The 54,122-nt window shown below is 35.4% G+C and overlaps 2 protein-coding genes, 1 non-coding gene and 1 pseudogene across 5 annotated transcripts; 3 read left to right on the top strand and 1 right to left on the bottom strand.

The window, feature by feature from the left end:
• Nucleotides 1-28,651: 28,651 nt before the first annotated feature.
• On the top strand, nucleotides 28,652-30,046 carry LOC122303980 (putative [ribosomal protein S18]-alanine N-acetyltransferase). The gene is made up of 2 exons (XM_043115984.1): nucleotides 28,652-29,014; nucleotides 29,671-30,046. Exons 1-2 carry the CDS (start codon nucleotides 28,696-28,698, stop codon nucleotides 29,898-29,900), a joined length of 549 nt encoding a protein of 182 aa, XP_042971918.1. The 5' UTR covers nucleotides 28,652-28,695; the 3' UTR covers nucleotides 29,901-30,046.
• A 1,029-nt stretch (nucleotides 30,047-31,075) lies between these two features.
• TRNAV-UAC lies at nucleotides 31,076-31,148 on the bottom strand. Its single transcript has one exon. It is a non-coding gene; the product is annotated as a tRNA-Val (tRNA).
• A 131-nt stretch (nucleotides 31,149-31,279) lies between these two features.
• On the top strand, nucleotides 31,280-35,033 carry LOC122303979 (tetraspanin-19-like). 3 transcript variants are annotated; one of them, XM_043115981.1, is made up of 6 exons: nucleotides 31,280-31,618; nucleotides 32,182-32,281; nucleotides 33,646-33,726; nucleotides 33,848-33,952; nucleotides 34,164-34,352; nucleotides 34,511-35,033. In XM_043115981.1, exons 1-6 carry the CDS (start codon nucleotides 31,452-31,454, stop codon nucleotides 34,589-34,591), a joined length of 723 nt encoding a protein of 240 aa, XP_042971915.1. In that variant the 5' UTR covers nucleotides 31,280-31,451; the 3' UTR covers nucleotides 34,592-35,033. The 3 variants fall into 3 exon arrangements, with proteins under 3 accessions (XP_042971915.1, XP_042971916.1, XP_042971917.1); XM_043115982.1 differs by having other exon boundaries at nucleotides 31,285-31,618; nucleotides 34,484-35,033; XM_043115983.1 differs by lacking the exon at nucleotides 31,280-31,618 and having other exon boundaries at nucleotides 33,627-33,726.
• A 15,680-nt stretch (nucleotides 35,034-50,713) lies between these two features.
• Nucleotides 50,714-54,122, top strand: part of LOC122303978 — a 13,343-nt pseudogene continuing 9,934 nt past the window's right edge.

Below are 54,122 nucleotides of genomic sequence, written 5' to 3'. Positions count from 1 at the left end.
CCCTATTTGGCGGATTTCAGCCTGCAATTGACTCTCATCAGCAACACCAAGTTCTGCAATGTATCGATGCTCTTTACTACCACCCTTTAGTGCCTAAGGCATTGGCTGCACACCAAATGGGGTAGGGCATGTAACTCTGTATGAGACAGAGAGTGCCTACATGTCGCACAGCCCTTGTGCGCAATTTTGGTAACATTGCACCTCGATGTGCATAGTGGTGGGATCAACACTATGTGCAACCATTCTTGGGTACGCAGTGCACAATTACGACGTGGTGTACCACCATACTTTGGCATGTGGCACTGGCACCAGGTGCCACTGCACCTCAGTGTGCCACACCGTGCTCATGTTGTGCGTGTTGCTAAGCAAGCAAAAGCCTTTAGGTCATCAAACAGCAACGAGTTTTGATATTGCATCACAGCATGTGCCGCAGTGTTGCAAGTGCATAGTGACTAGCATTGTCTAGTGAGTGACTCTCTGCTAATAACAGTGGGGATGCTTCTTGCAGTGCTCGTAGCACCTATTTGCACAACACCTCCAATGAATGATGCTACCTCATATGGTGAACGTCTAGATTTGGAGTGCCTCCACATGCACGAGTCCTTGCTGCTTTGAGTGGGTGGTTGTAGCCATTGCTTGTGTTGCGGTGCTACCATTATAACTATCAACCTCGGAAGCCATGGTTACATATAAAGGAATAAAATTCTCTTATCACAGAAAAAAGATTTTCATCATGCAGGAAAATATTTCAATAAATGAAATCACAACATTCACGTCAAACACAAATTGGGAACAACCGGTTGGCACTTTGATACCAATATTAGAAATACTAGATCAAAGTAAATAGCAAAAATGCTCACCTCAAGCAATAAATCATAGATTGGGTGTGGTTGTTCCACAAACTTCTCCATCATTGTTATTCATTCAAAATCATCATCCTTGGTAGTGGAGTGTTCTATGTGGTAAAAAATTAGAATAACGCCAACATGTTTTATAGCCTAAATACCTAGACTAGAGAGAACTATACTTGAGAGAGAGATTTTCTATATGTGCATGAAGTTGCCTCATCCAAAGAGGGAATGGGCTATATGTAGCCTCTGCAACTGTAACCCTCAACTGGCCATTAAAGGCCAGCCCCTCCTATTGTAATGAAGTGGTTAGCCACTTCAATGTTTATAATATCCGGCCACAATTAGACTAGACATGAAAGGCCAATGGTTACTCTCACTATGGGCACACCCTATTCTTACAATAGATATCATTAAAAGTATTGCATTGACTTATGGCATCTATAACAGACTAGCTCGCCATTTGAACATGACTTTATTGCATTTTTTGCAATTTGTTTCAAATCTCGAGACTTTCTTGGAATTTTTCATTTATCAACTACTGGCCTTTTCTTCATGTTAGATAATGAAGAATAAAAATACATGTTGGTATTTTAGTAAAATGGTGACAATCCCATTAGGATGTTTGTCCCACATGTTGGTGTTATAGAGAGGAATTGCAAGCAATGTTATTGTACATGTTTGGTCTATATTTATAGACCATAAGGTACTAGTTGGCAAAGGGTACAACCGTTTGACTCAAACAAATGGTCGAAGATGGTGCAAATCCAAGAGATACACCGTTTGGTGTGTGATCACCACCCCTTATATCTACACTTCATGTATTGAGTTAAGAAGGTTGAATTTTTTTTTAGCTTTCCGTGTCTATATGATCATACGTTGTTCTACTAGCTCCTTCCAATCTTATGATCGTAAGCTACATACTTGACCATGGGTTTAAGGGTTTAGCAAGTCTTTCTTTAAATTCTATTGCCTTCTATTTTTTGTTTGGGACTATGTAGGGTACCAATCTGGACAAAATTTGCTATGAATGTATCTGTAGACAAAGGTACTCCTGTTTAAAACAAACCCAAGGAATATATTTTATATACCATCCGGTTGTGGTATGCTCCAATTTGCTCCCAGTTGAGATTCGCCATGAGTTTGAAAGTGGCAGTTGGATTTTCGTTGCCATAACCCAATTTAGCACAATGAACATTTCATCTACTCCAAGAATCCAATTAATTTCGATAATTGTTGGGTCTTCATTTTCATTAAAAACTAGCAGTTGTAACTTGTAAGTAACAAAATTGATCAATAGTAGCACCCTTAACCCTTGATAGTGGAGGTGAGAATAGAGGCTAGCCTTTTAGGTTTCTAGTGACATACTACACCATAAACTCTGCCATGTCATTTGCCCAATCCTCTCCCCTTCATCTTCCATGTCATTATTTCTAATTTTCTTTAGTCCTCTCCCTTAGCATCTCTATATTCCTTTATATCTTAATTATATCAAGTAAGGGTGTAAAAAAATCTCGACAAACAGGAAAATCGGCCTGGGCTGGCCCAGACCGGCCCGGTTGTTCTGGTTTTGGACCGGTCCGATCCATAACCGGTTTCTAGACATAGAAAACCGGCTGGAACCGGTCTGGTTTTGGTTATGTTGGGCCCTGACCAAATCAGTACTGTTTAATATATATTATTTATTTATTTTTAATATTATATATAATATTTTATATTATATATAATTTTTATATATAATAATATCAATTATAATTATATATAAGATAATGTTATTATAATTTATAAAATAAAAGTTTAATCTTAAATATAAAAATTTAATTGATCATATGCTTTAAATATATAATATTATAAATATATATTATTTATTAATAATTTTATCATAAGTGAGAACCAAAAAAGAAAGAAAATACTCAAATATTATTACTAAATTTTGATGGCCTAATAAACTTAAAACTATCAATATTTTTTTTGATAAGTACATAAGATATTAGTAGATAAATATAAATTATATATATTAGTATATAATTTATATTAATACAATTTACATTTTATGACCTAATATTAAATACTAATAGTCTAATACTATATTTACTATTAGTATTATACTTTAAGTCTATGTATAAATTAGTATATAAATCATTATACTAAATAATCACATATAAAATAATGATATAGTAATACTAATACAATCAATATAGTCTATCAATAATATAGTTATAATAAACTAAACTCACTAAAACAATTAACAAATATTAACATATAGTTATTCTAATCACTATAATTAATACTAATATCTATATAGTATGTAAATCACTATACTAAATAATCACAGATAAAATAATCACTATAGTCTATCCATAATATAGTTATAATAAACTAAACTCCCTATAACAAATAAATATTAACAAATACTAATATATAGTTATTATAATCACTATAATTAATACTAATATTTATAATGATACTAATAATCTAATACAATATTACTATTGGTAATATACTTTAAGTCTATTTATAAATTAGTATATAGATCACCATACTAAATAATCACATATATACTAATACTAATATTCTAATATAGACTATAGTTATACTTATATTAATATAGTTATACTAAATCACTATAACTAATACTAATATATGGCTATACTAATAGTCTAATATTAATACTATTATATAGTCTAATATATTATATAGCTATAACTAATATTAATATATATATACTAATACTAATAGTCTAATATAGACTTATAGTATTAATACTATTAGTCTATTATATAATATATTCTTTAATGTATTATGTGTAACTACATAGTCTATTAGTCTATTATATATATACTAATACAGTAATACTAATATATATATATATATATTATTTAATAGTAATAGTCTATTATCAAGAGTCTATAATAGTAATAATACTCTCTTTTCCCTCGTAGATACGGTGCATTTTGGACTTTCAGTAGAGCTTTAAGCTTTTAGTCTTTTACTTTCTTTCTTTTTTCCTTCCTTTGCTTGCTCCTGCTACACCGTCTGGACTCCCAAACCCATTTCAAGTTTCAGCACTTCTTCTTCCCTTCTTTTCTTCTTCTTGCTCCTTGCTCCGTGCGGTGTGCCTTTTCTTCTTCTTCTTTTCTTCTTCCACCGTTACACGCACAGACCCTTGGCCTTACTGAGTCACGACTCACATAACTACAGCCCCTCTCTCACATCTATTTGTCTTCACTTCCTCACAATAATTTGTCTCAATTATTTTTTTCATTTCACTTATTTAAGTTATTTGAAATTACTTTTAAACCTGATGAATAATTAGGGTTTTGTGAACTTGGTAGATGGTATAAGTATTTGTGTCATTAGGGTTGTTGAATCATAAATTTAGGATTTTTGTGATTGTGTTATTAGGGTTGTTGAATCATTAGTAGTGGAAATTTTTGTTACCCATTTCATTGATCACAGATTCATAGGAATTTAAATAGAATAAAACAATACTCATTATAATTTATAGGATCACGTCCAGACCCACTACCATTTGCATTACTCAACAACCCACTAATTAATTGACAATAACAAATTGACTCAAGGATAATGAAGACTCAGTTCATCCTATTGACCAAGTCACACTACGGACTTAAATAAATGGCACCCACTATTACTTAATTACAATTAACAAAAATAAATCAAATAAATATTATTATATAGTTATTGTTGTTTTTATTAATGTTATTGTTATTACTATAGATGGATCAATCAAATGAAACACTAGGCAAAACACCCGGCGATGTGAGACATTCAATGGAAAAGAGTTAAAAGACCATGGAATCAACAGCGACTAATGATCTGCTTTCTCTCAAATCTAATGTAAGTAAGCTATCTATTGGTACTGGGAATGGTAGGAAAAGATCTTTAGTTTAGGACTATTTTAAAAAGATTAAAACTGTGCATAATTCAAAACCTAGAGCTGGATGTAATTTTTGTGGGATTACTTATGCTTGTGATCCTAATATAAATGACACATAATCAATGTTACAGCACTTGGAAAAAACATGTAAGAAGTCTCCACTAAGAAAAGTGGATAGAAACCAATATGTATTAGGTTTCTAGTTTGGAGAAAGCAGTGAAGGGCTTGTATCTATTGCTTTTAGTGTTGAAACTTGTAGAGCAGCCTTAGCAGAAATGTTAGTTATTGATGAGCTTCCTTTTAAATTTGTGGAAGGGGGGGATTTAAGAAATTTATGCTTGTCGTGCAACTTAGATAGAATGGATTTTATCACTTGTAACGGTTGCAAAAGATATTTTTAAACTTTATTTGAGAGAGAAAAACAAGTTGAAAAGTGCTCTTAAGGGGCAACGCTTTTGTCTAACCACGGATACATGGACATCTATGCAAAATTTTAACTACATGTGTCTCACCACACATTTTATTGATGAAGATTGAAAAATGAACAAAAAAATTACCATTTTTTATAAAGTGGAAAACTATAAGGGTGAGACACTAGGAAAAAAATTGCAATGTGTTTGCTTGAATGGGAGAGGCCCAAAATATTTACAATTACACTTGATAATGCAAGTTCAAATAATGGAATAGTTTCGTATATCAAAAGAAAGAAAAGAAATAGAAAAGATATGATTTTGGAACATAAGTTCTTGCATATGAGATGTTGTGCTCAATCAATTGTTCAGGATGGATTGAAAAAATATGATCAATCAATTCCACGAATTCGAGGGGCTGTGAAGTATGAGAAATCATCTCCACAAATGTGGAACACATTTAAGCAATATTTTGATAGTGAAAATATTACTTGTAAAAGTAGTGTATGCTTAGATGTACTAAATCGTTGAAACTCCACTTTTATGATGTTGGATAGGGCTGGAAAGTTTCAAAAAGCATTTCAACGGCTAGAGGATGAAGATTCGGGATATGTTAAGAGCATTTGAGAGAATAATAGTGAGGATGATGATGGTGTTAGTGAGCTGGGTAAAGGAGGGGCATCCAAGTTAGGGCCTCCAAACATGGATGATTGAGATAAGAGTAGGTTGTTGGTAAAATTTCTAAAACTTTTTTACAATGCAACCTTGCGTTTCTCAGGGGCCAATTATGTCACTTGCAACTGTTTTGTATTTGAACTAGTGACAATTCATGCTGCAATTAATTTGGAATGTGCGGAAGGGCCTCATAATTTGATGACAATGGCATTTAGTATGAAATCTAAATTTGAGAAGTATTGGGAAAATATTGAAAAAATAAATATTTTTTTGTATATTGCGTTGGTTCTTGATCCTCAATATAAAATGTGTTATCTAAATATTCTTTTTGAAGGATTCTATGAGGATAATACTTCGAAAGTTCTTATGTTGTTGGATCGGGTTAAAGATGTTTTGACTCGTTTATACAATAGTTATTGTGCAAATGAAAAAAGTGATGTTGGGGCACAAGATCATACTATGAGACAATCAAGTGAGGGATGAGCTAGTACTACAAGTTCAAATCCTGGGGTAGGTCAAGGTGATTTCAGATCAATGTGATCATATATCCATGTAAAAATTAAGAAGCGTTTGGAGTCGGAGAACTCTTTGGAGATTAAATCTGAATTGGAGAGGTATTTAGTTGAAAAATATGAAGAAGATAATACAAAATTCGACTCGTTGAATTGGTGGAAGGTTAACAACATTAGATACCTCGTACTTTCAAAAGTTGTGCGGGATGTTCTTCCAACTCTAACATCTACAATGGCCTCTGAGTTGGCTTTTAGCACAACAGATCGAGTACTTGATCTTTTCTACAGTAGCCTATCTCCACTTATGGTTGAAGCTCTTATTTGTACACAAAATTGACTTCGCTAATCTTCTTCCCTGTTTAACATTCGCACTTGAATGGATAATGTTGAGGAGATTGAGAAATTTGATACAAGTATGTAACATCATTCACCTTTTCTTTAAGTATCTTTCAAATGTATATCATATCAGTAATTTGTTTTAATTATTATATTTTATTTTTTCCCTTCCGTGTAGTGCTCATAGAAGACTTAGGGAGTCTTCAAGACATATTCCTTTGGTTGGAGATGATTAAATTTAAGGTAGGACAACTTGTATATGTGACGCCCCCAAATCCCCATGCACAGACACGGGAAAATTGAGACGTCCGGATGATGACATCACGGGTCATCACCCTATCGATGTGTGCCAAGTGTGTGTATAAGCGATGAATGTGCATGAGAAATACGCAGCGAAAAGCAAGTCAATAACTAAGTACCAGAATTTTTCTTGTTTAATACAAAACTATTCAAAACATACATAAATAAATATTACAAGACACAAATATAATTTTAAACTAAATACAAAGCATAAACTTCAGCACCCCGGCGGAGCCGCTTCCTCGGGCTCAGCCTCCTCCTCCTCATCCTCGATCTCTGCACCAAAATCTACGGAACAAAAAATGGTGCCGCAGGTAAGTAAAATCCAAACACCACCAGATAAAAACATATAGAACTCAAACAATATGCATGAAATGATACCAATGCGCAAAACCCATAAAATCATATTTTTACCACGCACGCCAAAAATCCCATTTGGCCCAAAAACATATCCTTTCCAAATATCATGCCAAAAGTCACATTTGGCCCATATCCATCTCAAACCATTATCCAATTAATCCGTATGCACCATGACCTCCCCTAGGGGTCATCCGCACACCCTGGCTCCAATGCCACACCGCAGGTTACGACCACACATGTGACACCTAACGAGCGATGCCCAGTTCCGCGGCCTGCGCGTTCATAGCCAAGCATCCTCTAGCCCTCGCCAGCGAAGGGCCACGGAGTCGGTGCGTAGAGCGATACCCGGTTCCGCGCTCGGTGCATTCGTAGCCAAGCATCCCCTAGCCCCCGCTCCCGTCGTCGCCCAGCGACAACTCAGGGGACGTCACTCAGTTTATTCCGCTCCCGAGTGACCAGATGAGCTCCACCGAGATAATACCTCATCCCGGCTTGGGGTCGTGATACATACGCACCCGAAAATCCACTTACGCCAATAAAACAGGCTTTTCTCAATTAAATAAAAATGCATGTGCATGCACCATGTAAATGCGATATTAATGCACAAAATAATCAACCATCCATAAATCAACAAAACCAAGCACTCCGTCCACAACCCATCCGACCCCCGAACTCCTCGGACTCAGTCCGGAATCAGCCAACCAACAGATAAATCTTTATTGAATGAGAAAAATATATTTAAATCTAAAAGTAGAGTTTGGAAAATACTTACAGCGCTATATAGTATTTTTAGAAAACACTCGGCGTTGCAAACGGCGGAAGGAAAACAGCGTAACAGTGCAAATTCACTGTGGCCGTGGGTTGTAAAATACCCACTTTTGAACGGGGACAAACCAAGGCTCGGGATTGATAGGGAATGGCCTTGAGATATTTATGAAGTTAAGGGAAATGAGTTTTGGCCGTGGGTGGTGGTGGAAATGGCGGTCGAAGGCCAAAAAGGGGCTGAACGGAGTTGAGCTCGTGGGAGCTGCTCCGGCAACGGATCGAGGCCGGAAATGGGTGGTTTAGGTCGGCAAGAGGTAGGGGAAGAAGCTGTGAAAAGATGGTGGCCGGAGGTGGTGCGACGGCGCCGGAAACGGTAAAAAACCGTATGGCTTGGAGGAGCTCGTGGCGGCTAACGGTGGCTCGGATGGAGGTGAAACTTGGTGGGGATGTTCATCGGTCAGGGGGGAAGAAAACTGGGTGGGTGGTGTAGGCCACGCCACCGCCGAGCGGCGGTTCTGGGCTGCGAAAGCAACCGGCGACAGGGGCAAAAACAGAGCAGATGCAGCGACTTCCGGCGGCTCTCGAAGGCTAACGGCTGGTCCGATGGCTCTAAAAATTGGTAGGGATGATTTCTGGTGGAAGGGGAAGAGAATGGTGGTGGCGGTGCACTAAACGGTGGCCGAACGACGGAGAAATGGGCGGTCAAAGTGGAGGCGACGGGAATGAGAAAAGAGAGGAGCTGCGCACGGGGAGATGGGGAAAACGGGAAGAAAAAGAAGAAAAAAAAAAGAAGAAAAGAAAGAAAAGAAGAAAAGAAAAGGAAAAAGGGAAAAAGAAAAAGAAAAGAAAAGAAATGAGGTCCAATCCTCACCTCTGGAGTCCAACAACTGATCCAACGAAAATAAGTTTAAAAGCAATAAAACTAAGAAAATATTTTAAACACAACGAAAAGCTAAAATATAATAATTCACTAGTAAAAACAAACTATTTAATTTTAAATCCAAAGACAAGCTAAAATAAATTAAATAGCAATTTAAATTCAAGAGCAAGTAAAATCCAATTAAAATCTGATAATTTAAAATAAAAGAAATATTATATTAATTAAATTAAAATATTCCCTTAGTGAAAATACACATAAAAACGGGGTGTCACAGTATAGCATCTTTCCTAAAGTTTTTTTTTTGTTTTTTCATTTAATGTAATTACTACTTTTTATTGAAATTAACTGCTTTATTTATTTTCATATAATTGCAAGGTTTGTTGAATGGACTATTAGAGTTGATGACTTGGTGCATAGCTATTAGTTATTTGTTCTAGTTGTAAAGTTTTTTATTGGATGTTCTTGTAATTTAAACTTCTAATTTGGATTTTTAATTTGGATTTTTAATTTGGACTTGTAATTTGTTGAACTTTTGGACTTGTAATTTGTTAGACTTTTTGATTTGTATTTTATACTTTTGGTATTTGGATTTGTAATTTATTAGACTTTTAGACTTGTAATTTAGACTTTTAGAATTTGAACTTGTAATTTGTTGGACTTTTGGACTTGAAATTTAAAATTTTAAACTTATTTTATTTCATAAAAAATTTTCTTTTTATTGTAGATTTTGTTTTTTTAGCAATTTTATTTAAAGGCTTATAGGGTTATAGTAGATTTGTTTTACACTAGATTTCTTATTTTAGCTTTTGTTTTATAATAGTTTTTTATATAGAAGAATTTTGTTTAGAAATCAGATTTTTTTTTATAAATTAGATTTTTTATAGCAGAATTTTTTTATATAACGAATCTTTTTTATAAAGCAGATTTTTTATAGCAGAATCTTTTTACATAATAGATTTTTTTTAAAACAGATTTTTGTAAATAGTAATAGATTTTTAATACAACATATTTTTTTAAATTTGTTTTTTTTTTAAACAAAATTTTTTTGACAAATTTGTATTTTATTAAAACTGGATCGGAAACCAGTAAAACCAGAGTATCGGTTTAGAAGAGAAACTAATGTATAATCGGTTTTAAAAAATATAAAACCGGTGTCTACCGATTTGGTCCTAGATTTTGTCCAAAACCAGTCCGAACTGGACCGGTTACACCCCTAATATCATGTTAGTAAAATAGTACATATTTCAAATAAGCTACTTACACTATTAAGTGGATATTTAATGAGTCTTTTTTTTCTTAGTCCCTGGTATTATAAGTGTTTTACAATTTTATAATTCTTTAGACAATCAACCAATGCAACCACATAACTTCATTAAAAGTAATTTCAATTATATAAAATTATCCTTCATTTCATAAAGAATTATGAAATAACTTTAAAAAAATTGTAAGTTAAGTTTTTTCATAGTAATCTCCACATCATCGCATTAGTCTTTTGGTGACCTTCATGTTTCCTCAATAACAACTTTCTAGACCCTGATAGACTTATATGATTATAAGCTTTACTTTTGTAACGCCCCCAAATCCCCACGCATGGATACGGAAAAATCGAGACATTCGGATGATGACAACACGGTCACCACCCTAACGACGAGTGCCAAGTGTGTGTAAAATCTTCAAATGTGCAAAAGAAAACGCAGCGGATAATGAAAGTCATAAATTAAGTACCAGGATTTTTCTTAGTTTAAATACAAAGATGTTCAAAACAAAAATAATAAAATATTACAAACTACAAATATTGTTCGAAAACAACAACATGGCATAAACTCCAACATCAGAACTCCGGCGGAGCCGCATCCTCGGGCTCAGCCTCTTCCTCCTCCTCGAACTCTGCATCAAAATCTATGAAACCAAATATGGTGCTGCAGGTAAGTAAAATCCAAACATCACTAGATAAAAACATATTATAACTCAAACAATAAGCATGAAAGAATGCAACGCACATGTCTCATAAAAGCCACATTTTTCCACGCACTCCAAAAACCCATTTGGCCCAAAAACATATTACTCACCAACTCATGCCAAAAGTCTCATTTGGCCCAAAACATATCCTTTAAACACAATCCTCGCCATTATCCCCGATAATGGCCCAAAAACCAAACCGTCATAGTACTGTAGGCGGGAATCGCAGGCGGGACTCTACCACCATCCCTGCTCACCACCGTCCCTACGCGTGCATCGTAGGCAGGAATCACAGGCGGGATTCTACCACCGTCCCTGCTTACCACCATCCCTACGCCACGTACACCGTAAGCGGGAATCACAGGCGGGATTTTGCCACCGTCCCTGTTTACCACCATCCCTACGCGTGCACCGTAGGCGGGAATCACAGGCGAGATTCTACCACCATCCCTGCTTACCACCATCCCTAAGCCGCGTGCCTCTGACTCAAACCAGTCAATCCAACCGTTCATATATACCATAAATCATTTCCCGTTTACAAGCCCAATTTTCAAGTTCCAACACATGTACATGCATGCAACTACACGAAAACCCGATTTTCCCATTTTAAACATGAACATACGTGTAATATACAATGCAAACATCAAGGCACAAATATCTCAAACAAATATCAACATCAACGAAACACTTCGTCCTCAATCCATCCGACCCCTGAACTCCTCGGACTCAGTCCGGAATCAACCAACCAGCAGTCAAATAATTATTATAAGAGCAAAATATATTTAAATCTAAAAGTAGAGTTTGGAAAATACTTACAACGCTATACGGTATTTTTTGAAAGCTAGCGGCGTTGCAAATGGAGGAGGAAAAGCAACGTAACAGTGTAATTTACACTATGGCCGTGGGTAATAAATTATCCACTTTCGAATGGGGACGAACCAAGGCATGAAATTGATAGGGAAGGGTCTTGAGATGTTTATGAAGCTAAAAGAAGTGAGTTTTGGCCGTGGGTGGTGGTGGAAACGGCGGAGGAAGTGGAAAAAGTCCAAATCGGAGTTGAGCTCGTGGGAGCTGCTCCGGCAACGGATCGAGGCCGGAAATGGGTGGGTTAGGTCGGCAAGAGGTAGGGGAAGAAGCTGTGAAGAGATGGTGGCCGGAGGTGGTGCGACGGCGCCGGAATCGGTGAAAATCTGTGTGGCTTGGAGGAGCTCGTGGTGGCTAACGGTGGCTCGGATGGAGGTGAAACTTGGTGGGGATGTTCACCAGTGGAAGGGAAAGAAAACTGTGTGGGTGGTGTATGCCACGCCGCCAGCGAGCGGCGGTTCTGGGCTGAGAAAGCAACCGGCGACAGAGGGGAAAAACAGGGCTGGTGCCGTGACTTCCAGCCGTGCGTGGAGACTAACGGCTGGTCCGATGGCTCTAAACATTGGTGGGGATGATCTCTGGTGGGAGGGGAAGAGAATGGTGGCGGTGGTGTACTACACGGCGGTTGGACGGCGGCGAACCGAGCGGTCAAAGGGGCGGCGACGGAAAGGAGAAAGAGAAGAAGCAGCTCGCGGGGAGAGAGAAAATGGGAAGAAAAAAAGAAGAAAAAGAAAGAAAGGAAAGAAAAGAAGAAAAAGAAAAGGAAAAGGGAAAAAGAAAAAAAGAAAAGAAAAGAAATGAGGTACAATCCTCACTTCGGAATCCAAAAACTGATCCGTCGAAAACGATATTAAAAACCGTAAAACGATTAAAATACATTAAACACCACATCAAATAAATTAAAACCAATTTAAAATACAATAATTTAAAATAAAAGAACTGCTATATTAAATAAATTAAAAAGCGCCTTCAGTGAAAATACACGTAAAAACGGGTCATCACATCCTCCCCATTTAAAAACAAATTTCGTCCTCGAAATTTGCAAGATCAAACACCAGCGCCAAAAGATACAGGATACAACTCTGAACATAATTGAGAGATACATATCATCGACAACTCCCAACAAATCCAATGGTTATTATCTTCACACCATAAATCACTAATATCAACGACGTCTCTACTTTACCTTCCAAACTTTCATCCCATTCCAACTTTGGTAACCTAATAGCCACTTCCAAAGTTAACAGTCCATAAACCAAATTGCACGACCAAAAGATTAATCTCCCATTAAAACTTCGAGTCACTACTAATTCTTCAAAATCAACACAAAATTTGAACTTCTAAGAATCTCCAAAAATCATGCTCTTGCAAGCACTTTGATAACTCACCAAAATACATAAAGGCTATATCCTCAAATATTAATACCATGAAGTACAAGCTCAATCCACACCCAATCACAAGAAAACCTTTACCACATTTTCATAGAAAATCATATACTTCCATAAACCACAAATCTCCACTCATTCCCCAGTTGGCCATCTTTGCCCTAAACGAGAACCAACATTCCGCAAAAATACATCCATTGATTGATGACAAAAACCAGTACTACTCAACCTCCAGGCCCCAATTTGAAAACACATAACATTATCCCAAAATACACATGTCTCTTCTAAAGATAAGGAACATCTCCAAAAGGCCCAACTCCTTCCCGGCCAACCAACGAAAGCGCCTATAACCTCTATCTGATATCCCATACTTCAAGCTCATTACCTATATTTTGAATAACATCTAATCTTGCAATAACTCACTCACTATAAACTACCACTGACTTCACCTAGACATAATCGAAACGCTCTTGGTAACTCACCCACATACTTGTACTCTAAAAAACTCTAGTTTTAACACAACTAATTCCTTCAATAGCACTTCACAAATAAATCTCAAGACAGACCATACTGTTTAAATCTTCAATCCATAAAAAACTATTAAACAACACTCATGGATCCTAATGCTTTATTATTTCATACTTATGATTATGCTACCCACCGCTGATGCACAAGTTTCAACTTTCAAGATTTATTACTTCATACACCACACATGGTGACCTAACGATCTCTTTTCAAGTTAAATAACCATATCTCTAATTATCCCAACTGGATACTTGATCTCCAAAGAAAAGTATAACCTCACTAATTTAAATTCCTATGACTTCAAGTCGCAATTAATTCTCAAGATAAACACAACAGTTGTTTCAAACCATCATCCCAATAGGTAACTCGCTTTGATTGCACATTCCATTCAACTTACCAAACAACTCAAAGCCAAAATCTCTTGAATTTAATACTACCACACAGATTCCTCTTCACTCCTACCAAGCCAAAAGTAGATGAGACTAGGACCAGCACTCCCCGAAATCCATACACACTTACCATTACTACTCATCGATCTCATGTACTCTTAGCCAACATCGCAAATCATTCAAACGTACAAGTGATCCATTATCACATTTTCATCACCTGGACTTATATCCTCAACTCAACAATAATCATTCCTGAATCTACTCAACTTCTATCCTTAAATCAGCAACTAGCCATTGTTTAAAGTTTGGTACCGAGAATGACCTTAAACCTGCTAAGAATCGATTCCCAAAAGTCTACGGATCGTATAGCCTCAAATTCAATTGTATTCAATACCAACACAAAATCTACTATTTCCAACACCCTGATCAACCTATATATTTCGAATTGATAGAATCATTTCCTAAAATCTGCCACTACAATCTCGAGTTAACAATAAATATTTTCTAAACTAGCTCGATATCTTCAATCCTCAAAGAAATACACGAAATAGATCATTACTGCCAATCCTCAAAGAAATCTACTCTAGAAAAATTTTCATATCAATAACTCAACTCTAAACAACCCCATTTTAATGCTTACAAACTAATCACTCACTAGAGTAGATCAAGCTACAGTACTAAGTCTGTAAAACTAAGAACTCAATTCTTATTATAATTCAGTCCTTCAACTCTGCAATTCTAAAACCTTAAATCAAATAAGAATCATCTTCCGGAACTTTTAAGATTAATGAACTCACATCCCACAATAGAAAAAATCGACTCCCAAATCTTTCAAATTCTAAAACATTAGTAGGTAATAAATCATTTTCTGAAATTTCCAAGATTTGTGGCTTTAATCCAAAACATTCACCTTGAAAGCTTGTAAAATCTAAAGCCCCAATTGCCACCAAATTATTCATCCGAATCACAAAATCTAAAATTCGGAATTTAATTATTCCCCCCCAAAGCTTGTCGAACCTAACATCTTAATTACCATAAACTTATTTTCCTAAAATCTATAAGGCCCCAAACTTTAAAACTTTGCTGAAACTTCATAAAATCTAACATCGAAATTTGTTGAACTTGCAACCTACTACGCTATAGACCATTTCATAAACTCCACGGAACTAAAGAACTCAATTATTCTACTTCCCTAAAAGATCACCCAGATCATGCCATTCTCTCCAAGCCTGGATAATATATATATATATATATATATAAAAGAAAACAAAACCACACAAGGCATTCATCACGAAGGATTAGATTAGACCCATACCTGCCATGACTTCAGCATTCTGAGTCTCCGTAACCTCGCCTCCAATGGTACCAGGAGTCACTGCGTACATTCGAGCCCGAGCCAATTGCCTCTGGTTAGCTCTACCACTACGACGAGCTCCACGGCTTTCTTGAACTCGACTAGGGCATTCACGAGCAAGATGCCCCGTCTGACCGCATTCAAAACAGTGGTTACTACCCAGACGACACTCGCCTCCGTGAGCTCTATTACATCTTCCACAAACTGGCACTCGTCCTCCCATACGCACTCTTGAGGCTGCTAATGGTCGAGTCCCGGTCCGCTGAACAAACTTCTGAGGTGAACCCGAACTACTTCTTTCACCAGAAAAACTCCGCCTCTTATGTCCTGGAGGGGAGCCCATTCTCAAATTATTCTCTCGCTCCACAAGAGTGGCCACATTCACTAAATTCTGAAAAGTGGATATCCGATGGCTGACCACCATACGGCGTATATCAGGATGTAGACCCTCCTGGAAACGCTCGGCTCGCATTTCCTCTATGGCAATGAGGTGGGGAGCAAATCGCCCAAGTTCTATAAATCTTCGGGCGTACTGTTCCACGGTTATGCTCCCTTGGATCAAGTTTGAGAACTCTCTTGCTTTTTAACGCCTCACAAAAGCGGGAAAGAAGCGATCATTAAACTCTTTCTTGAAGCGCTGCCAGGTCACAGCGGTGAAAGACCCCAGTTCTGATTCCAGCATTACGCTCTTGGTATCCCACCACTCAGAAGCGGTGCCTTGCAACAGATAGGTGGCGTAGAGTACTTGTTGCGCCTCTGTGCAACCACACACCTCAAAAGTTCTTTTCAAGTCTCTAACTCACTTTCCAGCTTGAAGTGGATCCTCTTCTCCAGTGAAGTGTGGAGTTCTATGTGCCAGAAAGCACTCATAGGTGAATCCAGCTTGCACCATGCCACTAGGCCCTCCTGGGTATAGCCAAGGCCCTCCCTGATATGGCCAAGGACCTCCTTGTTGTGGCCAAAGCCCTCCTTGTTGTGGCCAAAGCCCTCCTTGTTGCGGCCTAAAATTCTGTTACATGAACTCCGTCATCTACCATATCGCTTGGGCTATAGAATCATCTCTCGGTGTATCGTCCCGAGGCCCTTGAGTAGATTTTCTTGGTCTCACCATTTTCCTGCCATAACACAACCTTTGACCCCCTTTAAGAAAACAAATAAAACCAACAACGTAAAACCAAAAACCAAAAACCAAAACCAAACCACATAACAAGAAACAAAAAGGAACCAGCATGTAATAACATAACTAAATAAATAAAATGAGCAACAAGCATCAAACAAATAAAACAAATAAAACATATCAAATAGCAACTTTACTTAAAACAAATTTTAAAACACAACTTTAAAAACATTCTGGTACTACCTACGGGACATGTGGTTTTACCCAGAGCCAAACCGCTCTGATACCACTTGTGACGTCCCCAAATCCCCACGCACGGACACGGGGAAATCGAGACGTTCGGATGATGAAAACACGGGTCACCACCCTAACGACGAGTGCCAAGTGTGTGTAAAAGCTTCAAATGTGCAAAATAAAACGCAGCGGATAACAAAAGTCATAAACTAAGTACCAGAATTTTTCTTAGTTTAAATACAAAGATGTTCAAAACATACATAATAAAATATTACAAACTACAAATATTGTTAAAAAACAACAACATGGCATAAACTCCAACATCAGAACTCTGGCGGAGCTGCATTCTCGGGCTCAGCCTCCTCCTCCTTCTCGAACTCTGCATCAAAATCTACAGAACCAAATATGGTGCCGCACGTAAGTAAAATCTAAACACCACTAGATAAAAACATATTATAACTCAAACAATAAGCATGAAATAATGCAACGCACATGTCCCATAAAAGCCACATTTTTCCACGCACTCCAAAAAACCAATTTGGCCTAAAAACATATTACTCACCAATTCACGCCAAAAGTCTCATTTGGCTCAAAACATATCCTTTAAACACAATCTTCGCCATTATCCCCGATAATGGCCCAAAAACCAGACCGTCAGAGCACTATAGGCGGGAATCGCAGGCGGGACTCTACCACCATCCCTGCTCACCACCGTCCCTACGCGTGCATCGTAGGCGGGAATTACAGGCGGGATTCTACCACCGTCCCTGCTTACCACCATCCCTGCTTACCACGTACACCGTAGGCGGAAATCACAGGCGGGATTCTGTCACCGTCCCTGTTTACCACCATCCCTACGCGTGCACCATATGCAGGAATCACAGGCGGGATTCTACCACCGTCCCTGCTTACCACCATCCCTACGCTGCGTGCCTCTGAATCAAACCAGTAAATCCAACCGTTCATATATACCATAAATCATTTCCCGCTTACAAGCCCAGTTTTCAAGTTCCAACACATGTACATGCATGCAACTACACGAAAACCCGATTTTCCCATTTTAAACATGAACATGCATGTAATATACAATGCAAACATCAAGGCACAAATATGTCAAACAAATATCAACATCAACCAAACACTCCGTCCTCAATCCATCCGACCCCCAAACTCCTCGGACTCAGTCCAGAATCAACCAACCAGCAGTCAAATAATTATTGTAAGAGTAAAATATATTTAAATCTAAAATTAGAGTTTAGAAAATACTTATAGCGCTATACGGTATTTTTTGAAAGCTAGCGGCGTTGCAAACGGCGGAGGAAAAGCAACGTAACAATGTAATTTACACTGTGGCCGTGGGTTATAAATTATCCACTTTCGAACGGGGACGAACCAAGGCACAAAATTGATAGGGAAGGGTCTTTAGATGTTTATGAAGTTAAAGGAAGTGAGTTTTGGCTGTGGGTGGTGGCGGAAACGGCGGAGGAAGCAAAAAAAGTACAAATTGGAGTTGAGCTCGTGGGAGCTACTCCGGCAACGAATCGAGGCCGGAAATGGGTGGGTTAGGTTGGCAAGAGGCAGGGGAAGAAGCTGTGAAGAGATGGTGGCCGGAGGTGGTGCGACGGCGCCGGAATCGGTGAAAATCTGTGTGGCTTGGAGGAGCTCGTGGTGGCTAACGGTGGTTCGGATGGAGGTGAAACTTGGTGGAGATGTTCACCAGTGGAAGGGGAAGAAAACTGGGTGGGTGGTGTAGGCCACGCCGCCGGCGAGCGGTGGTTCTGGGCTGAGAAAGCAACCGGTGACAGAGGAGAAAAACAGGGCTGGTGCCGTGACTTCCAGTCGTGCGTGGAGACTAACGGCTGGTCCGATGGCTCTGAAAATTTGGTGGGGATGATCTCTGGTGGGAGGGGAAGAGAATGGTAGGGGTGGTGTACTACACGGCGGCCGGACGGCGGCTAACCGGGCGGTCAAAGGGGCGGCGACGGAAAAGAGAAAGAGAAGAAGCAGCTCGCGGGGAGAGAGAAAACGGGAAGAAAAAAAGAAGAAAAAGAAAGAAAGAAAAGAAAAGAAGAAAAAGAAAAGGAAAAAGGGGAAAAGAAAAAGAGAAAAGAAATGAAATGAGGTTCAATGCTCACTTCAGAATCCAAAAACTGATCTACCGAAAACGATATTAAAAACCGTAAAACGACTAAAATAAATTAAACACCACATCAAATAAATTAAAACCAATTTAAAATACAATAATTTAAAATAAAAGAACTGCTATATTAAATAAATTAAAAAGCGCCTTCAATGAAAATACACGTAAAAACGGGTCATCACAACTTTATTATTCTTATCTACTTCCTCAGTTGTCGATTTTTAACACGATTCATGAACCTAGCAAGATCTTGATACATAATAATAGAATTAGAGTTAGGTACAATTGGGTTCAGATCAATCCGAGCCAACCCGAATTTAATCTAATAATAATCAGGTTGTGTCGGATCAACCTACAAGTTCATGAGTTCACCCAGTTGACAAATTAGCAAAAATGAAAATAGTTATTCCGGTCATTTCATGTTACCTTTGTTTTGTTATATAATAGTATGTATGATCATATGTTTGTTAATATTTTTCATTTTTCTTAATTTTAAAATTAATTTAACGTGTTAGGTCAAGGTCCCAACCCAACACAACACGAAACAGGACAAATGATCGTGTTGGGTTCGAATAGAGGTGTTTGACCCGTTTAATTGCTATTAGAGCATTGACAATGACCTAGCCAAATACCAATACAAGTCCAAACTTTAGCTAGATGTGAGAAAAAGTCTCAACATTAGATTAGCCAAAAGTCCAAAGCTAAAGACTTGAGCTACAGTAAATTAAGGGGGCTCTTCATTGTTGGAAAGTTATTGTTCACTATCTATTCAATTATTTTATTTTTGTTATCAACCTCTCCCTCTCTTTACCATATTGAAATAAATCATTTAAGTACTACATTGAAATAAATTACCACATTTTATTTTTTTAATAAAATTATTAATTAATAATATATGAAGTGTATTTATAAAATATAAAAGAAAATTATAATAAAATATTATTAAAATATAAAATATTATATTATTATTTTATCTTTAAGATAACTAATTTATTATAGACTCATCTATTTAAAGGTTAAAGTTATGGCCAAAAAAGTAAGATTTTAACTAAACTTTAGATTTGGCTAATCATTGTCAATGCTCTTATTGGGTGGGGTTGACTTGAACTTGACCCAAACTGGACATGACCCGACATCTACGACACCCCTACTTCCGATGCACGACATGCCTTTTTTTCAAAAATAAAGAAGAATATGTACCATGCTAGGATCAAGTTTTAGTGTAGTTGTAGTCATGTAAATGTCTTTGTCATGGTTGGTTGATGAGTCGGTTTCAGGGGAAGAACTATGGGTTCTACTTCCAAGTTCCAACCCTTTGAGGCTTTTCGTTTCAACTTTTACCCTTTTGGGACGTATGGGCCCTGAACCAACAACCTCCATACTCTTATCTTTTTAACTATTTTTTTCTTAATTCCTTAAATGGCTACCATTTTTATAATAAATGAACATTAAGTGATACTAAAAACTATGTTATATAACTTATATTCCATCACAAGTCTACTTTACTAAGGTGGTAGAGTTTTATATTTCTTGAATATTAATTTTTTTTTAATAACATTGATCTTACAAAATAATAACATAAGAAAAATTTAAAATCAGGACTTGGTATAAACCAAAAATCCTTTCTACTCTCCAATTGGAGCTTACAATAAGCCCACCTACATAGAATTAAGTCTTATAAATCTAAAATAATTTAACTAAAATTATAAACAAAAACCTACCCAACCTTGTCATTGCCTCTAGCATTGAGGTCGCGGCCAGCCACAACAATCTAGCGGCAAGGTGGTCTCAAATTGGCTAGAACCAACTAGAATAGTCGAATTCAACTCCTGGGTAGCATCGGACTTTCCAAATCTGGCTAGATTATGCTAAATTCAGCACCATGGAGGCGTCGAGTTCGCCAAGTTCGATGTCATGGTGGTGTTGGATTTGGCTAGATCCAACCGCCCAAGGCCTGATCTGGCCATTCCAAGGTCGGATCCATCATTGGGTTTTTTTTCAACGATCTCTAGTTGTCGCTCAAGGTGTCTACCCCACCAACAGATCACCAATAACAACTGCCACCCCAAGCGATACCATATTATGTTTTAGAATATGGTTTGCACCACTTTCAAACTAAAGTTGCACTCTTTAAGTAATAGGGTGTTTAGAAGTTTAGGATCTATGTTTTAGAATTTTAGTTTTTTTTAAGTAATTTGGTGCAGCTTAAGTTTATGAGTAATGTTACTATGTCCCTTAATTTATACTACTCATTTTACTCTCTTATTGTGGCACTAAAGTATGGTGTCACTTGGCTTATTAAAAAAAGCTAAAAACACAAGTCTATTTTAGTCTTCCACTTTTTATATTTTTGGGCCCCATTTTTAAATATATATTTTTAAATTTTTTTTTAATAAACTATGTGGCACCACATTTGGCAACACATTATATATGCCACGTCAAATGGAAAAAATTTGTAATAAATTATGGGGCATAGTAGCATTTCTCTAAATTTATTATAAAAGTTGTAGGTAGGATATTGAGTCAATGTGTCACGATTGGAATGCATAAATCTTGAGCACTTCCCATAATATAATATTAGCATTATGAGACTCCCCGAGTCGGACATGGAGAATACCTAAGTTTTACACGCCCAATAGGATACAACCACGTCTTGTTTTGTTCTTTGTTACAATGGATGCAAATGCGGTGGAATCTCAAGCCTCTGTCACGCCCCTCTCAAGACTTTGTCAAGCCCCTCTCAATAGGAGTGTAATCGGTCCAGTTTGATTAATCTGATTTTGGACAGATTTTGAAATCAAAAAGATAAACACCGATTTTAGAAATTTAAAAAGCAATATGAACCGGTTCATCACCGAAATTGAAAATTTCCATTTTCTAGTCTAATCCTGTTTTTTTGGTTTATTATTTACATACGTGGCACTACATAAGTTTAGTATTATAATTTTTTCAACATTAAATTTAATTGTTATAATTTAGTATTTATTATTATCAATCTCTAATTCATTCTGTCTAATTATATTAGTAGAGTATAAGTACTGTCTAACTTATTAGTGAGATTAACTTATTATACTAGACTTGTTTCTATACTAGACTTTATACTATAGTGTTTAATTCTATTTTATTATACTAGTGCTTAACTTATTTCTATACTTGATTATGTATCATACTAATGATGTTTACTTCTACTAAACTATTAGCCTATTTATATTATAGTATAAATACATTACATTATAATAATTAAAACATACTAATATAGTATTGAATTTAACTATAGTCTAAATAAAAGTTAAATAAAATATTATTATTATTTTTTTGAGATTTGAAAAAGTTGAATTATTTATTATATTTTGTATAGGAATTTAAAAAATTTATAATAATAAGATGAGTTGAGATGATGTGAGATCACCTACCAATCCAAACATTAAATTAGGCATATCGATATAAATTTAGACATCAACTACACTAACTCACCAAATATGTGGGTGTTCAGTAACTTAGCAAAATACTATAATATTCATTTCCTACTTCTCTCACCAAATACGTAGATAATTTTTGTAAGTAAGAAATTTGGTCTGATTTATTATTATTAATATAAAATGAATTAATTATTAATTTAGTTAGCATATAATTATTATTAATATTTGATTGATAGAACTGCAAAATGTGAAAAAATAAATTAAACTAATAATATTTTACTATCAATATAGAGAATATATAGATAATCCAATATAAAGATTGAATTCAAATAGAATAATAAATAGAAACTCACTTAATATTAACTGAAATTTGAATTTGCATCGAATCAATTAAATGAGAATGCTAAGAAAGGCATATGCATCAGGAAAGTTGAGGAATTGAAGAGTCTCCTCTCAGGTCAGCTCTTGAGCAAAACCAGAGGTGGAGTTTTTTCAGTGTTACAATTCAGTTTCCTTAAGTGGAAACCTTCTAAAGTTTTGTCATGCATGGGGGAGAGTCACAAAGCTAAAGATCTAGAGGATCTATGGAGAAAGTTAAAGTTAACAGAACAGGAGGAGGAGGTGCTAGAAGTGGAAGCCAGCGAGAATGAAGACATACGTCGGAAAGGTGAAATGAGTCTGATTGGGAGGGTTTGCTTTGACCAAGTGATAGGGAAGGACTTGATAAGCAATACCATGGCAAGGATATGGAGGAGTAGCAAGAAGGCCTCCTTTCAAGAAGTCGACAAAAATACCTATGTTATTACTTTTGGAACACATGCAGATTTGCACAGAATATTGGAAGGTAAACCATGGTTTTTTGAAAGACAACGCTTTGTTTCTTCTTATGCACTACGACAGAATTATGAAACCGGGAAAAATAGATTTCGACAATGAAGTTTCTGGATGCAAGTCCATAATCTACCTTTGAGCTGCATGTCGGAGGAATGGGGCAATCAAATAAGAAATTCGGTGGGAAAGGTCATAGAAGTTGACGTGGAGGAGGATGGCACTAGATGGGGCAAGTTTTTATGGGTTAAGGTGGATTTAAAACTTAGAAAGCAGATTTTCAGGGGGCATTTCATTAACGTCCAGGGTACTAAACATTGGGTCCACTTCCAGTATGAAATGTTACCAAGGATTTGTTTCCAATGCGGCTAGATCCTTCATTATGAACAGGGGTGTCAAGCAAATAAAGGAATACAGAGAGATGATGACTCTGATGACAAGTCACAATTCAGATCATGGCTTTGGGCTAAGATTGCTCCTAGACGGTGATCTGGTCAGTCGCGTTTCCCAAGTGGAGAGGGGGCAAAGGAAAAAAGGAAAAATGATGGTTGGGGAAGGAAGGAAATACTAGAAGGAAGTGTTGCAAAAGAGTGGTCGGTGGAGGGGTTGGACAAAGGACAGGTGAGCTCTGTTCCCCCTCAAGCACAGAAACCTACGGAAACTATGAGGGGTGACAAGGTAGATACTAGCTATCAAGGTCAGAAGGTGGCAAATCTTGAGGAAGGTAGAGACGTGATGGAAGCTGATCTTCTTACTACCCTGAAAGGAAAAGAACTGTACAATGCTGGGCGAGACAGTTTTAGGCGGGAAGATAAAAGGGAAACTGAAGTTAACTCTGGGCCAGGAGAAGAGATTTGGCTTTATGGTACTCTAGGCCGTCACCTCAAACAAAAAGGGCCCAGCCCTCTTACGGTTGCTAGCCTGGAAGGAATTGCAGTTGGGGAAGTACTGAATCATGATCAAAACCAGTCAATGCAGCAAGAATTACGTAGATGGAAACGCCAGGCTAGGGTGCAGAAATGCTCAACAACCTCTTCAATCTCCACAAGATCTCAAGGGGCAAAATGTGGTATAGAGGTAAGTACCACTAATCCTGTTTCTCATAAGAAATCCAAAAAACTTGCTGTGGTGGGCTCTTTGGAACTTAACAATGAACAATTGGAGAAGGTGGTGGCTGCAAGTCAGCCCCATAAGAAGAAATGAAGATCCTAAGTTAGAACTGTCGGGGACTTGGGAACCCCCAAACAATTCAAACCCTTCGCATGGTTGTGAAAAAGAAGCTGCCTGATGTGGTTTTTCTTATGGAAACCAAACTTCCATATGCTAGAGCAAATGGGATTGCAAAAACTTTGAACTTTGAGGGCTGTTGTGTAAGTGGGGCGGTTGGTAAAAGTGGAGGCCTTATCCTGTAGTGGAAACATAAGGATTAGCTTGAGTTGGTCAATTTCTCAAAACATCACTTTAATGTATTGGTAAATGATACTCAGTGCAACTTTAAATGGCTTATGACTTGTTTCTATGGGCACCCGAATACAAACTTGAGAAAACAGACTTGGGATTTGCTTTCATCTTTCAAGCTTGGTGATGGGGGGTGGGGAGTGGTAGGTGATTTTAATGAGATCTTGTTTAATGATGAAATAGTGGGGGGGAAATATAGAAATGAAAATCTCATGAGGATGTTTAGAAACATTTTAGAAGAGGGAAATCTGTTTGATCTAGGGTGGAAAAATAATAAGTTCACATGGTGCAACCGACATGAAGATGAGTTTTTCACAAAGGAAATACTTGATAGAGCTATAGTCAACCCAAGGTGGAAATCAAATTATTCAGAGGCTTCAGTAGAAACACTTCCAGCTATCTGTTCTGATCACAGCCCAATATTACTTTCTTGTAGTTTTGAGAGGTGCTCAGCATACAGATATCACTCTTCCTTTAAGTATGAGGCCAACTGGATCAATGAGGAAGGATGCAGTGAGGTAGTATCTGAAGTATGGCATGGCAGCAATGAAGGAGAGACTGGTTTGAAAAAGCTTTTAAACAAGCTAGATAGAACAAGGAAGGGGCTTCAAAAATGGAGTAGACACTTAGTTAGGGACAGAAATAAAGCTATAAGAGAAAAGACTCAGTTATTAAGTGAGTTGCAATGCCAAGAAGGTCCCAGTACCATAAAAAAACAAAAAAGCCTGCAGCAAGAACTTGACTTTCTATTGGAACAGAAGACATAAGGTGGAGGCAAATGGCAAAGAGACATTGGCTGATTGGTGGTGACAAAAACACAAAATTCTATCATGCCTGTGTAAAACTAAGAAGAAAAAAGAATAATATCACTAGAATTCTTGATATGGAAGGAACAGAAATAAGAGAGAAGGAAGATGTAGCAGCAGGTTTTAAGAGCCATTTCACAGCAATATACAAGTCGACACAACCTAGTTCAGCATGTATTGAGCAAAGCCTGCAAGGCTTGGAACCAAGGATTACAGTTGAAATCAATCAATGGCTGGACAAGGAGTTTACAGAAAGGGAAGTGGAAATGGCTCTCAAACAAATGTCCCCATTCAAGTCCCCAGGCCCTAATGGGTTCAGTGCAGGCTTTTTCCAAGAACATTGGCGACTAGTTGGGCATGAGATCTCACAAGCAGTACTGAATTTCTTTAACTCAGGAGTTTTACCAAGGGAGTTAAACCACACACACTTGGCTTTAATTCCTAAGGTTAGCTCTCCTATTTCAGTACAAGATTTAAGACCTATCTCTCTTTGCAATGTGGTCTATAAGCTCATCTCAAAGGTTATGGCAAACAAAATGAAAGGTATGCTAGATAAGGTGATTTCGTGGAATTAAAGTGTTTTTATCCCTAAAAGGCTGATAACTGATAACATAATAGTGGCTTATGAGGTCCTTCATTCAATGTAGAATAAAAAAAAAATTAAAAATTAAAAAAATTAAAAAAAAAAAAAAAAAAAAAAAAAAAAAAAAAGGAAAGAAGGTGCCATGGCAATCAAGTTAGACATGTCTAAAGCCTATGATAGGGTTGAATGGGATTTTGGAAAGAAATGGACAGAATTATTGATGAAATGTGTCAGGTCTATATCTTATTCAGTTATCATTAATGGAAACCCAGGAGAGACCATTATTCCCTCAAGTGGACTAAGACAAGGTGATCCCTTGTCACTTTATATGTTCTTATTATGTGTTGAAGGTCTCAAAACTTTACTACATCAAGCTGAAATGAGAGGGCTGATCAAGGGAGTGGCTGTAACAAGGGGGGAATAAGAATCAACCATATCCTCTTCGCAAATGATTGTGTTATCTTCTGTAGAGCTAAGTTAGTGGAGTGGTACAGAATTCATGGAATCTTGGTACAATATGAGCAAGATTCAGGTCAAACTCTAAACAAAGAAAAAATTAGTGTCTTTTTCAGCACCAACACAAGAGGGCAAACAAGAGAATTCATCTTACAACAGATTAATGGCTTGATGTGCAACGACTACAACAAATATTTGGGCCTCCCTACAATGGTTGGAAGATCAAAGTATAACTCTTTTAGAAGTCTGAAAGAAAAGATATGGAAGAGAATCAATAGCTGGAAAACAAAATTCCTTTTCTTCAGCAGGAAAGGAAGTCCTGATAAAAAGCGTCTTACAGGCAATTCTAGCATATGCCTTGAGTGTCTTCAAGTTACCAATTCTACTGCTAAAGGAGATTGAAGCTATGTTGACCAGATTTTGGTGGAGCCATAAAAGAGAAGGGAGAGGTATTAACTGGAAAAGTTGGAAGTTCCTGGGAAAAATCAAGGGGGTTTAGGCTTCAGGGATCTCAATTCCTTCAATAAAGCACTCCTAGCAAAACAATTGTGGAGGTTTATAAAGGAACCAAACATTTTGGTCTCTCGGGTTTTCAAGCAGAAGTATTAAAACAATGATCTTTTGGAAGCCAAACTGAAAGGTTCTCCCTCATTTGTGTGGAGAAGCTTATGGTCTAGTCTGGAATTGATTAAGGAAGGAATGGTTTGAAGGGTGGGGAATGGGAAAAGCATTAACATTTGGAAGGACAAGTGGCTACCTTGACTAGTGACTTTTCAGATACAGTCTCCCATGAATACTTTTGATAAAGAAACCAGGGTGGAAGCATTGATAAATGAGGCAACTAAATCATGGAAGAAAGAAGTGGTGGATGCAGTTTTCAGAGAAGATGAAGCAAAATTGATCCTATCTATCCCATTAAGCAGCGGAGGGGCATGTGATAGGAGGATATGGGCAGCTTCAGCAAGAGAGATTCTCAGTTAAGAGTGCCTACTTTCTAGAAACTGCACTGCAGAGAAGAAGCACAGGTGACACATCCTCAGGTGGGTATGCTAATGGCCTATGGAAAAAAATATGGGGCCTCAATGTACCAGGTAAAGTAAAGATGCTGTTATGGAAATGTTTTGCCAGGATCCTCCCTACTAGAGATAATCTATTCAGGAAAAATATTGTGGAAAGTAACACATGCCCAGCTTGTATGAGAGAACTTGAAACTGTAGTGCACGTGGTCTAAGAATGCCCTGCAGCAGCAGATGTATGGGGAGGGATTTCACTTTTCAGAAAATGGAAAAGGAACTTCAATGATTTTCAGACATTATGGGAAGAAATGGTGGTGAAGCTGAAGCTGGAAGATTTGGAACTGGCAGCTGTAGTGTTCCATCATCTTTGGACAAGAAGGAATGATTTGATTTTTCAGGAAGTCTTTCATTCTCCTAATACAGTTACCACAATGGCACTGACAAAGCATGCAATGTACAAAAAGGTGCTGATAGAAGATACAGACAGAACAGTAGGAAGACAAACAATTGGACATAGGCAGTCTTGGAAACCTCTTGAGTGGCCTATTTATAAAGTAAATTTTGATGCAGCTTTTGATCAAGCTAGAGGAAGAATGGGGATTAGAGTAGTCATAAGGGATTCAGAAGGGAAACAATTGGGGTGTTTGATTGCACCAAAGGAGAACGTCCCTTCAGTTTTCCAAGCTAAATGCTATGCCCTTCACAGAGCGATGGTTTTATGCATTAAGTAAGGTTTGCCACAAGTGTGTTTTGAAGGGGATGCAAAAGCTATTATAGATACTGTTAACTCAAATGATGAAGATAGTTCTTGGTTTGGACAAATGATTGAGGACCTTCAACAACTCATGACAGCCTATCCCGAGTGAAACTTAGTTTTTGTACTCAGAATTGCTAATGTAAGTGCTCATACAGAAGCTAAGTTAGCAATTAGTGTGTCTAGTGAAATTGTTTGGCTGGAAGACGGCGCTATTGAAGTCAGAAGAGTCATATTGGATGACTTAGTCTGTAATGCACAAAATCAATCTTAGTAATGAAATGGTTTTCCTTTCAACAAAAAAAAAAGGCATATGCCAAAAAAAAAAAAAAAAAATTAAATTAAATGAGAATGCTCTAACACGGTAACAAATGTTTCGGCTGGTAAATAAAGAAATGAACTAACAAATTAGGCGCTGAACATGACCCACGATAGGCGAAAACCTAGCAGACAGGATTCAAATTTCAGAATCTCAAACAGAGCAAACCGATCCATGTCGAGCGGGGGGGTCATAGTGGATCTCCATAGAAACTCCACCAACTGGGCCAAGGTGGTCGATGACATAGTTAAATTAGAGAGAAAGATATTTCCCAAGCATGAGTCGCTTGCTAGATCCTTCGACGAAGAGCTGGGAAAGAAGAACACCGGATTGATTTACATGGACGTGGACGGAGAAGTTGTTGGCTATGCAATGTATTCTTGGCCTTCTTCCATGTACGCTTGTGTCACCAAGCTCGCAGGTGCCACAACCCCTTTTTTTCGTACTTTTTTTGCCAAATAAATGTTTTTTTTTCTTTAGTTGGAGATAGATTTTCATCTTCCATTGTTAAGTAGGAGCATTAATTGGTGAAAATGTTAGTTCTCCCCCCCCACCCCCCCTATTTTGTGATTTTACGAAGTATTTATCTTTAGGTTTTTATAACTTCAATATATGTTCCTTTGGATTATAGAATCTTGTCTTCGAATGGGAAATTGATGATTGAATGGAACCCCCACGATCAATATGCTAGAAGTGTCCAGAATTCATGATGTTAGCCATTTCTGGTTAGTTGAAACTAATTAGTGGAAGCCTCAAGTTATTCAGTTGTTGCAAATTTTTGAAGTGCTTTAAGTTTTGTGTTTTCCGTATCCGAGAATGTTCTTTACTGCTAAAGTGAGTCGGAATCCGAATAAGCTTATCACCTGTTTGATAAAATTACAAACAGAAATGATTGTATTTGTCCTTCTAATCCGAAATTTTCTGCTCTGTGGTCCGTTTGATTTCTTTGATGGAGAGGAGTTGGCAAGCCCTGAACCACTCAAATGATAGCTATCTTGTTCTAGTTTTGAACTGTATTGACCATAATCTAACATCTTCAACTTGGGTGTTCTTTTTTATTGATGGAAACGAGCTCAGTGAAGGAGAATTGTAGGAGGCAAGGGCATGGAGAGGCACTGTTGAAAGCAGCAATTCAAAAATGCAGAACCAGAAATGTGCACCGCATTTCACTTCATGTTGATCCCTTGAGGAGTCCTGCTATTAGTCTCTACAAGAAGTTTGGTTTCCAAGTCGATAACCTGATAGAAGGTTACTACTCCTCTGATCGAAATGCCTATAGAATGTACTTGGATTTTGATGCTGATTAGGTTAAATGGAGGTCAAAACTTGGTTCAAAGTTGAATAGTAATTACTGAACATTTTTGAAACAGCGTCGACATATCTGAACAAGATGATCATTCAATGAATGTCATTGTGACATGATGAGAAGTATCTGATCCATGAAGCAGGGAAACATGCTGTTTTCTGTTATTCTAGTTCTCATTTTCCTTGAGTGATCAATGCAATTCCAAGATAATCTCGCCTGTTAAAATATTTTTGTGTCACAAGCTCCGTCTTGCCCGAATGATGCAGTCAGTTTGAAGTGCACTTTAGCTTCTTGCTTGTCCCCATTCTTTGCCTGTCAGCGGGTCTGTGTGTGTGTGTAAAGCTGTAAAGAAATTGTCATGTCGCCATAAGCTCCTATTTTTTCGCCATGGACCATGGTCAGATGCCTTGCAGATAGATCCTAAGCTTCATGCAATCCTTCTCGGCAAGAGCTAACTTAACAGCCCTTACATCAGTAACAATGTGGATAAGATGATAGATTAGAGAAGCTTTGACCGATAGGTAAAGAAAAAAAGATTAGAGAAGCCTTGCGACCCCGATCAGCCTTGTTTTTACACTTAACATAAATTTCTTTTATGGTTGATTTTTTAGGAGCATGAAATCAGGTACACAAGTTCACTCAATTGAAACAGAGGTAATTGTATTGTGTAACAGTGGAATACAACTTATTGGGAGCATTAAGAGTTGTTCTTCTTATGCAGATAATCTAGCTGATAACAGAAGATATTCGGCGAAGTACTACTGAATGCAATTTCATGAACTATATAAACAGTACCTTTTTGAAAAAACAAAGAGAAAAAGAAGAGAAATGAGACCCCATGAGAAAATTATAAGTGTTCATTTGTTTTTATTAGAATTAAGACACTATGATATCTTCTAAGTGAAGATTCTGTACGAGGACACCGGTTCCTCGTTGAGCCAACTCGAATTGAATATGTCAACACGTACGGTATGGGTGTTTGGCATTTATATCTTTGCAGATACACGAGCGTTCTGACTTTCTCTGAACACCATGTACGATTCCTAATCGAAGACAATTTAATTTTATCACCTTGCTCTGCGTATAAATGGCAATTCCTGTTCAGACAAGAACGACACGAACAGAGAATGCTATCTGTTCACAAATATACAGGTAAAAAAAATTAAGATAAGGGATTGTTGCTGCCCAGGATCGAACTGGGGACCTTCAGTGTGTAAGACTGACGTGATAACCACTACACCACAGCAACGTCGATTGATGGATGTCTTAAAATTATCAAGAACATTATGTATTAAAATTAAGATATCGATTCACCTGTAAAAACCGTCATATATTTTCAGATATTTCACATTATTTTATTATTATTTACTTAAATTTAACACTGCGCTGCACAAAATTCTCTCTTCCCACGTGCGTTCCACGCGCTTTTGAGGCCTACATAGTACATCCCATGTAGGGTTTCATTTAAATTTTCCTGCTCATTTTTGTTTTGTATTTCCGAGTCGTTTTAGGACTAGTAGTGTTTTTTATTTGGGTTTAGACAAAAAAAAAAATGGCTAGGATGTTGAGGAGCTGTATTCAATCGATACTGAAGCTGGTGAATTCTGTGTTGGCGATGTTTGGGATGGCCCTGATTTTGTATGCTGTATGGATGATTAGTATTTGGCAGAAGCAAATGGGCGAGTTGCCCTTTTGGGGGTCTGATCATCCAGCTCCATGGTACATTTTTCTTTTTCTTTTGGGTTTTTTATTCGAGCTTTGTTGAGTTATAAGTTTTGTCTCAAATTCCGTTTGGGTATGTTTGGTTATTGAGATACCGTTGCAAGGGAAAAACTCGAATTTGAATATTGAGCTGTTTGAATGATCAGGAAATGAAAGAATGGGGAACAATTAGAAGGTTCTGTTTTTGTTTTTTTTTTTTTGGTGTAACTTTGTTTTAAGAAAGATAAACAACAGTGAAGATTTTAAGAAAGATAAACAACAGTGAAGATTTAGAGGTTTTTTGGTTTAATTATAGTGACTGCGGCTTCCAATTGTATGAACTCTCCCCTGAATCAAATACTAGTTGTATAGGCTCAGAAGATTGCGGGACCCTTTATTGTCCTTCAAGTCCTTGACGATCAAGCAGGGCGTTGGAAGAAACATACACGTTTGGCTTTTGATCTTGAAATGCTAATTAACCACCCATTATCTCATTGGTGTGGAGTACAGCTTAACCTTTCAAATTTCTGCCTTCATAAAATTTACTTTTAGAGAAACTGCTTCTTTTGTGTGAATTGCAGGTTCATTGACACTTTCCTTGGCCTTGGGATCACTTTATGTGTGATCACATGCACGGGACACATTGCTGCAGAAACTGCAAATGGTTGTTGCCTTTATATGGTATCTTTTCTGGAATCAATTGAATTGAATATCGATGTTGTTGCTTTCATCCTCCTGAAGCAAATGTAGTGCTTTTATTTGCATCTAATTCTTGTTGTGTTACTTGGTGATTAGGCTATATTATTTTAGTATTATCCGTTAGGGTGGAGCCTAGTGGTCAGAGGGCAGGTTTTTCAAATGTAGAGTCGTACATCCTGGGTTCGATCTGCATTAGGAATTCTTCTAGATTACCCAATCCACAGTTTTGGTGGGTGGGGTTGTATCCCGAGTTTACTCCCCAGGACTTGCTTAGGTGAGGTTCCACGTCATAAAAAGGGCCATATTATTATTCACTGTTATAGTGTTAACTATTATATTGCTATTTAAGTAACTTGATTCGTTAATTTTGGGCCCATGTTATTGTAACTCCTCATAGTTGAATTCTTCAGGAAACAGTCGCTATGTAAGTTGCATTGACATCATATCTGGAAGAGGATTCTTGAGTTCAGTTTCAGTTTATTGCTAAAAGTGTGATCAATCTTTTAGACTGAATTCTAGTAGTCCCTTCCATTCTTTGTAAACTCATCTTTGATACCATGGCTCGACCTTGATTTGTCGTCTAGGGTCCTTGCATTAATTGCCTTAATGCCTGTATGAATAGTGGAATCAGATTATACCTTTTCTTTTACTTTTGTAGCGTACACTTTTTTTTTTTTTTCCAAACTGTTCTGTTTTTAGCGTATACTTTTTTTTCCAAACTGTTCTGTTTTTGTTGTACGCTTTTTTACATCATGGTCAGAGTTTTATTCCAAGGATTTTAATCTCCAACTTTTTTACCTATTAAGCAATGCTCAACTTAACCTTAAATTCTATCTTGGGGCTGACATTGAAATTTGGATGCTGGGGTTTTTCTGTCTATTTTGATGTATGTAATTGATCCTTTCACAATACATAAACACTTATTTATCATACTCCTTCAGTTTCATGTTCTAATCAAAATTCTATTAAATATCTAAAGAAGAAGTTTCTACCTTCGATTTTTTCACAACTCTTGGATAAGCTCTTTGATTAATATTTTATTCAAATATCCTTCAAAAGCTTGTCTTTTACCCAGTTATTATTATTGGACACTGCTCTTATGAAAAAAAAAAAAATCGTTATTAATGAGGTTTGGGTAGAACTGTGTAATTTGTGTTCGAAATTTATTTCTAATGGGTAATTGTGTTTCAAATTTACAATCTAAGTTCAAGTAATTTCAGCGAACACAATTAATTTTTAAGATTTGGTATCAATTTTAATTAATTTTATATTCTTGGAGAGGTGTTTGGAACTACTTAGTTAAGTATGTGATGTGATGAGTTCACAGTTGACCTTAATGGAAACAGTATATGCTGTTTGTCTTCTTGGTCCTCATGCTGGAGGCTGGGGTGACTGCTGATGTATTTCTCAACCGTAACTGGGAGGAGGTATATATTTGCACTCATGCTTTTATATTTTATCTGATGTACTCGTGAGATTAACGGCTTACTAAAGTTACTTTTTGTATGCGGTCAGTTACTATGCTTATTTCACTTAACTGGTGACCAGGACTTTCCAGATGATCCTACTGGGAATCTTGCTCAGTTCAAAGATTTTATCAGATCAAACTTTGGCATCTGCAAGTGGATAGGCCTGACCATTGTATCAATCCAGGTCTCTCTCGCACATAATTTCCCATTACACTCCTTGTCTATTCCGATTGCCCAACATTCTATAGTTTTCTTGGTGCCTCTTACTTCTTAGGGTTATGTTTTCCCCCTGGTTCCGAGATAAAGAACTATCTGGGTTATGTATTCTTCAGTACCGTGATATTGAACACTTTGGACCCTTTAAAAGGAAGTATGCTGTTGATATTCCATGGCAGGGACTCTCATTATTATCGGCAATTTCTCTCAAAGCTCTTGGTCCACATCGATATTGTGACAATGATGATGATTATGCTCCTGAGAGAGCTCTGCTCCTCAGGAATGCTGTTCAGCCACCTCCTTATGTTGTTGGTGACCCTATTTATGGATCAAAAAATGGTGCCTGGAGTATAAGGATAAATGACAAGGTAAAATGCTTCAGTCATATATGTTACTCCTATATAAGGCCTATGCTTATAGGTTCTTATTTGCCCAAGATGGGTTGTCCATACAGCTTGTGATTTTCTTTTCTTGCCGTGCTTCTCTTTATATATATTAGACAAACGGGTAACTGCGTTCAAATCAGGAAGCTGACTTGTGGATGGATAGGAAGTACAGAGGCACAAAAAGGGCTCGTTATATGATGTTCCTTAGTCCAATCGAGTGACGAAGGTTGAGAATGGAAATCCTCCAAGTGTACTTCCAAAGGAGTTGGTGGGTAAAACATCAGATATTGCAATAATCTCCAATGTTTACAGCTCAAATCTGAAATTTTGGGCTATGCATGGTTATTCACAGATTCTGAAATTTTGTCTCTTGCCACAAAATCTGTTTGTGGCATTTGAGTGCCATTGAGATGAGCAGTTTTGAGTATTAAGTCTCCTTCTGCCTTTCCATCACCATGTTATAACGTATTGGTTCTGGTCTTACACTGTTCTAACAAGTAATTTAACAAATAGGGTTTGCATTGTTTTGACTGACAGCTGTATGATTTTCCTTCCCTCTTGTAGAAGCTATCCTAACTTGGTGTCACAATTGCAGAATGTAGAAGCTAAAACAAAGATGCTAGCTGTTCCATTTTGAATGACTCGTTTTTAGCATTTTTTTAACTTTGATTTGGTTGAACGGTTCTTTATTATTATTACTTTTTGCTTCTGACACACTAAATACATGACTAATGTGGAAGTCTAACATTATTTTTAGCACAAAAATGTTATTTTCATGTTTTGAATGTTTTATAATTGACGTGCTCTCATAGTAAGCAGTTTGTTTATTTACGGACTTGTAAGTAACAAGCTTAATTCTAAAAGTATTGGGACGAAGAAAATAAAAAACGCCAACATCATATCGCTACGCTACACTCCAACAGGTACTAATCTCACAATTAGAGCTTGTTATAATTAGCATTTGTCATCTTATTCTCATGGAGAGATGAATTCTACTAATATGAAAATAATCTGCATTTAAAACAAATAGACATGTGACATATTTGGTTTTCTTCCTAACACATTGCAAGTATAATATATATATTTACACACGTCCCCCCCCCCCCCCCCCCCCCCCCCCCCCCCCCCCAACATTTAAAAAAAAATTCCAAAATTACTATCGAGTCGGGCATCGGTTATCGAGTGAGCGGAAGGCAACTAATTCGGGTCGGAATAATTATCGGGCTGGTGAACAGTATTAGTTGGCACAAACAAGAATCCGAAAAGGGGGGAAAAGGAAAATATATTAGATTGTAAAGCTACATGTGCTTACCCACTCATCAAACTTGACCCCAACAACCAAGCATGTTCTTCGTATAACCCGTAAAGCTCGTTGACAACTTATGCCACGAGGCCAGAAAAAGGAAAGGTTGAAGATGAAAGTAAAGTGATCCAAATAAGCTTTTTTCTCTTGATCTTGCCTTTATTAAAAGAATGATTTAGGTACTCATTCTTTAGACAACCATCCATGCTGTATAGAATATACAGAAACATTAAAAAAACACCAAAAAGAATTAAACAAAACGATTGCATGCAATTGGTGTAAGTAAAATAATAGTAGGGACAGCTTGTAATTCATGCTGAATGGATTCATCTAAAGGTATGATCTTTAACGGTAGCTTTAACTACCAAATAATCTTAATTTATTAGATATTACGGAGATGATCTTTCATTCAGTTACTTTAAAAGCAACCCTGTAATTCAAAAGGGATCGTGGGGGTTTGTGTCTCGTATATTATTTGTTTAATTAGCACTTTTGTACTGCAACTCTTCATGCTTTCCCTCCACATTGCAGGTCAGAAAATTTGTATCTAATCAACAATCATGGAGGAGCGGGGAGTTGGCAGAGATATAGCTCGAAAAACCCAATCCTTTCCGGCAAAAGGGGTATTATAGTCTGCCGTCCCCATTCTTATAGCGCTCTCGATGGCTTAATAATACAAAAATTATAAAATATTTAAAGAAATATTCATAAAATAAGCTCCATCCAATTGGATAAAAGATTTTTAAAATACAAGTTGTTACAATAACTAGTTATATGTAGTGGGCACTGTTTATCATTCAAATAATTTTTTTTATTATTTATACTTCATTTACTCTTTTATTTCCTTTTACTTTTTTAACATTTCAATACAAATTCTTTTTATTGTTCATCATTTAAAACATTTCTATTTTATTTTTTTCTAAAAAAATATTGGAAATATTATTTATCCAATTTTTTCATATTTGATTTTATTTTTTATTTTTATTTAACTTATATCATTTTATTTTGTGTTTATAGGACTGAATTATATTACATTATATATAATAATATATTGTAAATATAAAATAAAATATAGATATTACAAATTTATTGGTACAAAGGAAATTTTTAAAAAAAATAAAAAATATTATTTAAATGATACGAAGAAAAAATAGATAAACTAATATATGACATATTGTAAAAATCAGTATGTAAAAAAAATAAAAAAAATGAGTTTTGATGATGTATTTTGAAAGATAGAATGAATGAACTATTGGGAGTGCTCTTATTGCACTATTTGACCATTCATTAAAAATAAAATTTTTTTATTTAATAATTAAGAAAATAATTTTTAGTATATTAGTATATTTATTTTATTTTTTAAAAATATTTAAATATATCAAGAAAATATGAAAAAAAAAAATTTAAATCTCTAATTGTGCTAGGTGGCACACGCCCACTGATCATTGCTAGGTGGTAGTCTAGTATGACCCTCTCAATAATTAAAGTTTTCGTGTGTCAAAAGAAAGAGAAAAAAAAAATTGAAAATCTTCTTTGCAGGACACTAATTATAACGCTCATCTCTTTATGATTTATATTTATAGTTGTAGAGTACGTAAATGTCGTATACTCATTTTAAAAAAAATATATGAATATTATATTTATTTAAAAAAATTTATTTTTTAATAATAAATTCTATATTTTTTTCAAACTGAATACGTGGTATTTACTCAATACATAATTGTATACATTACTCATAAAGCATAGCACCTAGTCATAATCAAGAAAAAGCTATAATCTTGATAAAAATGATTTTGCATGGTTTTGGAGCTATTCGAGCTTGTAGATTTTTATTAAGTTTTACCACTTATATGTCGATACGTGTGTGTATATATATATATATATGTAATACTTTCATTGTTGACTGAGTGATCAATTCTCTAACAGTAAGCATTCCCAAAGTAAAGCAAATTCATACAATAAAATAATGTTATTTTGAAGTTATAAAAGTGGCATAAATATCATGCGCATGAGCTGATGTAGATGTTAATCATATTAATGATCCAAGTACAGTAGGATGAAGTAGTAATGGGAAGATCAAGCTTTGCTGAACAGGTTTCAATGGGGAAAATCACAGTCACAGATTCGCCAACCCTTGGCAACTTGCAGAGAGTCACATGATCTTCTAAAGCTACGAGACAAAACTTTGAAAAAATATTGTAAACAAACAGCCCTTCGAAATTGGTGGAGGAGACCCAGAGACAATCTTCCTCCCATCATGCTAATCACCATCCTTCTTTTTCTTTTTTTCTACAAGTGTTAGGTCTTGGACCATTTCATAAATCCCATTATTTTGTATCAAACAATCAAAGAAAAACCACACCAATATTGCATCTCTTAACTAATTGAAGAGGTGTCATACCCAACGTCATTGATGAATAAATAATGTTATATATAATTATTTTTAAATGTTTTTATGTATTTTATTAATATAATTCGTTATATCAACTTTTTATAATATATAATTAATCATATTAATAGAATATATAAAAGAATATATAAAATTAAATGAATATAAATTTTTTATTAATTATATATATATACACATTGGATATTTTACATTTGAGCGCTGCTACAGCCACCGCTAGGGGCTCCCGCTAGGTCAAAAAAATTCTTTTTTTTTTTGTTTTTTTTTTTTACATCATTTTTTTAATACTTTTAAATATTTAAAAAAATATAAAAAATTTACAATAATATTAAATAAATTTTTCTTAATCACTAAAAAAAATAAAAATAAATAAAAAAATAAAAAGCTACCGCTCCCAGCGGGATCCCCCAGCGGGGGATCTAGTATTATTCTTTACATTTTGATGTGAGTCGTGTGTTGTCTGTTGCTTATGTAAGGCTTAGATCATGGAGCATTCGATTGATTGGTCTATCCATCCACTCATTGAATGGATAAGGAACCGACACATGACAAGATTTGCCTCCTTGATGGACCACACACATCTGCCAATAATTCACCACATCAGCCGCCACCAGAGAAACTACAGACAAAAAACAAAATATCATAATTTTAGCCCGCAATCATTTTGGCACTTCATTGAAATCTATGTTACTTCTTTTCTAAGGCTATGCTTCCATTGCCATCTTTTCATTTCGGATTATAATTAACTTCCATCGCCCAACTCTCGTTAGATCCAATAACGATGCAGTTGCCAGGTGTTATCAATTAAAAAAAATTGTATACACTATATTATTATTTTATTTTTATCTTATTATATATATATATATATATATAAAAGATGTAGTATATTTATTATAAAAAATTAACTATTTTATTTAAAATAATAACAAAATTCTAAAATAATTTTTAAAAATTAAAAAAAAAATTCTAAAAAAATTATTAACTAATTTTGGAGTGGCTGGAGCCGCCGCTGCCACCGCCACCACTAAGGTGGCTCTACTCGTTCTACCTTTAAAGCGGCTAGAATCATGGCTCAGGTAGGATTAAAAGGCATACTATACTTCCATTGGCATTTAGCATAACATCTTTTTATTTAATTAGGATAACAGGCAAAATTATTCCTTGAGCTTTCACATGTTTGTAAGAAGTTCTAATGGTTTCAATTTTAGCAATTTAATACTTGAATTTTAATTTTTTTTGCAATTAATATTCTCCATCCAACTTCCTTCAAATCTAGTAATCTACTAATACCACGTATAAATTAATGAGAATGGAAAATGATACTATACACTCCGAGTCTACTCCTCAATTTGATAGTGAATATATTTTATTTTATTTTTTAATATTTTTTATTAATAATTAAAAAAATGACTATTAGTGTATTGATATATTTTTTTTATTTTAAAAAAATATTTAAATATGTTTAAAAATACTAAAGTAAAAAAAAATACAATTTATACTCAAAGTACAGTGTGCAAACTTGGGTAGCATAGTAGCACTACCCAATCGGAATTCAACATGTGGTACAAAATGCCACTACCTTATTAAAGAATTATAAATCGAATAAAAGGAAAAATCACTATTTGAACTTTTGGGTTTTAAACGTTTTGCAATTAATTACTATTAAATTTACTAGCAGCATCGTTAAAAGCAACGAAAATTCATCGCGTGTGACAAAAATGTCACGTCAGCCCCTTTATTTAAAATAGAGAAATGATGTTGGTAATTATAATTGTATAAATACTATACAATTTTATGATAAAAATAAATTAATATAAAATTTACATAAAAAAATTAATTTTTTTAATCATAAATTTTATTATTTTTTAAAATAATTATGCAACGTTTTCATATTTTACAATTATATATAATATTACTTTTAAAAATATAAAAATATTAAAAAAATGTCACGTCAACTACCTATTTAAAAATATAAAAATATATACAATAATTATAAAAAAAAAACTCCAACAACATAGTCTTTGAGCTTATTTAGTTTTAAAATGTGATTAAATAATTTTAAAAGCTCTTTAATAAAAGATAATTAAGTTACTTAATTATTGTATATTAAAATATTTTTTAATTTTAAATAAGTTATAAAATATATTTGAAATGTACTTTTTAAAATAATATTATAAAACGTAATTTAAATTTTAAAAAAATTATCAATAAGTGTAAATATTTATATAATTTTCAAATAATTATAACAATTTTTTTTAACATAGTTTTATTTTACTTTATTTAATGCTAAAAAAGATAGATCTATAACTTTCTGGTTACTCTAGAAAGACACATACGATTCAACCAAATTCACAAGTCAAAAATTATTTGAAGGAAAGTTATGATTTTGTAAAAATCACCGCGTGTAGTTCTCACACACTGCCCATATTTGCACATGGTCCTCATGCGCTATCCCTTTAGGTAACTCTTCTCGATACACAGGTCAAATCATAGGACTTGTTACCACTAGACGTTTCAAATCTGATCTTTGTGGCTGAAAAGAGACAAATGTGTTGCCTTCACGAACTGTTACAGATTCTGAAATCTATTGGAATTGATCCAAACTAAAATTTGTCATTTTTTGCATCTATCTTACTGTTTTCTTTAGTGTTAATTTAAAAAGAAAAAAAGAGTTCATTTCTCGAACGTTTGTTTGTAGAGGTTGAGTCTTATCTCTTTATGAAGGGTGGGGTTAAGTTTTTATTTAAGTAGATAGTTTTGTCTCTTAGATGGTTATCTATAGAGAGTATCAGTAATACTGAGACCACACTAGTCACAAAAGGAAAAAATGTACTGATAGAGTTTCAAATATATTATTTTGATTTATAATGTTATGTTTAATATGGAGACATTTTAGAATATATTCGATCATGGATATAAGTTTCTCTAATGAATAAATGATGATAATTTTTTTAAAAAAATAAAAAATAAATAAAGTGACAGACGTGGCATTTTTGTGCTACATGTCGGATTTTATTTGTTTTAAATGTCATGTGGCAACTGAGCTGGTAGTGAATCTAACGGTGGACCTAACGAGATTTCAATGAAGGGAATTAATAGTTAAAAAGTCAAACTTAAGTATTAAAAAGCTAAAATTGGAGTACTTTTTTTATATTTTAAAAGAGTCGAGCCACCTTGAATGCTTAGGACTTACTTAGACCATCCCGAATCATCCACCTTGAATGCTTGAGGACCTTCGGTACTCTCTTCATGAGCCCCTTCCAAAATTTAGACCCTTTTCAAAGCCGCATAACAGAATAAAGATGAGAGTTTCCACATAAATGGTAAAAAAAAAAAAAAAAAAATTGACCACATCAATTTCTCTTTAATTAATTTTCACACAAATTTTATAAGCAAGTATTCTTAGACTTCATGAAGGTCCCGAATATTCAACCTACCCTCTTCAATTGGCAAACAAATCTTCCGCCAAGATACCAACTTCCTTTTTTTATTCTCCCCTAAAGGAAATCTTAAAAAATTTTCTTGATCGCCGATAACACTACTTTTGGAAAATTCAAAACAAAGAGTATATGAATAAGCATACTATTCAAAACATGTTTGATGAACACAATTTTACCACCAAAAGAAAGAAAGCTTACTCTTCCACCCAGCCAACTCTTTTTAGAGTTTTGCCAAGAAAGAGTCAAACATTCGAATTTTCATACGGCCCACAATTAAAGGAACACCCAAATACATGTAAGGCCAACTACCTTCCTCAAAACCTGGCATTAACTTCAATCCATTTTTGCGATCAACCGAAATAGATGAAGAAAAGAACATCGGCGACTTACTTGGATTAATCATTTGTTCGGACATCAATTCATACCGATGCAAAACTCCCATAAGGTTCCGAATATATGCCTTCTCTCTATTAGCAAAAATCAAAAAATCATCCACATAGAATAAATGGGAAATCAAAATTCATCCGCCAAGATGAAAAGGCTTAATACGACCCATATGGAATTCTTTGTGAAGCATCTGAGAAAGAATATCCTCAGATAAAATAAATAAATAAGGAGAAACGGAGTCACCTTGTCGAAGCCCATGCGACACCTTGAAAAATCCATTGGTACACCCCTTAAGCATCATCGAATAAAAGGGGGATGAAATAGCATTAAAAACAATACTTCTCCACTTCTATGAAAAACCCAGTCTACGTAGGATCTCTAGCAGAAAGTTCCAGTTAATACGGTCATAAGCTTTGGCCATATCAATTTTCAACATAACATTTCCTCTTCTCACTTTCCTATTAATGCCTTGAACTAGTTCCTGAGCCAACGAAATATTTTCAAAAATATTTCTACCTGGAATAAATGCTGCCTGATCTGGAGATATAATTTTATTCAAGATTGGCACCAAACGACAAACCATAATCTTCGACATTATTTTATAAACAACTGAGCAAAGACTGACTGGGCAAAACTAGCCAAAGCCCACAGGCTCATCCACCTTTGGAATTAAAACCAAGTTTGTAGCCCTAAAGAAAGTAGAAATTGGTTGCCCTGCAAAAAAATCCTTAGCCATCTCTAAAAGATCATCTTTAACAATATCCCAAGCCAGCATGAAAAAACTAGCTGAGAATCCATCCGAGCTTGGGCTACTATCTGCAGGAATAGGCCATAGAGATTACTTGACCTCCTCCACAGATGGGGTAGCACATAAGGCCTCATTCTCCTCCATAGAAACCACCGGATGGATAAGCTCCATCTCACCCAAATCGCTTGCAATCGGCATCATCGAAAGAAGCTGATGTAAAAATGAAACTGCCCCCTCATGTACTGCATCACTCGAATCAAACGTTCTGCCATTATCAATCCGCATCCTCTTAATTGTTTTGCTCTTTCTCTTGACTCGCATGGAAGCATGAAAAAAGCTTGTATTGGAGTCCCCTTCAGCAAGCATTTAACTCTTGATTTTTGACAAGCTAGTATTTCCTCTTGATTAACCCATTTAATATGCTCTTGTTTGCAAGTCAGCAACTCAAGTTCCGTTTGAGGTGAAAAGTTACTAGAAAGACATACCTCCAACTCAGCAATATGGTCCTTTAGCTTTTTGAATTCCACATCAACACGACCAAATACAAACTGGTTCCACAATCTTAGTTCACGTTTGAGTAACTTCAGCTTCCTACTAATTCGAAACATAGCACACCCTTCAATATTGGAATTCCAAACTGGCTGCACTAGAGGAATAAACTCCTCATGGGAGCCCCACATACGAAGAAACCTGAATGGCCGGGCAACCGACACCACATCTCTAACCAGTTTCACCAGCATTGGTGCATGACCCGAGGAGGTTTGCAGCAAATACGAAATCGAAACATCCCCAAAGCAGTGCAAAAATTGCAAATTCACTAAGATTCTATCCAACCGAGCCCAAATTCGTCTACCCCCTAGCCTCCCATTACACCATGACAAACAATTGCCTTCGCAAGGAAGATCCACCAGAGCACACTCATGAATGCATTCATTAAACTCCTTCTTCGCACGAGAGGCCTGCAACCACCTATCTTTTCACTATCATTTCGAATTATATTGAAATCCCCCCAATGAACCAAGGAAGTCCACAAGAGTTTTGTCCCTTCAAAAAATCCCAAAGATCCAATCTTTTGACTCAAAAACAGCTGGCATAAACAAAGGTTGCAAGCACCCGACAAGTCCCATGAACAAACCATCCACTCATAACTTGATCCAACATTAAAAGCAACTTAAACTCTAATTCTTCCGTCCAAAAAATCCAAATTTTTCCACCCACCTTAGCATTATTTGAGTAAAATGGCAACTTCATCCATCTTGCTCATTTGCTACATTTTTTCGGATTCAAAAACGGTTCTAGAATGGCCACCACAGAAGGAACTTAAGTAGTTTTTTGTGCAATCTCCAATTGTAATCAATCAAATGTGCGGTAATATATATGTAGTTTAGATTTTACACCGACGTCCAAATATCGGTGGTAAGACAAATTCTTTGACCATCCAACAATTTTTTTAATTGTATCTTCTTTTCATCATACAGTTTAATACAATTCCTTTTTAAAGTGGCTTAGGATAGCAAAGTAAATTGAGCCTTTAAATCAGCTACATATTCAATAAAACCTTCATGCTCAGCTACATATTCAATAAAACCTTCATGCTCCACAAGTCTAAAAGGCAATTTGCACCTAATAAAATACTTAGCGGTTGACACCCGAAGTTTTTCTACATCATACTTCACTAGGCCTTGTTCACTACATACTTTTCCCTCTGCACCCTCTTAATACTAGATGATTGACTTCTTCCAACTCCTTTAACTCTAAGAGGGGAAGTTTCATATGCATTCTGGAGGTGGTGTAACATAGATGAAGTGTTATTTTTGTAATGGCAACTGTATAGCTTAGCACAATAATTGCACTGAGCTTTTGGGTTATCGTGGTCAATAGGTTGCACTCTAGTATAGTGTTCTCATACCACAAATTGGTTGCTATGTGTTTTTTTGAATTTCTTGGGTAAAGGTGGGATGGAACGGGTAGATTATTGTGTTTGCGTGGATGAAGAAGGGGTTGAAGAGTCTCAAGCTCCTCTACATCCAATGGAATAGAAAAGGAGTCGCCAACCCCTTGAATTGTACCGACATTACAACTCATAGAATCTTCTTTCATCTGTTAAAGTTACAACAAAATCAAAGAAAAGTAGGAAATTAAAATACAAGTATGACAAATTATTTGATGATCACTACCATTCAATGTAGACAATATTAACTGGCCGCACATATAGATAAAAACAATTAACTACTAAATTATTGATACTTGTCCATATGAATTTTTATTTTTTATTTTTTTTATTATTATTATTATTTTTTAGCTATGATCGTGTCATGAGTTCATCAAGTCACAACAGTAATTAATATTAAAAAGTCACTACTAGCATTAGTTTTGAGAATGTTATATATTCAAGACTATTCGCAATTAAAAAGTTATAAAATATGAAAACTCATGGAGGTCTGTTGATCAGTAAGTACTTAAAACTAGGTCTGAAAAATAAAATCAAAGTTATAATTAATTATATGTTAATAGTGTATTCACTTGGTTACTTGTATGTATATACTCTTTTTTAATCAAGTTTTAATTTTGAACCTCATCTTATAATCTTGTTGCTCTGATCTGTGATCAAAATCCTAACTAGCATGTAAAGTAGTTAAACTTTTTACCTTAATATGAATACTTTCCTAGTTGATCATGATCAACCTAGCTAGCTAGCTCTAAACATCTTCAGCGGCTATTTGTGAAGATAGAGGAAGATCATGAACCTATTATTCATGCTACAAAACAAAATTAAAAAAATAATACTAATAATAATAGAGAAAAATACTTGATTAAATTGCAATCCATCTCTCCTGGAATAAGCGTAGAAGAAAGTAATATATATGCTGTCCATAAACGCCAACAGACCTTACATAATTAGAACAAACAATCATAAAAAGTTGCCCATAAAGATTAAAACTTCACGCAAAGATAGCAAACCCATGTTTTTAATCAAGTAAAACACAGACTATGGCCAATTTTGATTGAATCAACTTTGTCTGCATGCATGCTCAAATTTTGAGGGTTGGTTGATGATGTGATGTCCCCCTTGGTACCATTTTCTGTGTTTTCATTGTTAACTTCGCGTGGAGTTTGTAATCGAGTTTGTGTTTGAACTTTGAAGGAGGATCATTAAATAGTTCATATGTCATTAGCTCTGATAAGATGCCAATAAGAAAAGAACTAAAGGGAATCTGTACATAGTATATCAAAGTCCTGCGACTTGAGAACATTATCATTAGCGGCGAGCATTCACTGTATCTAAAGTTAAAATATTCAATAAACACAACATTTTTGGTATTGAATGAAGGGCGCATGAGTTCAAATATTGAAAACCATTCACTTTCTATAAAAATATTGAAAGGTAAAATTAGATTATGAAATGTTGAAAGATAAAAATCTTATCCAAACCATATTTTTTAAAGAATCCTAGCTACTTAATCACTAAAGACAAACATAATCAAAGTTAAATCAGTTATCGGAATGACTATACAAATCACACTCACTAAACAAATCACACCCATTAAACAAACCACACCATAAACTAAAGAACCAGAATGGAAGAAGAGTTAATAAAAAACTAAACTTGATTTGTAGTGTTTCTAAGGATAACTAGATGACAGTGATGACGAACTGAGGAAGGGAGGCTAGGGTTTCTGAAAGATTCGTTGAGAGAGAGAGAGAGATTGGGGGGGGGGGAATCGGGAATTAGAGGGCGTTAATAACCCCTGGTTTTGGATTTTAAAAAAACCCGGGTCCGGTACCTGGCCCGAGAAAACTCGGGTTTTAGAAACCAGGTACTGGCTCGGGTTTGTTTTAGGCCGGTGCCCGTAACACCCCGTAACACCGGGCCGGAAAAAAAAAATCGGGCCTGATTGCCCAGCCCTAGTAAATATCATTTCTGTTTTTTAAATGTGTGAAAATCCAAGGGCCGAATTTGTCTTTGAAACCTTTTATTTATGGGAGAGATTGAAACTATTAGCTTTGCCTTCTAGTCATGCGTCGCGTCGCCTCCATTCCAAATATAGTATGATATAAAATGTCATTTCCCTAAATCTAGTTGCCAAAAAAATAAAATGTTTTTGGGTACGGGACTTAACTCTTTAATGAGAATATAAGTGACAAAGCGTGCAGAGGGTCCTTTATCATTCTTCATTGTTATAGGGTAAATATGGTATTTATTATCTATTTTTTACTTTCAAAAAGAGAAATTATGTTTGGTTTACAAGAAATCTTATAAAAATAAACTATCGTATATGACTTAATGTGTTACATCGGGTGATAAAATTCATTTTATTAGAAAATATATTTAACGTTTTATATGAAATTATATCAATTTATAAATTTACTTTTGTAAGATATATTTATAAATATAATACTTCTTGTATAAAAAGTTATTGGGAGCAAACAACCCTAGTTCTCTTAATACTTGCAAAAATGATAAGAAGTTAAGAACACCTATCATGAGTCTAACACTTGACGGCTAAACTCAAATTCGGCTCCATTCGTTTATTATTTAAATTATGTGTAAATACAAAATTATAATTGATTGTTAAATGATACATTTTGTATAAAATTTGACTTGATTCGTAAGGGGTGACTCAATCAAAATTGTGGCGTACGGCAAAACTTTTAGAAACTTTATTTTTATTTAATTTGATTCAATAATGTAATAAAGTGTTATGTTGAACATAAATACTACAAGTTTTTACTTTTTCTTAATTATGTAATTATACACTAATCATTATAAGTGCTTTTGTTCATCTTCATTTAGTTTTTCTTAATTACACTCTAATAAGGTTAATTAGTTTTTTATATTTGTTGGTGGGATTTTCCTAGGACATTGGACCCAGGAGCATAGGCCCAACTCGAGAGATAAAAACACTTCCTCCAAAACACAAATAGGCCCGAGGAGCCCAGCATATAACTTTACGGGCAAAGCCCGTCTGACTTTTCGACGACCCACCCAAGAGCCCCTGACTCGGGCAACACGAACATAAGTGTGGGATTTGGGGTGGGCCACAAACAGGGGAGTGCGGAAAACCTTTCAGACAGGGGGAATGGAACATGCCATCTCAATTAAGAGTGCTCGCCCCATCCTGCACGGCATACCCCTAGTAGGGCTCCTGCTCGCCTAGCCCCTCATTTACCCTATCCTGCCCCACTCAATTTTTATATCTATAAATATATATATTTATATTTTACAAATTATATATATATATATAAATATATATTACAATCTTGTATGGCTTTGGAGTTCTATATAAGATTGGCCTAGGGTGCTTATGCCATGTGCAATCTTATGAACAAGTCTTACACTCTTGTAAACAAGTTTAACAAATTTAAAAATTATGTTATCAGTTTTTAAATTATTGTTATATATATAAACTTTAAAGTAATGCTACTCATCATCCTAATTCTCATCATCCTATAATGTGGTATTAGATTATTGGAGATTATTTATTATATTTCATTTGTGAATCTATCATCTCATGCCACATCATAGGATGATGAAAATTAGGATGATGAATATATTTTTTTAAAATTTTAATTTACGATTTAATTATATAATAATTTAGGTTTAAAAAAATATTTTTAAACCATTCGTACTGCACCCTCTCCCTGGGAGGCGGGGTGCAGAGGCAAGATGCGAGGGTGGAAACCCCACCCTTCCCGCATATGCGGGGGTGGGGTCTGGGAAAGGGGTGCCCCCCGCCCCCACATATGCAGGTAGCACCCCTAATTTCGATGGAACTCTACACGTAAGCATCTCTAGATAACCACGCCACATTAATTACTTTACTAGAGGACCACGTTGCATTAAATGAACTCTGTCAATGGATGCTCCTCTGTGGAACCACATGTTATAGGTATCTGACCTCGGATGCAGGTATAAAAGAAGCCCCCTAGGCTTGTTTAAATAAATTAGCACCTGAACAAATCCAAACTCTCAAATAACAAACTGCGACAATAAAATGCAAACCGAATATTAAACGAACAAGGCTCGAACACCTGACTAGTACTCAACTCATTGACACCCCTAGAAGCTATTGATTTTTAAATGATCGAGACATCCTCATCAGTGTTTTGAATTTCGTAAGATCGAAATATTTTGTTTTCATAATTTAGCCGGTATAGAAAATTGGGTTTATATAATTTATATTTATATATAATTTATTTATATATAAATTATTATTTTGAAATATAATTCATATGTATATGTATGTATATATATAATTTATTTATATATCAACTATTCTGAAACGGTACACGAAATATTATCGGTATCGAAATATTTCGTTTTAATGTCTTGACTAGTACGATATTCAAAACTTTGATCCTTATTCTTGGACATTTTGTTGTTAATATCATAGCCTCTAATACATTAATGCTAGATCAGTGCTAATATATGTGAATATTATATGAGGAGAAATTATATTAATAGTTAAAAAATGAGTAAGCGCTCATGCTCTTTTAAAAAAAAATATGTGATCAATATAAAAAAACTTAATTTTTTAATAATAAATTTTACTTTTTAAAAAAAATAAATACGTGATATTTGTACAATTCATAATTATATATAAGAGTAATTTTGTATTAGTAGTGTTACAAGTAGCATAGTCCCTTCCAAAAGACTACAACGATGTCGGTCACATAACTTATAACAAGCAATCATATTTGTAAGAATAATTACATCTTACCATGCATTATTATATTTAAGATCAACGAAGAACACGTAATGAGTTTGGCTTACCTCCTATGCAAAGAGAATAGGAAATCTCCTGTTAAAGAATTAATGGCCATGATTGACTATCAATAAGCAATCATAGCCTTTCAAATTCTTTTCTATTTTCTTTACTCTTACCGTGCACTTGCACTCATTTCCGTCAAATCAAAATCTTCCATATTGTAATTTAATAACTTTCATATATGGAGTGCTCAACATATTTCATCCCACTCTAATTTTAAAAATAATATTTGCTATTTTAATGTTGGGACGTGTAAATCTTGCATTTAAAAAAGAAAAAGATAAATTTGAAATTTATTTAAAAAATTATATTTTAATTTTAAAACTCGTTTTTTTTTTTTTTAAATATGTGAAATTTATATACTCTAAAATATACCTAGCATTACTTATATAAACGCTTTGTCAAAATTTTCTTAAAAATAAGTTTAAAGATACCAATGAGAATGCAATTGCATTTGTTAAGTTATTTATTATGTGCTGGTATATAATATATTATTGATTATAAATATTATAAAATCAAAAGATATAAATATATTTGATACAAGTTATTATATTTAATGAATAAATATGTTTAATAAATATTTATAAAAATGATAGAGCTAACTATAAGTCTAAAATTATAATTCAAACAATAAAAATATCGAAATTGAAATTTTAACAATTTTACTTTTAAATATAAGATTATAATCGGGACTTAACTTTCTTAACGTGTTACAACGAGTTGACTCGTTATCAACCCGTTAAGCAATCATGTCTTAACGGGACAACTCGTTTTGACCCAAATCCGTTAAGACTAAATTCTAACCCGCTATTATCTTATCTTATTCGTGTTGGATTAACATGTCGTGTAACATATTGTCACCCCTATAGGTGTGTTTAACTTGCCTAAGAATTGAGCATTCTCTGCCACTCATATAATCATATAATCTGATCCAATAATTTTGTATTTATTATTTTTATAAAACTATCTCTATATTTATAAAAAATATTTTTAATATTTATAGAGATTAAAGGAAATAATTTTCCTAATACAAAATACTTTATTTGAATCATTACAAATATAATCATTAACATATCTCTTATATATTAAAAGTGGGAATCGGTTTGCTACAGTGCTATGAACAGTAGTTTTTTCTGCCGTTTTTATTTTTTGTGTTTTGCTACAGTATTAAAAACAGTAATTTTTTACTCCACTTTTTACTTCCGTGTTTATTACATAATTACTTATTTTACCTCTTGTTTTCTTTCTTAGTATCCGTTTATACGAGGAAGTTTTGGTCTTTAGCAAGGTTGTGTCAGAGATATTTTCTCACCAGAAAAATTTTAGACCGCACAAATCCATCTCTCATTCTCGGCTTCGCCTGCCTCCCACGTTTTTTCTCTCAACTCAGACCCTCTCCCCTCCATTTCTCGCGGCCCTCCATTTCGCTTAAATCGCCGAAGCTGTGAAACCCAGCCCCAAACCCAGCCGCGCCGCATCTTTGTTGTAGTAATGGGTCCACCGTACGAAGTCTAGTCGAAGATGACCTGGTTCAAGGGCCTCATAGCAACAAAGTCGTAAGTCTCTAAGATAGGGTTACTGGAGTTGAAGGCCTGGTCCTGAGGGGGGATGAGCGCGGGACGCCGAGGAGATCGCGGTGGATATTGACAAAGGAGGTGAGGGACCCTTTCATGGGGGTTTCATCTTTGTTCCATTTCTCCATTTTTCTTTGAAATTTTTAGTTTCAGAAATTTATATTAAGTTTGAGTTTGGTGGGTTTTAGAGAGGCAGTCGAAAAACTTCAGACAATCTAAGATTTAAAGCACTCTTCTTTGGGAAAGCAGAGAATGATTCCAAGGGCTCCAATTACAACACTAACTGGTCCTTTCAGACTATAGGCCCAAATGTGGCTTGAGCCTTTTTTGGGTCATTACAAATATCCTAATGATGGATGAAGAGGCACATAATGGTGATGGATTGATGTTTTATGTGCAAGCTGTGTGGGGAAATTATTGGCCTCTTGTTGCTTCACTATGAAGCGGTTGGGGCCTTGTGGGTAGCTATCTTCTTACTTCTTGGGATACAATGGGTGATGCCACTTGGAGTGGTGGACTTAATGGTGGCTTGGGGAGCTATAGTGGGTTGAAACATGGAGATAGACATTGGGAAGAGGTCTGCTTTTTGCTTAACATAGAGTATTTGGAAGGCTCCTAGAGTGAAGGCAATCATACTTAAATTTTTGCATGAATGGACTACGGTCCACAACAGTACCCACTTTGCTTCTTTTGTAAACTCTGCAAACCCTTGCTACCCTACCCATTAAAATAGACGTTCCCCTTTGTATACCCAAAAAAAAAAAAAAATCCTTTGTGTACTTGGGTTGTGCCCCTAATGCTTAAAAAATAAATAAATAAATAAATGTAATATCCTTACATATAAAAAAGACTCCCGAGACAGTACTTTCTGTGGCTACTCTTCAGGCCCAATTGCTGGATCTTTGGCTCATGTTTAGTCTTGCAGAAGCTACAACGAGATATTCTGTAAGGAGATTATTGATTCCAAAAATTCCTATTGGATTTGATTGAATGCCCTTGTTGAGATTCTCTATAAATACCTCCTTTTAACCAAGCATGGTGTTTACCATGTAAATTAAATGGCTTACAATCATTTGAATTTTGTAATCTTGCATCATTTTGACTTTTTGACAGATAATTACTATTATTATTGTTGTTCGTGTGTTTTAATTGCAAACCACATTTACAGAAGGTATGGTGCTTGTAAAGGTTTGTTCTTTATTCAAGATTTTATAAAAATCTAAGAGTAATTTTTTCCAATTATTGTTTTTTAACTTATCAGGAAAAAGGGGAAATCAAAACAAAAAACAAAATTAACCTCTTGCTGATGATGTTTTAGTCTTTGTTTTTCCTTGTTTCTCATAATTCATTTTGACCAACATTGGCCTTGTAGATAGTGGATATGCTCAGATATGACTCATCGAAATCAGATTAAACTTTAGTCTACATTCTGACACTGGGAGTAGTAGAATCCTATAGACATTGTGGCATATGTAGGAGTCTGGTTTCCGTTTGATATAACTTCTGAAACTCCTCACATGCCCCAAAACTGATTCCTGATGATTTGCAGCATCTTCATTAATTCAGAAGGTCATAAAAATTAAAATATGCCTCAAGTATCCCAACTTGGCGTGCAGTGTACTTGCACGTCATTTCTTACAATAATCCTGCAATAGATTTGTACGAGAAAATGCCATTCAAGTGTTTAAGGAGATTGCAAGGTTTCTACTTGATCAACAGTCAGCATTATGACTCATACTTGTTTGTGTATTATGTAAATGGCGGTGCTACTCCTTGCTCACCACTGTAAGTATAAAACATCCTTTATCCTTGATTTGGTCAGTGTATCCCACATATTGCTGGGAATGATATCTCTATCTGAATTAAATGTGAAATTGGTTCCAGAAGTTGTCTTTAACGGGTGGCATAAAACTCTTGAACATCTTGGTAACCTGCCTAGAAACTGTCTTCAATATAAACAACTATTAATTAAATACATTTGGGTCTAAAGCAGAGGAATGAGTCTTTTGATATAAAAGAGTCAATGACAGTGCACTGTGAGTAGGTTTAGCTTTTGTTCCTATGGGTTTTATTGATTTTTTTGAATATTTTTCTCAAATTTATTGGCTTTGTCCAGAATGATTAGTCTCCACCTTTATATATAGATCTTATATGATGGTTCTTAATCACACATTTTAACTACCATAAACAACCATCTAGGATATAATGTAGTGAAGAGATTGAGTGCAAGGAGGATTTCCTGGTTATAACTCATGGACAAGGAGGATGCTTTTCATACCCTTGTTTGGGAATGATTAAGTGCCTCTCATAATTTTTAGAAGAGTACTATTCAAGGATGTCTCTTAATTACAAACTGGCAGACATCATTCATCTCCAAATAAACTCATCCATACCATGATTGAGTTCAGATGTAGAAAGTAAATAGCTGTAAAAACTTAGTACTACTTGAGATCACAAGGCCACTTCATCACACAGTTTCTTTAAAAATACTAGATTAGGATGTAAGCCACTTCATTACAGTGATCACACAGATTCTTTAAAATTAATTATTTAAAAAAATGATTTTAAATAATTTATTCAAGTGCAGGATTTCACAAGTGGGCTAACTTCATAAATAAGATTGGAGTGCTCTTCCATAAATTAATAAATCAAACACCTATTTAATTGGATCAAATCTATATAATCCATTAGAATCATTTTATCCACTTTATGATTTCTGTTTCAGGTGCTTCAGGGATCCTCATGCAATAGAGACAAATAGAGAGAATATATTATCTTCTCTTTAGGTATGAGAAGACTTCTGAAGATCAAATCTATTGTAATAGTTTAGCAATGGGTTAAATTATGTTGAGGTTAAATTTTTTTTTTTTAGAAATTTTATTCTCTTGAACAGCATGAAAGTAGTAAAATGGAATAAGAAGAGAAAAAAAGTTAAATATTTTGCTATTTTTGTTTTATTTTGCTAACAACTAACTACTTAATCTGGTTTATTGGTTTGTTTCTTACAGGGAATCTGCACTTTTTTGTTTGGAGTTGATGGTGCTTTGAGGTTTGTATGTCTTTCAGATTTTTCGCAGTTAAATTATGTTGAGGTTAAAATTTTTTTGCTAGAAATTTTACTCT

Source organism: Carya illinoinensis, chromosome 3 (assembly GCF_018687715.1).
Source record: "Carya illinoinensis cultivar Pawnee chromosome 3, C.illinoinensisPawnee_v1, whole genome shotgun sequence".
NCBI lineage: Eukaryota > Viridiplantae > Streptophyta > Magnoliopsida > Fagales > Juglandaceae > Carya > Carya illinoinensis.
The sequence above is the reverse complement of the archived record's forward strand: the minus strand, read 5'-3'. Positions and strand labels throughout refer to the sequence as shown.

Coding starts and splice junctions, on each gene's coding strand:
- LOC122303980 (XM_043115984.1), top strand. CDS start 28,696: ATGACCCACGATAGGCGAAAACCTAGCAGACAGGATTCAAATTTCAGA. Junction 29,015..29,670: donor TTGTGTCACCAAGCTCGCAG/GTGCCACAACCC, acceptor AAACGAGCTCAG/TGAAGGAGAATTGTAGGAGG.
- LOC122303979 (XM_043115981.1), top strand. CDS start 31,452: ATGGCTAGGATGTTGAGGAGCTGTATTCAATCGATACTGAAGCTGGTG. Junction 32,282..33,645: donor ATGGTTGTTGCCTTTATATG/GTATCTTTTCTG, acceptor TAATGGAAACAG/TATATGCTGTTTGTCTTCTT. Junction 34,353..34,510: donor GTATAAGGATAAATGACAAG/GTAAAATGCTTC, acceptor CGTTCAAATCAG/GAAGCTGACTTGTGGATGGA.